The following is a 72089-nucleotide window of genomic DNA, read 5'->3' as shown; positions in this document are numbered from 1 at the left end:
ATATTTTCAAATTATAACATCAAAAATCTTGTTGGTAATAAAAAGTTTACTAAAATTATAACTTCAAAAATATTTTATTAATCTGAAATTTTAAAAATATGACCACTGTGGTGATATTGCTGACTTATTAGTTAGACACATCAAATTGGATATGGAATAGATCAAGAAAGAAATTAGATGTGGAGAGCTTAAATTGTTATCACCATATAAAAATAACTAAATAAGAGGTCATGATTTACTTGTGTTTTTCTTCTTCGAAAGAAAAAAAAAAAAGAAAACAACATAATAGTTTCTTTTTCTTCCATGAAGAACAATATAGTTTAGTATCATGCAAAAACAGAGAACATGAAGCATAATGAAAACATAGAACATAGAAATGAAATAAACTAACCTCAATCAGAGTTAACAACACTAACAAGCTGAAGAGAAACTATTTTTTCCACTCCCAAATCTATAAAAATAAACAAGGACATATAATTTAAATTTTACCCACATCAGATTTTAAAAAGAAAATCAATAAAAATATGAAATAAGCTTTGTAGACAAACAAAGATATATCTCCAAATCCAATAATAAACAAATAATTGATGGGTCAGTGGAACAACAATACAAAGAAAATAACAAAAATTGTGAAAGATAAAGAGAATAGTTACTTTGACAAGACGAGAGCAGGTGGTGAAATTCGGCGGCGGCGACGAATTGAAGAGTTCGGCGGTGTTCGATGGCATTTATGGGTTGGATGGTGTTAAAAGAGTTATGGGTTATGGGGTTTCTGAGTTATCGATCTGATTTGATTTGGGGTTTAAGATTCAACGATTTGTCTTCGATTTGTGTTATGGGTTCAGGATTTGTGTTCCATTTGTGTTCGATGGGGTTTCTGGGTCCGATGGGGTTTATGGCAGAGATGAGACGAGTGAGTGATTGAGGAGATGCGTATGTGATGGAGGAGAAGAAGAGTTCATGATTTGTGAGTGATGGAGGAGATGAGTTCATGATTTGTGAGTGATGGAGGAGATGAGTTCTGAGTTCACGATTTGTGGAGGAGATGAGTGAGGTGTGGAGTTTGAGTTTGGGTTGAATATTCTTCGTGAAAATGAAATCTAGCATCAGCCTTTTTTTTTTCTTTTTAATATTTTGATAGCGGAAACATAGCGTTTAGAAAAAAACGCTATCTGAACTACCTCGAATAATAGCGTTTGATGAAAAGCGCTATGGTTCCAAAGCTAAATAATAGCGTTTTTCTAAAAGCGCTATCTAATCCATGTTTTTGACTAGTTTATCTTAGCGCCCGACTAAAAGCGCTATAAAAATCATGTGTGTTGCCTTTTTAATAGCATTTACGCAGAAACACTATTAAAATTGTGCTATTAAAGCCAAAATTGTAGTAGTTGTGAAGCATAGCTGATCCATTCGATCATAATATAAATGGTAAAAGCATTCAATATTTCCTATGCATACAAACTAGCTCCTTGTTTGTAACATCCTTGATGAGCTTGGAAATCTCACTGAGCTTGTAGATTTGGATATTTCAGTGAACATATATTTGAACTATCCCTTCTTCTATTTGTATCCTTCCTTCTTATGCTTCGAGTTCTGCAGCTTTACAATTACAGCCTTACAAGTGAAATTCTAAATGCAATTAAACACTTAACATCACTTAACATGTTTTCTCCTTACGGCAATTTTGTAAGTTGACATGTCCCAATGAAACTACGACAGTTCTCTCGAGTGGCTGTTCTTGATTTGTCAGAAAAAGTTGTCTGGTCCTTTTCCATCACATGTTTGTAAACTGTTATATTTTCTTGTTTTTTATTTTCTTGTGTTATGCCAGAGAGCTACGCACATTTCTCTTAAGGTTTCATGTCATTTATAACCATTTAAAAGGATTGGTTGCTAAGTGACATTTATGTTTACCACGCTTTTCAATCATTGAGTAGTAACAATTTTACCGGACCAATTCCAGAGAATAGTGAAATTCTAGAAACTTGCTGAGTCCTACTCCTAGCATGTGGACAACTCACATAGGAGCACCTCTAGTGTTTCAACTTAAAATAGTAAGATCTTCAAATTCCATGGTAAAACATATAGTGGAATATGATCACAAAAACCATTTTAATCCTTCAAATTTGTATCAAATTAGTATCATCTTAGGTATCTTGTCTATTAATATTGTATAAAATTACTGCACTTAAGATAGTTGCATTTACAACCCACCTCCCATATTTCCAAATCATCACATCATCAAATCATTTCTATATTCAATCTTAGCCTCGAATAAGTATCAGTTTATAATCCCAAAGATGAAGGATAACATTAAACATTTAAGCTCCAATTTACTGTTGCTTTAAAATTGAAATGTGAACAAGAAAACGACCTCTGCATCAATAGCAGTGGATGCCACTGATAGGCAATTTCCATCTCTGTCATTTTTATGCAATAAAACATGTTTTAAGATACAAAAATCAGTAGCAGGTGTGATACAAAATTCAATTAAAAACTCAAAACTCATCTGAATACAAATTATTGCTTGTATTAAAATGGAATAAAATGCAAACTCAATACTACTTTGTTTTAATGTTCAATAGGACTCATATAAGCTGCTTTGTGTCCATGCTTTAAACACCTGTTCTCTGCAACAAGTAGTGCAATATAACAAACAATGAGAGAAAATAATTATCATACAAGAAACTAATATTTAAAAAATTCAACCAACAACATTACTAAGATTATTTCAACTTTTAAGCACTTTGTTGAAAAGTTTCGATCAACAATGTTGAAGAAGCAAAGTTTAATATAGAATTTGATACTTGATGGTGTATCTAGCAGTAGTCTTAGGGAAGTCAGTACCATTAACATTGGATTGAATGACAAATAAATTGATACCAACATATGCATGAGTAGTAAATATTAATCCCATGCTTGAGATACAAATTCATTGACTAAGTTTCTACATAAGCCGGAAGCTCTAATGATTGCAACCTTTATACAATATTTGTAGAGTAATTAACTAGAAAGGATTCACGTTGAAAACTGCTATAGAAAAACAATTATTTAAGTGGTATCTAAATGTCGAAACGTGTTCAAAGAAAGCGGTACCTAAATGTTGAAACATGTTCAAAGTCAGAAGAAAAGGTTCTCATAAGGAAAAAAGAGCACATTGACATGGTTCTAATGTTCTATTGGAAGAGTCATAGATATCATATGTCTGTTTACTTATATATTTAATTAAAATAATAAATTGAAACACCACTTAATTATAAGAAGAGACATATAAACCTTATCCAACTAGTTCATGATCGTAAACTTCTTATTCACACCTAAAAAATCTTGTAACTAGCAGTACCACCTTGTACTTCCTTTAATCCATTAAAAATAGCTTCCATCTCGTTGCTAATATTAACATTACATATGTGGTAGAAAATCAAATGACAAACAATTTAATGCAATTCATGATTGTGAACTTTTTAAAATATAGTGCAAGATATGAGAGAATCAACAACTCAAATTAAGCAAAAACTATTGAAAATAAGAAGTAATGTTGAACCTATAGATTCCATCATCCATTGATTACCTATTATCTAACAAGTCACCAAGAATCGGATGAGGCATAACATAAATAACACAAATAAAAAACTAACCATATATATGTTGCAATTGAGTCCATGCTTAAGGTGATATGAGACTCTCAATGTAGACTGTTGCGATTGTACGCTGATAGTTGTTTTGAAATTCAGGCATATTCAAAGTGCCAGTTTTGAAATCATAAACAACCAACTTGATATAGTCACATTCAACCTCAAGCTCATGACACTCCACCAACAGTTGGTCATCTTCTGAAATATATAAAGCAATATCGGCTTTTAAACCCCAATTTTGCAGGTTAGGAATAGTGTACAATTTAGTCCAAGATTCTTCAATTCCATACTACTTCATAATCCAAACATCCCAATATATATGACTGCTTGCAAAGACACACAAGCAATTCCTCGGCACACCCAAGGTCCACCAATAATTCTTATTCTCGGAATCAGGTAGGTAAAGCTATTGATATGACTCATTCTCTAAAGCAAGAGAAAGAATGAAGCCATAGAACTATATGAATCTTCCTCTATAAACCAATTAATAGAACCACTAACAAATGTTCCTGAACCACAAAACCTCCCCACACGGATGTTGTAATAAGATGGAATGTCCTCCATTCTTCTCCAATATTCAGTTCCCCAAGTATAATGAGTTCACTGCAATGACCCTTATACTTATCAATTAAACAATCATACCCAAAGCTTCTGAAAACACAGGTGCGGATTTTCCAAAGCAGGCATGGAAGGGTTCCACAAAAAAAAAGAACCATTAATGAGTTCACCACAAAACATGCCATCGCAAGAGCAGATTGCCGTCACGTAGTCATATCGATATGTGATACTATTCAAAAGGTGTAGTATCATTGTTGCTATTGCCATATTTTTTACCCTTCTTACTCATCAAATTGTGATACAAAGAAGAAAATGAGAAAGTCTCATACTTCTCATGATTTTTTTCACTGAAACATCCATCTTTTCATGTCCCAAAAAGTTTCTCTTCTTGAACATTAAAAGAATCATCGTCTGAGCTAGAAACCAATGAATCCTGGTAGATTTCTGATGACACATGATTTAGTATATTCTCTTTTGAATCGCTTTCTTGGTAAATTTGAGTCTCTTCTTTTCATTGTTGCTTCTAATATATGTTTTGGATTGTCCTATTCTTCATTAATTGATTTTGGATATAGTATACACATAGTTGAAGTGCGTGATTCAAAATCTTGTCGGACCAAGCAAAGGATTCAGGCAAGTCTTTTCCTCTCAATTCACCAAGCCATCTCTTAACATCTTTTCAAGAAATAAAGAAACAGTGTCATATAGCAAAGGAAAAAGGACAACTAAGGCAGATTTCTTCTTTGTTGCAACACAAGTTACACATTAATTGAAGGAAGATTTCATCATCTCTTAGCAAGATTTCATCAGTGTCCATCTTCTTATGAATCTGTTATGGACAATTTTTATGGTTGTTCATTACTAGAGGAAAATTACTCTAAAATACTAAAAGCTGCAACTATACTATTCTAACAAACTAATTCTTCATTCATTCATTTGATAATCATTACAATGACCAATCACACTTATTTATAGCTTCAAATCCTAACAACTTAACCTCATGACTTGATGACTCTCTGTCATTACTATGTTTGTAGACACTTTCCATGTAATTTTTTATGGTAGTTCATCAAGATTATGAAGCTAAAAGCACTCAAAAACGAAGATTTCAGGTTGCCAGCGCAAGTCAAAATCGGGCCCTGACCTTCCTGGTTCGGGCGCCGATTTCACAGCACAAAATAGGAAGTTTGAGTACTGGAAAAATTGGGCCCCGACCTTCCTGGTTCGGGCGCCGATTTCGCTGTTTCAGGACGCGAGTTTTCGGCCTTCGGGGGCCGATTTTAGGCACTCGGGGGCCGATTTTTAGCTTCTTATAAATATAAAAGAGGTGTTTCTGAATTAAGGGTTCACGTTTTTTGGAGATAAAAAGACATAGAAACTCAAGGAAAGTGATTTTGGGAGCATTATTGGAGGAGATTCATCAAGAAGAGTTCATGAATTGTTCTTGTAATCTCTCTTTCACTCTTTCTTTTTGTTTAGCTGCTATGTGTAACTAAATCCTCCATTGTTGGAGATGAGTAACCCTAGATGAACATTATTGTTATTTGACCTAATTTTGTTTATTGATGAATTTCATTGAATTGCTTTTCTTATCTCTGTTCTTAATGCTTTTATTGATTGGCCATCTTTAAATTGAATTATGGTTTATATTGTGATACGGAAGTGGAATTTATAAACGCTTGAGATAAGAAATCTTTGCCTTTGTAGTCTAGGAATAGATACAAACCCTTGGAACCAATTAAGAATCCTTGTTCGTTCATGCTTGATTCTAATCTTAAAATTCACTAAGGAATTAGGTGTTTATTTTAGAGTCAACGTTTCTGTCACTAAGGAATTAGGGCACGAATTTTATAGAGGATTCGGTAGCAATTAGGTGAGTCAATTCAATAATGAGAATTAGGTTAATAACATGAAATAAGTCATCTAGTAAAACTCATCTCCAACACTTTTCTCTTTATTAATTTGAACCATCTCTATATTGTTCAATTTCAATTATTGCACTAAAAACAAACCCCGTAACCTTTTGTTCAATTAAGTCTTAAAATACGATTCAATAGTATAACGCAATCCTTGAGTTCGACACTCGGTCTTACCGTTTTAATTTTACTACTTGAACGATTTCGTACACTTGCGAAATACGCCATCAAGTTTTTGGCGCCGTTGCCGGGGATTGCTTAATCACTGTTGAATTTATTTTTTGCTTAATTGAAATTTTTTGCTCTGCAATAAAATTTTTGTTTTATTTTATTTTTGTTGATTTTCTAATGTCGTTTGTTAGTATTATTTTTCTTTGTTGAGATATTTATCGTCCGTAGAGCATGGAAGAATTTGATGATTGTCTTCTTTTACAACTACGGGATGAAACTGAAACTTGTCTTCTAACTGCACAATGTCGTATACTTGAGGGACAAATCATGAGAGATACATTCGAAAAAGATCTCCTTCGGTTTGTTCCTCATAGATTTGATTTTTGTAGAGAAGGACATATGAGTGACACTTTTGATTATTATGTCCCAATGCCGAAAGAAGATCTGTTGGTCGTGGAAGTAGAAGAAGATACGATTTTCATGAAAAATATCAATTGGGAGCAAATTTTACCTACTCAAATTCTTCCCCTAGATTCATATGACGAGAAATTTCATATCAACGATGTTTTGATTGAATTCATGAGTGATAATCATGTTTCGATTGAAACATTTGAGAGTCAATGTGAGAGGTTATTTGAGCAAGTGGTTGAGCTTGAGAAGCTGGAGATTGGAGATAAATTCATTGTTGTGGAAAAGAAAGAAGATGAGGGGGAATCAATAAATATTGAGGCCGATCTAGTTGATAAGGAAACTCAAAAGTCTCAACTTTGGAGAGATTTAGATGTCCAACCAGAAATTCCTCAACAAAACATTTCTCCAAATTTTTTTAGCAACAAGGCAGGGAAAAAGGAAAAGATTGATGAAGTCCTAGATGCCATTTATGCCTTGTTCATTGTTGTCCACTTGAAAATGATATGGAAGCAACATCATCTATTGCTCAAGTTCATGGAGTTCTTATCCAACAAAAGGAAGAAGAAGGATGATGTGTTCTTTGTATCATATATGCCACCTTAACAGTGGTTGATGCGTCAAGCTAATGACATTAAAAAAGCGCTTCGTGGGAGGCAACCCACGTCAGTAAGCAATTTTCTAGATTTTTTTTTTGTTATGTCAGTTATTTGCTTATGTACTTTGCTTCAGTTGTATTTGAGTCAAACGTGAGTAGTGTCTTGGTGCTTATTGATTAGTCCCCTATTTTGTAATGCATCTGCATTTGTTTATTATTGATGAACTCACTTTTCTTGAAATGTACCAGTTTCGTAACAAAGATTCTGCCAATGGTTTGTCAAAAGTTCAAAGGAGGTGGTTGCTTGATTGGATCTTTCAATGGGAAGTGTACGGCCGGACAGAATGCTTAGGCAGCCACAACTTCCAGAAACCTCAACTTGTAAGGTCATAGCCAAATTTTATTTTTCAATTTTTACAAATATGAGTGTTTCCATGTGAATGCTATTTCTAGGGCTTTAGATTTTTCTCTGCTATTGATTGGTTATATTGTGTGCACACTAAGGCAAATTGCTTGTACCTTGAGCCTTTGAAGCCAACTTGAGTTTATATTGAATTATTCCTTTGTTTAAGCCAAGTTGAGCCATTAGGATTAGACCCCTTGTTTCGATGACGAACCTCATTACAAGCCTAGAGATCATATGATTGTCCCAATAATTTTATTGGAGCTAGGCATAATTTGTGTTTCAATGTTACAAAAATTCAAGTTTGGGGTTGCTCATGGAACTAGCAACAATCTAAGTTTGGGGTAGGGGTACTAGAGAATTGAAGATCATCTTGTCAAGTTGTCTTATTAAAAGCATGTTAAAAATAAGCTGGAACGTTAAAAATTCAGCTCAAAAAAAAAAAACAATGAATGAATGCATAATGAAAACAAGTGATCAGTTTTCGTTTTAATGTTGATGATCTCTAGTCCCTGAAATTTGTTGTGGTGTAAACTTTGTTTTTCAATTTTTAGAACCGTAGGATGATGCTTAACTCCAAGTTATTTTTCTGAAGCCTACTTTCCAAATTATCCCACCTCGAACCTAAGCCCTGTTATAACCGAAAAAGTCCTTAAAAGTGTGTGCATGATATTGACTTTGATTGATGCTTAGAAACTTTTAAAGTTTTGGTAATATAGTAGTTTGCATGTCGACTGTGTGAACCTTGTTTCAATATTGTTGCGAGAAGTTGTGGATTGGATGTGTTGCCAAGCAAGTTAGCTCATCAATTGCTAACAAAGGAGTGAACTTTTGACATGACCCTTGGTGGAGTAAGTGTTATTTTACTGTTATTTTTCATTTTAAGTGTGTTCCTTGAGGACAAGTAACGATGCAAGTTTGGGGTTGTGATGACTCTCTGTCATTACTATGTTTGTAGACACTTTCCATGTAATTTTTTAGGGTAGCTCATCAAGATTATGAAGCTAAAAGCACTCAAAAACGAAGATTTCAGGTTGCCAGCGCAAGTCAAAATCGGGCCCCGACCTTCCTGGTTCGGGCGCCGATTTCACAGCACAAAATAGGAAGTTTGAGTACTGGAAAAATCGGGCCCCGACCTTCCTGGTTCGGGCGCCGATTTCGCTGTTTCAGGACGCGAGTTTTCGGCCTTCGGGGGCCGATTTTAGGCACTCGGGGGCCTATTTTTAGCTTCTTATAAATATAAAAGAGGTGTTTCTGAATTAAGGGTTCACGTTTTTTGGAGATAAAAAGACATAGAAACTCAAGGAAAGTGATTTTGGGAGCATTATTGGAGGAGATTCATCAAGAAGAGTTCATGAATTGTTCTTGTAATCTCTCTTTCACTCTTTCTTTTTGTTTAGCTGCTATGTGTAACTAAATCCTCCATTGTTGGAGATGAGTAACCCTAGATGAACATGATTGTTATTTGACCTAATTTTATTTATTGATGAATTTCATTGAATTGCTTTTCTTATCTCTGTTCTTAATGCTTTTATTGATTGGCCATCTTTAAATTGAATTATGGTTTATATTGTGATACGGAAGTGGAATTTATAAACGCTTGAGATAAGAAATCTTTGCCTTTGTAGTCTAGGAATAGATACAAACCCTTGGAACCAATTAAGAATCCTTGTTCGTTCATGCTTGATTCTAATCTTAAAATTCACTAAGGAATTAGGTGTTTATTTTAGAGTCAACGTTTCTGTCACTAAGGAATTAGGGCATGAATTTTATAGAGGATTCGGTAGCAATTAGGTGAGTCAATTCAATAATGAGAATTAGGTTAATAACATGAAATAAGTCATCTAGTAAAACTCATCTCCAACACTTTTCTCTTTATTAATTTGAACCATCTCTATATTGTTCAATTTCAATTATTGCACTAAAAACAAACCCCGTAACCTTTTGTTCAATTAAGTCTTAAAATACGATTCAATAGTATAACGCAATCCTTGAGTTCGACACTCGGTCTTACCGTTTTAATTTTACTACTTGAACGATTTCGTACACTTGCGAAATACGCCATCAAGTTTTTGGCGCCGTTGCCGGGGATTGCTTAATCATTGTTGAATTTATGTGTGATGCAAGTGACATAGCTGTTGGGGCAGTACTTGGTCAAAGAAAAGATAAGTTGTTGCATGTAATCTACTATGCAAGTCATGTTCTGAATCCGGCACAACTTAATTATGCCACCACTGAAAAAGAGCTTCTGGCTGTTGTTTATGCCTTTGATAAATTTAGATCTTACTTGTTAGGGTCTAAAGTTATTGTTTATACTGACCATAGTATTTGTTTTCTAAGCAGGAATCTAAGCCAAGGCTTCTTAGGTGGATACTGTTGTTGCAGGTATTTGTTCTCGAACACCCGGTGGAACGGAATGAGCTAACCTTTGCGACCGGACAGTTTTCCGGAGTGCTCAAGAACAAATACCGGAGCCACTCTCAACTGAATCTGAAACCATGGGAGACCCTGCACCAAGACCGAAGCTAGGAGATTATGGGTTAGCAACTCATCGCGGTCAACTGACCCACACTTTTCAATTAACCAGCTAACCCCGTTGCTTTCGACATCAAGTTTTTTGGCAAGTGCACCAAATACTATCGAAGTAGTAAAAATATCGATCCCACAAGGACTGTTTTTAATCTCAATAATTCAACTACGTTGTATTTTAGGATGTATAAAGGTTATTTTGATTTGCCACTAGGCAGTAGATTGGTTTGATTGCATAAAAGTAATTGCTAAAAATAAATTGGTTTTCAAGAATAAGAGAGAGATGAGTTTAGGTCTTTCGAATCATCTATGTTCCCCTAACTGTTATGTTGCACCTATTCGTATGAATGATCTTCTAATCCCACGATAGTTAACAAAATAGTCCTAATCAATCCCTTGAGTTAGGACCCTCTTCTTAAACTACAGCCCCTAATCCCTTAGGTGGTCTAATAATCTTTGAAGGTTTAAAGCACGTTAACCTAATATCACTAATAAACGATTATCCATTCCTAGACTAACCATGTTTATTAGAACAATTCAATAGGTCTAAGTAGAAACCTATTGTCATTACGTAATTATAATATTAGACTCACTCATCTTAATCATTCATTCCTGAATCATTCTCCAGACGTGAATGATTTGGCTTGGGGGATTGCAAGGTTTCAAATAAGCTTTCACAAGTTAAAGAATCATTGGTAATGTATATAATCAATGTAATAAAGAAAGTAATCAGGTACAGGAAGAAATTTAGAAACACAAATGTAAGATTGTTAATTTACTTCCACTCATCCTTATTTATTAATTTTGTTACGTCTGCAGCAATTTAACCTAATTTTTTTCCGCTCATTTGCTTTATTAGGTTTGCAATTATTTAACCTAATAAATTCCATCTAAAAAAATGCATCGCACCAATTTCATTCTATCCTCTTGCCTTTTTTTTAAGAAATACACTTATCTTTATTTATTAATTTAGTTACGTCTGCAGCAATTTAACCTAATTTTTCCTTATTTATTAATTTTGTTAAGTCTACAGCAATCCTTATTTATTAATTTTGTTACGTGCGCAACAACTTAACCTAATTTGTTGTATTAGGTTAGCAGTAATTTAACCTAACAAATTCCATCTAAAAAAATGCATCGCACCAATTTCATTTCTATCCACTTGCCATTTTTTTTTTGCTATCCTCTTGCCTTTTTGACAATATTTTGTACACAATACTAGAAAAATTCATCGCACTAATTTCATGGCTTTTTTTTTTTGACAATATTTTGTACACTTTTTTTTTGAACCAATTTCATGCATTTTTTTTTTACAATATTTTGTACACTTTTTTTTAAGGAAGTATTTTGTACACTTATTTAGTACTAAAAAAATGCATAGCATCAATTTTATGTCTTTTTTTTGAAAATATTTTGTTAGGAATCTTAATTCTTATCCATATTATTTATTAATTTTGTTAGGTCTGCAGCACCTTAACCTATTGTTTCTGTAGATTTTTTTTGACAATTTGTTGTACACTTATTTAATACGTTTACAAACAGAATACACTAATTTCCATGCAAACTTTGGCTACCCTAAATAATTTGTTAGGAACCATGAACTGCTTTAATTTTTTATGTTTAACTATAAAAGTAATAAATATAATTGACCCGGGGTTCGAACCCCCGTGAGCTTAGCTCAGTTGGTAGGGATATTGCATTTTATATGCAGTGGCCGGGGTTCGAACCCCGGACACTCCACTTCTCCACAATTAAATTGTGTGAGCTCTAGCCACTAGGCTGCTTGACAAAAAAAAAAAATTTGACCCGTGCAACAATATAATTTTGTATTCTTTTTATCTTTTTTCTTTATAATTTTTTTATTATCATTTGATTTGTATCTCTAATAATCTAATTTGTGTTTATTGATCGGCCCATGATCTTACGGGTTAAAGATTATTTATTGATCTCTATTATAGTCGAGAAGACCCGTGCGTCGCACGGGCCAAAAGTCTAGTGAAAGATTAAAACGGTATCTTAAAACAGACACCCATAATCAAGAAAGTATCCACCAGAGTCAAAGACTAATTTTGAATTCCATCCTTTGCATATAGAGAAACTTTGTTTAAATTTGTTGCACTATTCAATAACAGTAATATGGTATGGAAGCGTAGTGAAAATCCACCAATCTCAACAGAGCTGCTTGTTGTCTAAATTAACAATCTACCACCAAGAGACACCAACATTCTTCACTAAATGTGAGATTCTGCCTCAACCTTGTCAAAACCATAAAGCATGAAGTTTGCGTATATCAGTACGGCAGTCACTATATCTCAAGTGTACGTTACCTTTTTCCCCTGTAAAATGTAAATAACATAGGCCAAGTCAACTACAGGATATATATGCTCCCTTCTGCCAATTTGTAAGATTCTCCAGTCTTAGGATTCAATCCATCCAACCCTTGAGTATGAACGAATACTATACCCATCAACTATCTCATCTTCGAAATATTTGGTCAACTGCTTCATACTATCTTTCAACTAAGCATCTCTCTTTCTGTTTCCACCACTGGAATCAACTGCATTCACTAGTACAAAAAACACTTATTAAGTCAAACATTTTAAATGAGTTGCTATCCACCTGATTTAAAAAGAAGAAAAGTGGCAAGGTTTATGTTTAGAAAGAATTTAAATGGGGTAACCAGATTAAAAAGGTATTTTAATTAAATTAAAATAAAACTAAAAAGAAACACAGAGGCTTTTCTCAAATCCATCTCTAGATCTGATTAACTCAACTATGTAGCTCTCAAGTTCATATGTCTCTCTATTCGTCAAAAAAAAAAAGAAGTTCATCTCTCTCTCTCTCTCTCTCTCTCTCTCTCTGAAACCGTAACAAGTGTAGCCTCCCCCTTTCTCATGCGACCACCGCATTTCTTCACCCAGAATCAGCAGATCCATCATTTCGAGATCCATCCTTTAGCTTGCGACGAGTTTCTATCCCTCGGTTCAAATTTATCAAATCCATTAGACCCAGAATCATCAGATTACCATCGATGCTTCCTTTAATTTCACGATTGAGGTATTGTTCGCTCAATTTCGAATCACTTTACTCTGATTCCTTTTCATGTTTTATTTTCAAATTATTTTTAAGAAGATTGGTATTTTATATGGGTTTGTGGTTTAATCATTACTATTATTGTTGTTTAGATTGATTAGGGTCTTTTACAGTTTTTTTTTATTTTGGTTTTTCTTTTGCTAGGGTTTGGATTGAGATCTGCTTGTTAGGGGTTTGAAATTTTTGAATTGGGTTTTCGAATGGATGTTTGCGGCAATTTCGTCGGGGAGTAAAGAAACTTCTTCCAGTGGTGATGAAGATGGGGTTGGTATGTATGTTCCTAACACATTCTAGTTGTTTTAATAATTCTCGTGAAGCATGCTTGTTAGGATGTTTGGCCCCATTTTCATGTTAATTTGTCTCCATATAATTGATTATTATTGTACGTCCATTGTCATTCAAAATTTGTGGTTAAGTCTAGTCTGAGACAAAGATATGATTACCGTTCGTACCTTAGCTAAGTCGATGATCCTGTTATTTATTCTATAAACTATCAATTTAGACTCTAAACTATCATTATCTCTTCAATCACTACTACAGAAATCAGTTTTCACATCAGTTGGAAACTACTTTTCACATCAGGTGGCAACCGATGTAAAGTGATATGATGTGGAATGTGCACGTCATTTCACATCAGGTACGAACTGATGTGATAGAGAAATTTCCACATCAGGCTTTTTTCCCACTGATGTGATACGTTCTTTTTAAAATTTAAGATCGGGGTTTTCACATCAGTTTTATGATAGACACCGAAGTAAAATAATTATATTTATCATCAGTCTTCTATCCGACCGATGTGAAATCTACACTTTTTTTAAAAAAAAATTATGCTTTATTAATACTGCTTACAAAATCAGCTTGAGACTATGTTCTTTTCTTTTATTTATATTAGAAATATGAAGAAAAAAAAAGATATTTTAATGCCAAAAAGGAAGCTAAAAAGCTAACATACAAAATTTAAGTTATAACCCTCACAAGTATACTTTCAAACTTACTCAAATTACATGATAAGAGTGATGAGATGGACCCTCATCTTCAATCGAGATCTCAATCAAGCTTGCATCTAAACATCATGCCATAACGGAATACACAGTCCACATGGTGTTGTATCAAGCCATTTTGTATACAAATTCCCAACCCATTTACAAGGTTCAAGAGATAAGACAAGAAATCAGAGTACCTATATATATGTCAAGCATATTTAACTACCTTGTATTTAGCCATTTCCGATCATCCTGCTTCGGTAAGATATGTCTCTTATGCATTCTATATTTCTGGTTGAATTTAAACAATAAAAGACCTTATGTTAGTATGCATTACCTATGAAGATATATGAATATAATATCAATTTATCATTAATTACAGTTTTGAATGAGGTATTGAAATAGTTTTTGGAAACCGTGGGAAGGTAGATTATAACCTGAAGATGGCTTGCCACATTATGCCTTGTCAAGCCCTCCACTTTCATTAGATCCAATATTCGAGAAGGAATAGCGTGATTAATGCCTAGTTGCTCCACTGCCTTCACAAATTTTTTGTGCAGCTCTGGCGTCCAGTCTACCTGAGACCAAAGTACCAAAACTGTATTAAGAAAATCAGGTTCAGTAGATCACTCATACATAAAATGAATATAACCTTATACAACATGGATAAACAATGAACATTGTGAAATAACGGAACAAGAACATTATGAGAAGAATGAATGGAAAAACAACTTACTTTCATCTTCTTCCGATTAGCTTTTATCTCACATTTATGACTGCGAATACCTACTTTATTTGCAGATGTTGTATTACTTTCACTATTGTTTAGAACCTTCACATTTGGTAATTGTGGTGAAACAACACTCTCACACTTAGAAGTGTCAGCAACACTTAGATCTGTTTGAATCTGCAAGATGGAGGCTACAGATTCCTTGACAGGTTTCAGTGATTCAGACAGCGCACTTACACCAGCATTGAATGCCTGTTTGAGTTAAACCACATAAGAATATTTTAATCAGCATATATTAAGAGTAAATGCATGTGGAATATCACGAATATTATTTACACACCTTGTGAACCACATGCTGCCAAATATTTCTGAGCTTGTCCTCGGAGAGTGGTTTGCTGAGAAACTCCACTGCTCCAAGCTTAAAAAAGAAAACAAAGCAGAGAGTAAAGAGGTGTGCGCGCATCAACAATTAAAATGGATTGAAAATACACATTGTCTATTAAGTTAAAGATCCTATTTAAGTAAGTAGAACTGAAAAACCAAATAAAACTAGTTTGATTAGCCCACTAATTTTAAAAGGATATGGTCTATAGGAAAGAATCCAAAGCATGAAATAACGATATACGGAAATTGCATTTAGCTCAAAGAATTTAACCAAAATCTTACTTCTATGCACTTCATCATGGTGTTCAGACAATCGTTGTTTGAAGTCACTGCATCAAAAATTGAAGAAGTCACCGACTACAAAACTTGCAGCAAGCACAAAAAAGCATCAATGTCAACATTTTCCCCATATTTTCCATGTCATGTTCCCCCTATACACCATTCATCAATTTCAAGTTTCCATAGAGGGATTGAACAAAGATAACCTAACAGCCAATGCTTCCCCCTCTGCATAATCACCCAAAAATGTATTCATGTAAAATTGTCAATCGAGAAACATGTTTGTAAAAAGAAGAATTCCATTAATTGTTAGCAGCAAGGTGTAGTATATTTGTAAAACCCTCATAGCTACGGTCCTATAACCTGCCTATCGATTACATTAAAATTAAAAAAAATTATCACTTGCATGATATATGTTCTCCTCATCATCCTCATCTTTTTTTTTCCTTAAATGTATGATGCCTGCATATATTTAGATACTATATCAACTTGAAAAGCTAGGGATAAATTTATCTCCTATGTTAGATAGCCTAAAGGTTTGTTACAACTACCTACCATCATAAAAAATGCCTAAAGGATTATTATTTGAATGAAGAAAAGTAAAATTCAAATTGTATTTGAACATAAATAATTTATTTTCCTATTTTCAAGTATTCCATTGGCAGCCACGCAGACACTTCTTTTGTCTATAGTGAAAAAGCTTTTTAAAACATGGATTGTTGCGTGCATGAAGATTCCTATACATCAATATTTCTCATCTGAATGTCTTAAAAAATTCACCTACATGTGATGAAAGCATGCTGATAGGCTCGCTACTACTCATAATTGCTCCTTTTATGGCTAGAATCAAATGCCAAAGTAATACTAAACAACCAAGATGATCATTAGCCACTATAAATTGCACAGGAATTTGGATAAAGTGTTCGGAAAGATGTTTGTTCTCATCATTCATGACCCAAAAAATATAATGTAACACAATGAGAAAGATAGAAAAATCTTGGAATTTCAAGAAACGAAAAGACCATGAAACTTTTTAAAGGACAACAGACGGAAAGTTCAAGAAGTGACAGAAAAAAGTAACATGAACAAAATCCACACGACTCAAACTGATTATGCAAATTATCCTTGGTACATTCATAACTCTAAAACAGAATGGGATTGACCAATAATTATGTAAATAGCAATTACCTGACACGCTAAATATATGGCTGTGGGCTTGGAGACTTGATGCCAAGAATCCATATGAAAAGTAACATGAACCAAAGTTTTCACCTAAATTGCGAATATGCCACCGCGTTTTTCTCCCATCAATTCAACTATCCACTGATGTAAATGATATGTGCTATTAGGAATTCCCCTCATTTACTTATGTCAACTGATGTAAAAAACCACAATATGTATATTTCCCTTCAGGTATTTTTTGTGCTGATGTGAAAACAAAAACCCCCTTGATGTTAAATGTATATTTTGTAGTAGTGAATTTAGTTTTTACTTAAAATATATACATATAATTAGTCTCTAAAATATATGAAATTCATCAATTTTGTCTTTAAAATATATGAAAATCGATCAATTTTGTCTCCAACATCTTAGGAATAAAGACTAAATTGACATGTTTTATATATTTTACAGATTATTTATTATAGTTATATTTACATAGTTTAGAAACTAAATTGAATATCTCTAAAAAAAAAAAGAAACTAAATTGAATAGTGAGTAATTGTCTAAGAACTAATCTGATGATTTATTCGTAATTATTCATGAAATGCAATTGTTTTATTTCGGTAAAAACAAATGAAGTGTGGCTTGTTTTCGGAATAATTGTTATTGCTCACTACAAGAAAACAGCTAAATAGAGTCAAGTTTTAGCGTCGGCCTCGACACCGACGCTACTAGCATCTGATTAGAGTCGTCCTAACCCACTCTATTGCTGAATTCTCAATTTTTTTTATTTTTTCGTTAATTTATTCACAAATTTAAAGCTTAAAGTATGCACAGCAAACATAACGTCTGAGTGGCCGAAGCTAACCTTACAATTTATTTTTAATATTTAATTATTTATATTTATTTATATTTTTTTAGCCTCATAACACTAACACAAAAAAAAATGTTTCATTCATTCTTTCTTTTCTCTATCATCTGAAACGATAAAAAGCCTTTTCTCTCTTCCTCTTTCCTATCTCCAATGGTGAAATCCATCTCCCCCAACACTATCTCCACCTTGCTCGCAAATCCATCTTCTGCTTCTTCATCAGATCACCCTGACATCAGATCTCAAACAAACCGACAACAGATACATGTAATTTTTTTCCCTTTTCTTTTTTCGTTTTTGTTTTTGATTTCAGATCTGTAATAGTAGAATGTTTATTGATTTTTTTTTTTTTTGATCTTGGATTAAAAGGGATTCTTCCTTCGAATGCACTTCTTCGCTTTCACGATCCCTCATTTTTATTCGCATCTCTGATTCCCAAATGTTGCTGCGTTTTCATAGAAGCTCAGGTTCCTGGTTGCATTTTAAAATTAACTTATTTTTATTCACAATTACAACAATTTTAGTTTTTTTTTATATCCCTAGTTGAATTTAGTTGTGCTAATTTTATTTTATTTTATTTGATTGAGTTAGTTTAGGTTAGACAGAATTAGTTCATAATGTGAATTAGATTAGTTCATAATTTGAATTGATTTTTTATGAATTTAATTTAATATGAGTTTTATTTTTGTTTTTATTTGTCTTTTGTTTACAGGTTTATTTCTGAAATAAAGGTTGTTTACAGGCCATGTTCCAAAGAATTTACTATTAAGCATTGAAAGTCATTAAATTTTACATAATTGGATTTGGAATACATTGGTCCTTGTTGTAACTTGAAAAATGACAATTTTATGTCATTTCTTGTTTGACTTTATTGAACATCCTTTGTTACTTTGTTCTAGGAAGAAGTTGTTGATGCACAAAGCTGTGGAAGAGGGACCTTACCTGATTTGTGGAGTGGCCAAAAGAATGTTGGGGTTTGCCTTTGCGAAGCTAATTGATGGTTGTGACAAAATTCTAAATTAAATTTGATTATTTTGTTTGGTTGAATTGACTATTTGTTTTTGAGATGTTAGTTATAAGTTTAAATGTCACGAATGAGATCTTTAAGAGTCATGCTCAAGCCTCAAAGTATGGTGAAAAATAGTTGCTTCCCAGCTTGCCAACCAAATGAGAAAGTTTATCCATGTTGTTAATTTTCTTTTATTGGAGGCTTCGAAACAAAGTTGTAGAGGATTCAGAAAGAGGCATGGGCTAGTAGCAGTTTGAGTTCGACAAGGATGCCCTCTTGACGATGAAGAAATTGAAGGTATGATTTGTTTGATAATATTGTTATTATGACTTTAAATATTATGAATATATTTGTTGGATTTATGTCCATTTTTTCCACTCATAATGTATTCACTTCAATTTTATTATGATAGAATTCTGAAGACAACTTGAACTTGTTTTGTCATATGCCTGTTAATCTTGTTGGTTATTCTGTGCAATGAAGATTTATCTCTCTTAGTTGCATGTTGTTTTTGCTTGATTGAATATTGGTTAAGGAGCTGAAAATGATCCCGTTTTTCCACTTTCTCAGCGTTCGGCGACCCATTTTTCAGTTACAGTTCTTTTTTTATTATTATTATTTATTTTTTCAGTTTTATTTTCATTACTGCTATGAATTCAAATGCTTCCAATTCATAACACTGTTTTTTTTATGTGTTGCTAATCTATTGGGGTTTCGTTAAGTAGTTATTGAAGTAATTTCATCGCTTCCTAATGTCACACGCCTTTAGTTTCCTTGATTAGTTCTGATTCTATCTTAAATTTGCTAAGTGAATTTTCAAAGTTTTAGAGAATTTTCTAAGGTTGAGGTTTCTAATTGTGCAAGAGTAGGAAGAAAAAGTAATTGGGGTTGGTGGCAAAATTAAGCCACACAAGTGGCCCAAGTCATGTAATGTGCGGGATAAGCTCTTAACATGTTTTCTTTTTATGTTGTATAGAAAAGAAAAGAAAGAATAAATTAAGGTTTGAGAATCCTACAAAACCTTCTTCCCAATGGAACTAAGCTGCCTTTCTTTCTCAATGTCATTCACACTATTGACAAACAATTGGTTAATTAATGTGCTAAAAATTCTGAATGTTTTTTTTCTTTTATGTCATTTACACCTTATGCTAAAAATTCTGGTTTATTTTGGATTGATCAGCTCATAAAATGTTAGTCCAGATGTTGAATCTAGTGAACCAGTATGCATTGAGTTGTTGAACGAGTCAACTGCACATTATATGAATTATATATATTAAATTAAGCAACTTACTGACTTCATTCTTTTCTTTTTATTTGTGTTATAATAATAATGATTTTAGAATGGATTGATTCCCCAAAATCTATTTACCAAGGGTACCAAGGGTATTAGTAAGATAAGTTAGAATGCTATCTTTTATGCTAGTTTAGTTCGAGAGTTAATGAGGTTCTAAAACTAATATTGTAGTAGCCAATTTTCTACAACTTTTAACTTATATACCTATTGTTTGGAAAGTTTCCCTATTTTATCAATATGTAAAAAAATGGGCATAATTATTATCATTGTTAATCCCTACATTTATTTAAATTTCAATCAGCTTTTTTTCTTTTAAAGAAGCACAAACAAATAGGCCCTTGATCTTATCTATTTTGGTGAAATTCTTACCACGCCTCAAGTTGTTCTTCCCTTTTCTCTTTAGTAGTGTAATTAAATTTGTTTTACCATTAAATAGTGGGGAAAACCTCTAATGGTGGTGTCTGTTATTGAAGTCCTCTTATGATTTTGGTTAGCATGAAGTTCTTTTATTTTGATGATGCTTTGTTATCGCTCTGACATATATAATGGGCATGGTTATCTGTTACTTATGACCATATCTCGCTTCAAAAGAAAACTGAATCCAATTGATATGAATTGTTGCATATCTATTTTAAACATGAATCCAAAGTGAATGTCAATTCATTATGCATCTCGATTCATTTTGATGAATCACAACTTGACCTTGACCTTTGTGTAGCCCATCACTTTTTTAGTCAACTTTGTGTAGCTAGGGATTCTTCTGTCATTTAATTTATGACTTGAATCTTGAAATAACTGAAGGGGATCATATACAAATATATCAGTTTATGTTTTTGCGTGTCACTTTTCTTTACTTAAAAGTGTCATATTTTTATTGATCGAGTATCTTACAATTCAAAATTATATTCGATTCATGATTAGGATAACTAGTTTGAATGGTTTTCTCTGGTCTCTTCCATGTGCTCCTTCAGGTTGCCTTTATTGAGGTGACATGCTTGTCCTTTTTACATATATGTTAACTTTAATTTGCTAATTTGTTACAATCCTTCAGCACCTTGCAAATATCAAGCATAATTTAATCAAAAAGATACCAGAGATGGTTGTAGATACTAGGACAAGTCAGAGACACTTCATGTAATTTCTTGTTTGTCAACACTAGAGTCATTATACTTTTGTATTTCTTGATCTAGGATTTTATGATTGTGCGCTTGGATTGTTGTCAGTCCAGTGTTATCATTTTTTTTTTCTTTCTCAATGTCCTGTTTTTCTCCGGCTAAATTGCTTTGCTGTGATACTACAACGTATGTGTTATGCAGAAGCAAGGGTGTTATATCAGCTAGGTAACCAACGTTAATCTGGCTGCTTTTTTGACTTAGGAGTAGAGTCTTTGACATCAATGTGTTATAGACTTTGATATGTTTCTTGTTGGTGTAAAAGTTCTTTCCAATTTGACTAGCTGGATGCATGTCTTGAATACTATATCTATTGTGCACTATCAATTAAAATTCTCACCTAAATCCGAGGCTCTTCACTTCTTAGCTAGCTTTTAGAAGTGGGCTATCCTCTAGTCACTCTGTTCTGATAGGCTTAGGATTAATTTTTCAATTATTTTTTACTTTAGATCTTCATATTATTCAATGGCACCCAAAACCTCCTTCCGAGAGACGACTGTTCGAGTCTCCACAACAACACAATTTCAAAAATCAGTCACCGCTTCGCTGCTTGTGGTGGTGCGTCTGGCGAAGCTTTTCGTTACTGTTTTTAAATCAAAGGTTGTAGTGCAATCAGGTTCTAGATCCAACCTTTTTTCTGCATTCTGGGACATGGTGACACAGTTTCTTTTGCAAACAACCATTTTCCAACGCAATTTCTGTCTCCTCTAGCAAGATTTGTCCTTGATTGGTTCTATTGTAACTCCGAGACACAACTTGCTATTCTTATAGTCTTGCTGTTTCTTCGTAAGTCTTTATCATGCCAAGGGTATTAGTAAGATAAGTTAGAATGCTATCTTTTATGCTAGTTTAGTTCGAGAGTTAATGAGGTTCTAAAACTAATATTGTAGTAGCCAATTTTCTGCTACTTTTAACTTATATACCTATTGTTTGGAAAGTTTCCATACTTTATCAATATCTAAAAACTTTGAAACTACCTTTATATTTGATTCTTGGGGATATTATATGATGTTTGGCATGATTGAAATATCACTTAAGTAAAGTGGATTCTTTTGTTCGGTGTTTTGTAGGTGCTGAAGGGTGATGGGTCTAATTGGGGTTTTATGGTAGCTGTCTGGGTCTTCGTTGAAGTCAATTGGAGTTGTTTTGGCTTGCTTAACAGGTTTTAGACATCCATTTATGTGAGCTAGTAATTACATTGAGCCTTTATCTGTATTATAAGTATTGAGTTATCAGTTATTATCTGGTCTTGTTGTCTCAATCAAACTTTTATTTCCAGTGCTTCTCTAAATCCATATAACTAGTCATTATGTAATTAATTAGTTGTGATGTACTGATAAATTTTGAACTTACGTAAGTTTTTTTTTTTTTGAAGGATTGAACTTACGTAAGTTGTTTACATATAAATAACTTCTATTATTATTATTATTATTAGTAGTAGTAGTTGCAACATTTTGGATTGTTATTTTGTAGTTTTAAACTATTTTGTAGTATCATAGCAACCGCTATGCTGAACATATTTGTTATGTTATTGCAAGTGAAGTGAAACGTGACAAAAAAATGTTTGATAGCACGGAACCGAAAAAGAAAAATATTTCTCTTTAATGTTGGCTCTAGCGTCGGCCCAGCCAACTCTATAGGATTTAGTGTACTTTAGCTTCGGTTGGCCGATTCTACAGGCTATAGTTGACTATTTCATTGTTGACTTTAGCGTCGGTTGGCCGACTCTAAATGATTTGGTTGACCATTTCTTTGTTGACTTTAGCGTCGGTTGGAATGACTCTAGATGATTTGGTTGACTTCAAAGATGATGGAATTATTAGCCTCGGATGCAATTAGAGTCGGACTTATACTCGGCCTAACCGAGACTACGTTAGCCTCGGATGCCAAAGAGCCGACTCTACCCAGTAGCTTCGACTTTTTTAGCCTGCCCTCGACCCCGACGCTAATCCGACTCTAAAACAGTGATAGCGTCCGCTTTTTCCCTTTTAGAGTGGGTTTATGGCCGACGCTAAATCGCTGTTTTCTTGTAGTGGCTCGTCTCATGATGGCATGCTTGACCATGTTTGAGGGTCGTTTTTTATTTGAGTGGGAATTGCCAATTCCACCATTCTTATTTAACTGGTTAATCTTGAATGGAATTGTTAATTCAGGGCTGAGATTAATGTAAAGCCTTGGGAACATCTGCTAAAGGATATAAAAAAGGGGGAATAAAAGGGTAAAATGGAAAGACAGAGAACCTTATGCTTACTGGAAAGGAAATCCTTATACTATCGCAACATGACTAGACTTCCTCGATTGTAATGTTTCAACCACACATGATTGGCATCTCCGTTTATTTCAGCAGGTACAAACATATCTAAAGGCTTTCTCATAAGTTATAACTTATAACACACGTATTAGTATACAAAATGATGATATTTTTTCACAAATATGTAGGATTGGATTAAAGAGTATCAACAAGGATTCAATCACTCAAACTTGGCAGATCAATGTACATATAGGTAGGTAGTTCCATTTCATTTCATATCACGTATGTTTTATTTTTTTTATCCCATTCATCATGTATATTTAAATTAATGTAATATATATGTATTTGATTTTCCTTGATATATATCAGATACAAAGTTTATATTGAAGGATACACGTGGTCTGTGAGTGAGAAATACATTCTAGCCTGTGATTCCCAAACACTATTAGCGAAGCCTCTATACTACGATTTCTTCACAAGAAGCCTACAGCCATTGTAACATTACTGGCTTATAAGGGACACTGACAAATGCAAATCCATTAAACATGCAGTTGATTGGGGTAATAATAATGCGCAGAAAGTGAGTCTAACTCCATCGCACATCTTTCTCAATTCCTTCTCATTCATATGTCTTAAAAGTCCATATATCGTTTATGCTTCTTGACAGTAGTAAAGGTTTAAATCATGGTTATGATATTATATCGCGGAAAATCCTAGTCCAATATTTTTTCGCTCGATTGTGTTGTGTTTATTGTCGTTTTGATCTGTGACGATTTAGTTATTTTGGTTAAGTAGATCCATGAATATTGGTGTTGGTTGTTCATTATTATGTTGGGGAATTGGTTGATTCATGCTTTTTAGTTAAGGTCTGAAGACTATCTATTGATTCACTTGTAACTTGGTTGCTACAAGGTTCCCAAAGAAAACTCAAGCTTACCACGTTTTCACCTTGTTGACGTTCCGCAAAATCCTTAACTGTTCGATCAATATAAGCCTACTGTTGAAGTTGTATCAGTTGTGTGTTTTTATTCTGTCCTATTTAGTATGCTTCTTGCTTATGAGATTTTGAATTTATGATTATGATCATGTATCTCCTCTGTACAGTATGATTTGTATACATTAAATCGAAGGAAGCTCCTGCTGAGGATGTTCTTAAGGATCTTGTAGAGATGTGTCATGGCATTCAGAACCCTGTTCGTGGACTCTTTCTCAGAAACTATCTTTCTCAAGTTAGCAAGGATAAATTGCCGGATATTGGTTCTGAGTATGAGGGGTAAGCGCTAATCAAGCATTATTTTTTATTCTCCACTTCTGTTTGTGATCTCTTGAGTCAGGTTTGAAGTTTCTATGAACAGAGTCAGTCAGCTCTACCCTTTCGGACCATCTCTACTGATGATGAAATGACAAATGTTCAAGAGCGTTGTGCAAGTTTGATTTTGGAAACACTTTGATGTAATTTAATTATGTCAATAACTATGCTTTGAAACAATATTTAGCTTTTGTTTAGTTTTATGATATTATAACTTTGGATTTGTTTGATATTGTAACAATGACAGGTTTGATATGAAATTTGATCATATGATTTTTTTTTATTATTACATTATATTCAGTACCATAATCGTGTATAAAAAAAAATTATAGAGATTTTAAATGGGGTGAACCGATTTAAATTAAAATATTTTGACTATCAACCGATTTAAATTAAAGGATTTTAAATGGGGTGAACCGATTTAAATGAAATGATTTTAAATCGGGTAAAGGGTGGAGACTTAAAATCAGAGACAGTTTTTTAAATCGGCCACCTATAAGTCGGATCATGAACCGATTTAAAAAGTCATTTTCACCCGATTTAAAAAGTGTTTTCTGCACTAGTGATTATGCTTTATGGGTTGCCTATGATGGACTTGACCAGAGTCTTTTGGACAAGCAGAAAAAACAAGGACAGGGAGTAACAGTCACAAATATCGATTAGATCCAAACGATTAATATCTACCATCTATATACCATCCTTCCTTTGCTGGTGGATCTGAAGATTGCTGCCAACTGTGCATATACATTGAGTAAGATAAAAGACCAGTTTAAAATACCATAATCACTGACTGGTTGTGAAATTGAGACATTTTCACTATTAAACAACAATAACTCAAGGGGTTAGGCTGGGATACCTGAAGTAGTGATTTAACTACAATAGAACTCTAAAATAACAAGTTAGAAACTGCAAAACAGTGAGATTGAAATTGAACTGTTTTATCGATCACTTCATGAACTACATCAGTTACTTTCTCAAGAGGCTATAATCTTCTTAGTTTTGGCTTTAAAATGACCATTAATGGAACTTTAACTTTCACAATATCAACAAAACACTTGGAAATAAGATGAGCATTAGAAATTGCACGTAGTAAAAGGAATATTGTTAAAACCAAATAAAGATGAAATTTATACCTTAGATAGCACTGCAAGTTTACATAACCACGTCAGTAAAATTGAAAGCTCTCAAATTTGGCATTCTTGTCACAATGATTATTAATCTTAAAAATTATCAATTCATCATATTGTTATGCAATTCTTTCTTTTTACTACATATTATTATATATAATTGTTATTGTTACTATTCTGGGAAAGTTAGTTATAAGTAGTTGATGATTCTGATGTTAATTTCGTACTATATTGCAATAAGTTTTTTTAAAATCAAAAGTGGTTTGGGTTGAATCGAATTGGGTATAGGTTGAATGAGGAACTGATAGAAACATGGTTTGTGGTGAACACACCAAATCAAAAACCAAAGGATTCTACTGGAAAGTCTATTGGATTCTAAAAAGTCTCAATACTACTATCTTGCTTAGAACGCTTAACAACACAGTAAAAGGAAGTGTGTGAAACAAATAAAGCATCTGATCCAATTGAAACACAAACCATCTAACAAAAAAATAAAAGGAAAATAACTACAATTTCTCAATTTGGGGAATCAATTGACCATTAATTAACAATAATTCATAAAGTAACCATTAGTTAAAACAGGTACAAAATAACTAGCATAATGCACTTGAATCTCATGCCCTAATGATATATCCCTCATCTAAATCCTAGCATCAAGACCAAGGTGATATTAAACTCTCAATGCATACTTCAGGGGAACCATTCCTTGGACTATAAGCACTCTGGTCTGAAAAGTTAGTAAATCTAAAAGTACTATTTCTAGAATCGTGAATAATCAACTTTGTATCCCAATTCGTACCCCAATCCCTTGTAGACTCAAGCAGCAGTTGATGGTGATTGTCAAAAATACATAAGGCCTTGGTAAAAATATAATATTTACTAGGATCTGGCATGTAAGAAACAGTAAACAATTTTGTCCAAGACTCTTTATTTCCATATTCCTTCATGATCCAAACAACATGACCAGAAATTATAGACAAGCAATCACTCAATACACCCAAGGTCTATCTTCATTAACCTCTTCATACTCAGGCTGCAAAATCTCTTGATAAGATTCATTCCCCAAATTGAGAGAAACAATAATGCATGGGCTTTCTCTAAGCCAATGTTTAGAAGCAAGCCAATTAATCTTGCCACTCACAAAATGCCCTGATTGCTCAACAGGGACACCGCCAAAAGGGAACTCTTGAATGCTTCTCCAGAAACCAGTACCCAAAGTTTGAATCTTTACTTCAATCTTGTCAACACACTTACCAGTGTCATTATGCATCTCGTAATGTGAAACAACAATCACTTTGTAATTATCTGTAAAAGAATCATAGCCGAAACCATAAGTTGTTTGCAGTTTGTTTTTCTTTTGAAAAGGGTGTGGGAGCAATTCCTTTAATTTTCTAATGGATAGATTCCACAATATGACTGAAGGTTTATTATAGCCAGCAATACAGAGGATACCGTTGCAAGAGCCAACGGTATAATAATCTTCAACATAATAATTGAAAGGACCTGTGTATTGTGTGACCATAGTGGTTACGTTGGTGGAAACGTAATCAAGGGGATAACAAGTTAAAACACACTTACTTAAGGTATAAGTGTAGCTCATTTTGTATAGGTGGCGTGTGGTAGATAGGCTGAGATGCTTCTTGGCGAATTTACAGTGAGAGATCACAGAATTCCACGACTTGCATAAGCAACGAAGTTGAAGGAGGAGCTTCACTGGTAGCCTGCCCAGGATTTCGACAATGATGTCTAAAGGAAGCGTGGGGAGTGGTGGCATTTGAATCAAATCATCGGAAGAGAGTCAACGCGAAGGTGATGATAGAATTACCTCCATTGTTTACCTAAACTTATAAGGATAAGAGGCGTTGTAATTTCGATCGTATCCCACACTACCAAAGGCATAATCTAGCGTGTGACTATATCAAAAAGCGGAATCAGAGCAAGGGTTTTAAAGGGTACAAAGAGTTACTGGATGAATGTATTTCAAAAAGATAAGTATTTTTAATATATTATATTTTAGAAGAATTTATATTATAGTTTTTATATTGTTGGTGTAATTGAAAATTATAAGTATAGTTTGTTACAATATGAAAATCCAATATATTTATAAATTATTGTTATTAGTTTTTATTATATATATTATTATATTTGTTATGTGTCAAAAAAAATATATTTGTTATATGATTGGTCTCATTGAAAAATATCAATATAGTTGGATGTGATAAAAGAGTGAAAAGATGGACACGTGAGTTCCCGTATTTTCGCTAATATATTTTTTTAACAAGGCAAAATGAAATTATATTAAAAATACCAACCAAACATTCTCCTCGGCACAAGATGTGTCAATCAGAAACATTATAGTTCAATACATCGAACACAACAAAAACAAAAACAAAACCAACCAACACACAAACAATCAAAAGGGTGTTGCCACCAACTTTGAAAACTTACATATAAACTTGAAACTTAGACTTCATCCACTAGAAAGAAATAAGCTTAACCCTGTTGATTAGTTGTGTCATAGATTTTTCCTTATTATTAAATACTCGATCATTTCTTTCATTCCGAATGACTCAAACACAATTGAAACATATTAAGTGCATAAAAGAACGCTGCACTTTAGACTTGTAACACCCTTGAACCTCACCAGTAAAATTTAATGCAATTAAACAATTATTTCAAAAGGTTCAAGATGCTATGTCATCATTTTTTCAAAACATGCATAATTCGGATTTATAAAATCTCGCAGCGGATTAAAAACAACATCTCAAATATCAGATAATCCAGAATCTTAACAACATGTCCCAAATCTCATAAATACATCAACAACAAAGTTCTCAACATAATCCAAAAGTAAATGAAAATAAAAACTCCTGACACGTCCTAATCAGAGTCTAATACTAGACTCCAAGCCACAAGAAAATCTAGGAAACACCAATAAATAAATATCTTTATGATATCTACAAATTTGAAAAACACCATTTAAGAAGAAAAAAAAATTTCTTCGAAATTTAATTGTCAATGATCATTAAATTTAAATATTTTGTTAATTTAATTTTATAACTTAGAATATAAAATACATATTTAAATAATGATATTTTATCGATTTTAATAATTTTTCACTCATTTTAATTAGATGTTTGGAATGATGTTCCTGATTTTGCAAGCCCTAGCTTTATTAGGGATAGGAATGGCTATTCTTCCTTTAGAATTTCATTTTGATTTTGGGAGTTTTTGTCTAGACCCCTCCCTTTGTATCTATTCTCTTTCTTTTAGGCTTTTTTTGCGAGTTTGGAGGGGAAGGGAGGGGAAGGCTTGGAAAAAAAAAGGAATGAACAAGTAGAAGAGATAGAGGAAAATGGGAAGGAGGGTTTTGGGGGGTTATCTTCATAATAGAAAACCCTCCTCATTTGGAGGTACTAAAAAATTGTATTGGAGGAGGGTTTTGGGGGGTTAATAAGAATTCTTCAAATTTAATCTATGTAGTTATAATATTTTTAAAATTAAAAATAAAGCAATCATATGCATTAATTTATCATTCTCTAAAAAACTACTCTTTTAAAAAATTTGAAAAATTTCTCTATTTTTCCTCATATTTTACACCCCTCAAAGTCTTTCATTTCCTTCCCCTCCAAACTCCCAAACAAAGCCTTAATGAATTTTGGGTTGTTAGCGCTTTGCTTCCAAACTTTTTTTGCTTAAAAAAAATAATAGTTAATGGAGGGTATTATTGACCAGTAAAAATCCAATCAAAAAGAGTATATTCTCTTTGAAAAATGATATTTTGACAACCATTTTCTGACAACTTTTGGACAACTTTCTCTCTCATACTCACATGATGTTGTTATCCTCTCTCTTCCTTTTTTTCTCTCCATAGTTTTTGACCAATAAGATGTGAGAAAAACAAGGTTGTCAACAAAGTTGCCATCAAATGGATGTCAAAATATCATTACTCATTCCCTTTATATATTGGTTTCTATTACCATAAATATATATACCTCAAATTGAAGTTTAGTGTTAAAGTTAACACTACTATATCTTCTTCTTTTGAGCAACACTACTAACTTTTCGTATCATGTTTGTGTAATCGATTAGTTTTTGTAGCATGCAACAGCAGAATCTCTCTTTATCTAGTAAAGTTGGAATGCAAGAATAAAACAATATTTTTATATTCTTGCTATCATAAACCATTCTTCAGCAATGTCATTTTAGTGTCTTTCTTTATATAAAGTATAAACAGTCTTCAGTGGTCATACCAAACAAAAGGAGTCAAGATCCTCTCCATTTTAGATCTCCATCATTTCTTCCATTTAAAGAGATAAAGACATAATAAAATTAAAAAATAATTAATTATGGTGGGACCCGCTTGTTGTATCATAATCTATATTGGTTGGACCCATAATAAATATATGTTGGTTGGACCCATAATCTATATTTTGTGTGTATCCCTTTCTAAATGACAATCTTCATTTATTTTTATAAATGGAGAGAATCCTAACTCAAACAAAAGGCATTGAACTTGCAATTATGAAAAACTTGAATTATTCACTTCAATCTCATCTTCTTTGATTCTTTTTAAACCAATGGCCAAAAAATTTAAAACAAAATCCTGTGGTTGGAGAACAATGCTATTTGCTACAACTTCAAAATACAAACTGTCATACACCATATAGTTGGACACAGACATGTATACACACACAAAAAAGCAAAGGCTTAAAATCCATCTAGGAGTTTCTCGTGTGGCTTTTTATGCAAGAGAAGTTGAATACTAGGAGTAAATTGAACAGATTAAATGTCATACGAGATTCCTGTAAAGCTTGCTCTCCGATTTGTAGTTCGAACGAGGAAAAGGAAGGTTCAAATTGCATGTCCTTAGAAAAGGAAGGTTCGTCTATTACATGAACGCATGCGGTGTGGCTTTGGATCAATGTCAATGTGTGGAAGTCATATTTTACAGTGTTTTTGTCCAGGCTTTGTTGATATGTTTTTGCTGACTCTGGTGTGGATTATTGTGTCCAGTTCTTTTGGTTCAGTTCTAATGATTATTGTGTCCACCTGGTCTTTTGGTTCAGGGGGTCTTTGACTATTTACTCAACCATTTCTTTTTGAGAATTAGTTTTCCCACCCTATTGTCTTCTCCCGAGCCATTTAAAATTTTAAAAAATGCCCTTGTCCATTCCGGGTTTTAAAATCTGGATTCATGTTTACTATTTCAGATTTTATAATCCGAACAATTCTTTTGTATAATCAGCTATCAGACTCTCTCACATTTCAACAGTTTTGAGTTTTGATTTTAAAAACAACAAAAAAAAAACTAAGTAAAAAAATGCTAAAAACCTGTCAAATAAAATCATAAAAATATAAAAATAGAACCAAAAAATTCTAAAAATCAAATAAAACTAAAGCAAATTTTTTCGGATTTTTCTGAGAATATGAAAAATTTTAAAAAAAATGAAAAATGGGTCTAAACGATGGAATTTTGGATTTTGAGGGGGGGAGTCCCGTAAGTTTCGGAGCAATTCGATCAAGTAACCCAAAAACCCGATTTTTGACTAAGGAGAGGTAACAATGACCCAAAAACAGAAGGATGAGAGTTAGGAAGATTAATATTGTACCTAAAATGACTATCCATGTTACAAACATGTTTAGAATTTTTGCTGATACAATTCGGATTATATAATCCGAACTGTTTTACCTTGAAAAATGGTGTTTAGGTGGTTTCGGGATTATGTAATCTGGAAACATCTTGTAACGCGCCCTATTTTTTATATGTTTCCGGATTACAAAATCCGAAAAAATCCGTTACTCATTTTTTTCACCCTTTAACAAAAGAAAACACCATTATGGATTATAAAATCCAGAAACTCAAGGGCATTTTTGGGAAAAAAAATAGGGCGCGCGAGGAAACCCACAGGGTGGGAAAAATAGACGGTGTAAATTTAATATTAATGAAATTCTTAAAAGAAAAATATGGGTATCGTTAACGAGTGCCCCAAGTGTTAATTTTTTTTATTTTCAAAAAATATTATCTAGAGTTTTGTTTTTTTTATTATGAAAAATATTTTCCAATTTATTTTATCAAAATAAATAACAATTTTTTAATTTCGAAAGAAAAATCTGGACTTTTTTTTAATTTCAATTTTTTTTCTAATTTTCGAATCATATTTTATAATTATTTTCTTAAATTTCAAAGTATATTAAGTTCCACAATTTTTTTTTATAAAATAAAACTTCTTACTTTCGAAAAAATTGAATTTTTTTGATATTTTTTTTCTAATAAATAAACCGGACCCGGTTCTCGTGGTCTAAGACACACATAACTGATAAAGTTCTATCCTAACTATGATGAACATCTAACCGGTCCCAAACATCTTAGAATTGTCTCCTTGTTCAAAAACCACTATTCATCTGCAATATTTTCCTTTCGAAAATTTACTCAACTCGCCGATCAAATATTGCTAAATTCTCCAAAAATCATGAATATTAATGACTCCAAAGGTCCAATAATATTTCATTTGCAGGCGAAATCATATTTGATTCTATCCAAATTTCATGCTCACAAAAATACTCAAGATTAAGAAAACACAAATATTATGAAAAATCATACTCAATCACCAAGAGTAGAAAAAATACAATATATGTGAATCAATTCTTAGACCTCATATAACTAACTTGCTTAACAAGTTTCCATTTAAAATAATAGTTTTTTAAATCAGTATAACTTTTCGACAAAAATCTCATTAACAAAATTTTGAAAAATATAATGGGATGATCTTCCCATTCTAACAATGTATAAAACTCTTGTTTAAATTTTCATGACACTCTTGATCCGTTGAAAATTTAAACCGTAGATACATGCAAATACGTTTTCTCAAAATCAATACAAAACAAATTTTGAAATAAATTCCGAAAACGTCAAGACATTTCATAAAATCATTTACTAACAAGGAAACCATCAAAACAAATACAAAACCCTGAATTTATATTAAAACAAAATCTTGTGGTTGGACAACAATGTTATTTGCTACAACTTCAAAATATAAACTGCCATACACCATATAGTTGGAAACACACATGTATACTCACACAAAAAATTCATCTATGCATATGTACCAAGCACAGACAATATTTCTTGCGAATAATAATCACGTATTAGAATTAATAGAGAAATGAAAGGAGAAAGTTATTATGGGATAGTTTTTGAATGATTTTGTGAGGGAGAGACCAGGCTCTCATGTTCTTGGAGGGAGAGACCGAGACTCTCGAATTTCCTGGATAGTAATAGTGCATAATATCTCTTTTGTTAATTTACGTGTGAAATCTAGTTTTACTTGTTTGGAAGTAGTCCAACTCTCTAGTGCAAAAGAAGATAGACCTTGGTGGAAGTAACCAACAAAGGTGAATTCTCAGTTAAATATTTTTCAAAAGCGTATCTCGAGTTAAATGGTACGTGATGAGACTCTGTCATTAGTAGTTTATTAGACATTTTTCATGTAATTTTGAGGATATTCATTGTGATTCATGGAGCTGCAAGCTACAAAAGAACAAGAAATTGAAGTTTGGAAGACTGGAAATCGGCCACCGAATGCTTGAATTCGGCCACCGATTTTGCTGCCAGTTTAAGCCTTGTAGTTACTGGAAAAATAGGCCACCGAGTGAAGAAAATCGGCCACTGATTTTGGCATCTTAGGCATCACATTTTTTGAGTTCGGCCACCGATTTTGGAGCACGGTGGCCAATTTTTATCAGCTTATAAATATAAAGGTGCTTTTTCAGATTAAAGGTTCACGAATTTTGAGACCTAAATCATATTTTGGAGTAGAGACTTTGGAGATCTGGTGGGCAACCATCAAAACTAATAGTCAATCATCCATTACATGTATGAATCCTTCTTCTTATGTTAGTTAGCTTATACTTTAGCTATGAGTAACTAAATCTTTTGTGGTTAATAATCCTGAGATGAATCTGATGTAATCCTATGGGAACCCTAATTTGTTGAACTCCTTTGAATTTCAATCAAAGTCTAGTCTTTATTCATATTACCTTGTGTTTAATGCTTTTTGTATGTTTATCATCGACTATTAACCCTAGGTTTTATGAATATGCAAATTGATCATAGAGATTTGAATGACCACTAACCCTGGCTTTTAACTCTGAACTAGGCAATAGGTTTAGCCTAAGTAATCAAGCTAGAGATAGATCATTATTAGGTTATGACATAGGGATTAACGTTCTTTTAATACCTCCAACGGTTTCGAATTCACTTAAGAGATTAAGGGGTTGTCACTTGCGGGGAGAATTCTAGGTCAAGAGATTGGGTAAAATTATTGTGTTAATATGTCGTGAAACTAAATAATCATTGACTGAACTAGGAGTGCAAATTACCATAGGAGAGCTTCAGAGGATTCGAAGGTCTTAACCATACTTCTCTCAAATTTTCTAAAACCAATCTTTTATTGTTTTTAATCTGTTTATGTTACAAAACAACTCAACTTCCTCGGGCATCAATATAATTTATTACATCCATTTTAATATTGAAATTGCTAAGTAGAAGTTAAATACAGCCCTCGTGGAAACGAATTTTTTTTATTACTTCGATTGAATTTGGTTCACTTTTCAAATATCCATCAGTACTATGCATGCATTTTGTGGAGTATGGAGATGGGTCACTCCTCCAAAGGAAGAGTTTCTTGTGTGGTTTTTTATGCAAGAGATTGAATACTTGGAGAAAACTGAGGAGATTAAATATCATACGAGATTCCAGTAAAGCTTTCTCTCCGTTTTGTAGTTCGAATGAGGATGTTTGTTTGTCATTTGTTTTAACATTGCAGGTATAGTTGGCAAGTTTGGATGGCCATGTTGCAGTGATGGCATTGGTTTCAGTGCTAGATTGAGTTAGTGCTAGGAGGGTTTCGAAAGGAGCTATGGATTTCTTTGTATTTTGTTGTTTTTTTTGTAAATTTGGCGTCAGCGAAACATAGTTGTGTTCGACAATGAAAAAACAGATTGCAAAAGATTTTTGTACTTGGCAAAATTAAGATTGGGGTTCTTGCTGAAGAGTTGGTGCCTAGAGTGTCCCTATTCCCTTGGAAATGTGGTTCGTAATATTAAATATGGTACGCCAATGGAAGAGATTAAAAGGAGGAATATACGTTCTATTAGATGGTGTCCCCCTCCATCTAAAGCATGGAAATGGAACGTTGATGAATGGACAAAAGGGAAGCCCGGACCGGAAGGCATAGGAGGTGTCCTTCGAGATTTGCAAGGAAACAGGTTAGCTAAATTTCCTTTGCGTTAATTAAGAGTTAATTCTGGATCAGCAGGGGAACACATTGTCCTAGATAAAGAACAAGGAGGCTTACCCGTGGCAGATGAGATTTTATTACGATTCAAATTGCGGATGTCCTTAGAAAAGGAAGGTTCGTCTATTACATGAGCGCATGCGGTGTGGCTTTGGAGCAGTGTCAATGTGTGAAGTCATATTTTTCAGCGTTTGTGTCCAGGCTTTGTTGATATATGTTTTTGCTGACTCTGGTGTGGATTATTGTGTTCAGTTCTAATGATTATGTGTCCACCTGGTCTGATTTGCTTGTATTGGTTCAGCTTGGTTGTTTTAGAGATTTCATTGCCTAACCTTGTTTTATAAATCACACTAGAGACATTTCAGAAACTATCTTTATAGTCCATCAAACTATTGAACTCAACTATATTCCTTCTTTATTATCACAGATTCACAAGAATAAATTGCACAAACATATTTCCTCTCACTACTCAGTACTCACTTGATGCATGCATACTTCAATTGCCCCGGGGGCACCGGTTAACATTTCCGTTCAAGATATTAAGGCATTACAATACCAAATTGTTCAAAAGACATACTTCAAAAGATGCTGAAGTACTCATTACCACCCTACTTTAAAAGATACCAAACTTCGAAATATCCCGCAGTACTACATGTTAAATCCTTAACACCTAATCTATGGTTATATCAAATTGTTCATAAGACATACTTCAAAAGATATCAAAGTACTTGTGGCCACCCCTACTTTAAAAGATACCATACTACAAAATATACAAAGTACTACATATTAAATCTTTAACACCTAGTATTGACTTAGCTGAAGAAGGTCTTCCTCCTCCTGCGGGAGAATTCATGTTTGAGACCTGAAATTAAAACCAAAAAACACCATGATTTAATTGACTTCAGCATTCTGTAAGTGAACTCTTTCAATAAGAACAAATTAATCCCACTTCATTTAACAAGGAAGAAAATACGCCAATAGTAAAAGGAACACCATGGCTATGATCCTCAGGACATTTTACTCCAAGTGTTAATCTAAGTCCAACAAAACCCCACCCTAATATGAATCCTCAATAAGCAATGAGAAACATATTATTTAATGCCAATCAATTAAGAGAACAAATGGCAGTTTTGTATACAGAGCACAATATACAGAGTCGGAAAAAAGTCCAATAAGAGCAGAGTCAAAAAAACAAACCCAAGGAAGCATAAACTATTAAAGCTCAACCAGACAGAGCACAATATACTCTATAGCAAACACTTAATTCCTAGATCTTTGAAAAAGACAAATTAAATATACTGCTTGATTGTACAAATTAAATATACTGTTTGAGTATGTGGAGAAATTTTTAATGATGACAACTGTTTCCACTATCTAAAAGTCGTCCTTATAAGGTCGTAGTTAACATCATGTAAAGTAACATGTTCATTCATTTTTTCTTACCTCCATTTGAAATCAATAAGTAACAGTTTACTAGTACACCACACTGAAATAGAAATCACTGATAAGAAAGTATACAACAATTGTATATTTCCCATGAGAACTACACTCAAGAAATTATCTACTATGGTCTATGAAATTCTACGACTGTCCAAAATCTGACCTCACGCCCACCCTACACAGTTAAATTGCACATAAATCTAACTACATCAATCCATGTAAAGAGCATATAATCCAAGGATGAAAAAGTCGGTTAAATACTTGCATTGGCATCTCCACAAAAAGATAGCGATCAAAAATCAAATATTCATTACCTAAATATTAGTGACTATCAAGTAAAATAGCACGACTTTAACATAGCTAAATAAGTCTACAACAAAACACATTGCCATCATGTCAATATTAAACCAGCCATCAAAGTTTCAATTATTTTCGCAATACATTCAAGAAAATGGAAAAGGATGGGGGGAGTGGGTCTCACAGTTAGGTGGCAACATGCTTCCCCTTGAGTATCTTCCTCAAGACAATAGCGTCCTCCTCATCATCAAAATACTTGGCCTTCACCTCATGAAGTGTGTAACCCATCTTTTCAAACAAACCATGAGCTGCAGAGTTGCTCTTCCGGACGTGCACTGAGACATCTTTAGCACCCACCATCAATCAAATTGCACATTGTAACAGACTATTAATGGAAAAAATATGTATTGACAACCAAAAACATCAAAAAAGGTCTGTACAACAGCTGCAGGTCTCAAGGTAGAGAGAACCTAGAGAAAACCCGCACCCCAAGATTAGGAAACAAGAAAACCAAAAAGAAAAATCTCGGAGGACCAGAACACTCCCCATACAAGACTAACTACAGAAAAAACAACAAACACCAACCACCAAAATCACTAACAAGAAGAAAGAGAAAGAAGAAAAGAAGCCAAAAACACTTCCCCACAGAGAATTGGTTTCGCCTCCCACTCATAAAGGGAGTGGCAATGATTCGGGAATTCACCGAAGAACCACTTCCAGGAATAGAAGATAATCCTAGCCTAGTGAAACTCAGATTCTACCAGAAAACAGAAAATCATCACGGGTTTTCAGATAGATCACACAGTGGCGTGCTAGATTAACAAAAAACCTAGCCTTCTCTGCCTTACCACCCCTAACGAAACAACCGAACCAAGCTTCATACCTAACCATTAAACCAACTCCATACATAACCAGTTAAAAGGCCTGTATCACACCCTATACGCTAACCCACAAGTGACAAACCTAATCCAAAAAACAAAGTTATAACAGAATAAAGAAACAAACCTAACCTGATCCATGGTGTTTTGGGCGGCGGTGATAAGACCAGTAGCGATACGACGTTTACGATAGGTATGGTGAACGAAGAGGGAAGCAATACTAAAGTGGCCATTCCCTACCTCTTCACCTTCAGAGAGGACGTAAGCAATAATACAGCCGCTGCAATCGTCCGCAACGTGAATAAGCTTTTCACACAATGTGCCAATATTTGGGCGAGTAACGAGATTGTTGTTACTGTTCCAATCTAATATGTCTCTAAATGTTGCGTCTCTTATGCACACCTTCTTTGACGACATTGTCCCTTGTAACTGTTTCATGGTTAGCGTTCTAAAGATTGTTATGTTTTGGATTTTTAAACATCAAATAAAAAAATGCACTTGTTGTTAGAAAGAAAGAAATTAGGGTTTCAATTAAAATTTGGGGTTTATGATTTCTCACTCAAAATGAGGGTTTCAATAGAAATTTGGGATTTGAGTGAAAGGAAGAAGGAGACTTACCCTTGAAACTGAAGATTAACGCGGCGGCCGTACGGCCTCCGAAACGGTGGATCTGCTCCGAGCAATGGGACAAAACCTTCTCTGTTGTTAGTGTTTCGCGGTAAAGAGAATAAAATGCGTGACAGAGAGAACCAAATAAATGGACTTCAGGATTTTAACACCTCTTTTTAGGGGTGTAAGTGGTTCGGACAAAACCAACGAAACCGAAAGTCCAAACCGAACCAAACCGAAAAAATATCCGACCTTGTTTGGTTCGGTTTGAAACCGATCCGAACCAATTGAAACCGATCTAATTTGGTTTGGTTCATGGATTTTCATTTTGAGATCCGTGAAACCGATGAACCAATCCGATGATAACCACACTCCTTATTTTACTAATATTATCCTATCTTACACAAACTTATGGGTAGGCTAAAAATTAAACATAAAATACTTTTTAATCCATTCACTTTCTCTCATCTTCTTCTCATCTCATCAGTTGACGATTCACGTTGGAATTGGATTGATTTAGTTTGGATGTTTTTATTTAATTTCATGGCGACCATAATTTCATGATGTTGAAATTTCAGGATGTTTTAATTTCAATTTGCATGGATTTGTTATTTTGACTATGTTTTAATTTTAGGATGTTCTTTTGGAATTTTTGTGTTTGTTGATGAATGATGCATGTATGGATCATGAATGATTGAAATATTTGAGTTTGATGAAGTTGTTTTTCAAGAATGATTGATGAATGAATCTTGGATCATATGTATGAAATATAGAGTAAGATTAGTTATAAAAAGTTGTTTAAAAAATAGAGAACATGAAAAAACAAAATATGAAATACAATTATACAAAGATCTATGAAATATTTTGTGAGAATATGATTTTTTTTTTACTGTATTTTTAAATAAACCGATCAACCGAACCAATCCAAACCGAAACAAACCGATTAATTTGGTTCGGTTTTTGTTTGAAAAACAGTGAAAACCGAACCAATCCAGACCGATAAAGATTTCATCGGTTCGGACATTTTTTTGACTAAAAACCAATCCAAACCGAACCGTTACACCCCTGCCTCTTTTAATTAAATCATTTCTTTTTTTGTTTAGATAGTGCAAACTAAATATTAATGAAATTCTTCAAAAAAAAAAAAAAGTGGAAATTTTGGCTAAAAATAACATTAAAAATAATTAAAATTGTAGCATCAGAATTTGCAGATGCCATCTAAAATTAAACAAAATTTGTGGATGCTAATCGATAACTAATTTTGAAAAAATAGCGTCAACAAATGTAGTTTATAGCGCCAACCAAAATCAACGCAAAATGTCATAAAATAAATTGGATTAAAAAAAGCACATTTATGCTCGGAATTGGGGATGATAAACTGGCGTTATTAGCATTAGAAATGGTCTGATTCTAAATGACAATTTTCTTGTAGTGAAAGTAGTAGACCACACAACTGAATGTCAGACAACAAGAAACCACGCGTAACTTTCTCTATTACAGGAAACACATAACACCCCTCAAAGAGCCATAACAATTCCATCGGGAAAACTAACTCCCAACCTAACCACCTAAAGACACTATACTAAACCCTCCATGCAACCAGACAAGTAACCAAAAGATGATTGACAGATTTTGCCTCCTCCTCACACAAGCCATACAAGGTAACCTCATTATCAAGCAACACTCTACGCCTCAAGAAATTCACTCTAGTAAGGATCCCATCAAGGAGGAGCTCCCACGAGAACACTTGCACCTTAAAGGGAGCAATACTCTTCCAAATCATGACCAGGATACAAGAAAGCTCTACCACTCTAGTCCCCACTTTAACGTGAAGCTGAGAAATGTATCTATACATAGAATGAACCGAGAACACCCCATCCGATATATGCTTCCATGACCAATAATCAGGACCCTCAGAAAGGGGACGCCCCTTAAGCACACCCAACATATTGATCACTAATAAGTTGTCCTCCTAGATAAAAAACATTTGCCTTCAACTCAGATCCAACACCCACCCACCGCTCACCCACGACCACAAGGAACCTGCTTACGAGGATCATTGAGTCAAGATTTGAAAGAGTTTGGGATATCTTTCTCTGAGACTGACAGGTCCCATCCATACATCCTCCTAGAAAGATATCAGAGACCCATCCATCGTAATTCGAACAACCCCGTCCTAGAGCCAATCATTAGGAGCATCTGCATCAGCGTTGCGACCTTACAAAGAGACCCCCCCCCCCCCATCAATCAAATAGACCCGTGCTTCCGCACGGGTCGCATACCTTTGCGGTAATGATATAGAAAATAATTATAGAGTTTCCATTGAATAACTTTTAATTTTATATGCAAAACACCATTTAATGTTTGCACCGCACCCGTTGAAGATTTTATGTGCTTATATATGCATAAATAAATTTATATGTACATTCATGAGAAAATCGATATGATAACATTTTAAAAACTTATGACTATATTCAAAATATCAATATCAATGTAGTGTTTATATTAAATAACTTTTTATTTTATATGCAAAACATTGTTCAATGTTTGCACCGCACCCGTCGTAAATTTTATGCATTTTATCTAGAGACACATACTTTTATGTAAATATATGAGAAAGTTGATATGATAAAATTGTGTAAACTCATTAATATTGTCAAAATATAAACATTAATATAGTGTTTCCATTGAATAACTTTTTATTATATATGCAAAACACTGTTTAATGTTTGCATCGCACCCGTTGCAGATTTTATGTGCTTATATATGCATAAATAAATTTTTATGTACATTTATGAGAAAATCGATATGATAAAATTTTAAAAACTTATGACTATATACAAAATATCAACATTAATGTAGTGTTTATATTAAATAACTTTTTGATTTATATCCAAAACACTGTTCAATGTTTGCACCGCACCCGTTGTAGATTTTATGCATTTTATCTAGATAAACATATTTTTATGTAAATATATGAGAAAGTTGATATGATAAAATTGTGTAAACTCATTAATATTGTTAAAATATAAACATTAATACATTGTTTCTATTGAATAACTTTTTATTTTATATATACAAAACATCATTCAATGTTTGCACCGTACCTGTTGCAGATTTTATGTGTTTTTTTTTTGAAAGAAAGAGTGTGTTTAAATAGGCATAAATAATTTTTTATTTACATATATGAGAAAATCGATATGATAAAATTTTGGAAACTCGATTATTTTCAGAATATCAAGACATCGATGTAATGTTTCTATTAAATAACTTTTTATGTTATATTTTAAACACCGTTAAATATTTTCAGGTATAACCACCACACTCATTCTAATATGAAGTAAAGAGAAAAACATTGACACTTTTTGTAATCCTTAATCAAACACATCAGATAATGTTTCGAGCAGATGTAATTTAAAGTAGCACAAAGACACAAACACAAGAAGTATACAAAAATCTTTGGTCACTTGATAATAAAAACACAGTCCAAAAATCTTTACTCATGTATTCTTTGACGCTAAAGTTAACAGCGATAGTTCAATTTATTCAAATATTTAAAATAACAAAAGGAAACTCACTTCATTCGTTATTACACAGTTCATTATAATAAGTTCTGTAGCCCTCATCCAACATGTTCATATCCTATTTTTTTTTGGTCAAAAATAGTGATAAAAATGGATTAGGGATAGATCGTGTTGAGAAGAACTAAATAGTAAAAGGCAATACACTAATTTTCGACATTTTTCTGCCGTGTTTCGTCTGACACTGCCTGAACCACAACACGTGTTAGCCACACACGTTCTAATATGGACAAAATTATTAAAGCTTACCTTAAAATATATAGAAAAAGAATGAATGTGAACTGAAATCTCACTTGAAAAATACACAGCAAAGCACTGATTTTGTACTTAAAAACTTTCAACTAGTAGAGTCATAAGGTATATATGGGTGTCATGCAATATAACCTTAAAAATGAAAGATGATGCATGTAATGGTAATGAATATATCATATAAACTGTAACAAGTTATTTAAGCTAATTGACCAATTCATTTGAATGATTGTGAATGTTGTCATTTTCTCTAATTTTAGGTCAAAAAATGTCAATATCTTAACTATGGACCAAACTTAAGATGTGTTTTGCAATGAAATGTCAATAGTTTTGAATCAGATAACCACATGGAATTTTGTTAGGAATAAGAGCAGGGGAGAGGAAAAAAATGAGCTAATGCAGAAAATAAACCAAAGATTCTAACAACCTCTTCTAGGCAACCAAACTAAGCTTCTAAATATTCTTTGTTGCTTTTGTTATTTTCCGAAAGGCTACATTAACCAAAGATTCTAACAACTTCTTCTAGGCAACCAAACTAAGCTTCTAAATATTCTTTGCTTGCATTTGTTATTTTCCAACAGGCTACATTAACTAAAGATTCTAACAACCTCTTCTTGCAAACTCTTGATTAATCATAACAGAAAGTACAGTTGTCATATAAGGAAAGCTTCTAGATGATTCCATTTTAGTTTAGGCAAGAATATGCAGTAAAATGTCTAAGGTATAGTTCTCAAAGGCATAATAAAAACACAGTCCAAACAGAGGCATAACATGATTTTAATGAAAAACATGAAAAAGCGTGGTTGCTGGAATAGAATGTTGCAGAAGAATTGTGTTTTGAAAATACATATAGACCTTCAGTTAAGGCATGTATATTGGCCATAGTACCTATCTTTGCCAAAGAGGTTTTTCTTCTGAAAATAAAAACTTCCACTAATACATTTGTCAAATAAATAACAAATTACATTTGCCAATATACATGCATTGGAGATCTGGCATTTGAGTTGGAGCTGCCGTCCACAAGCAGAATTCACTCCAAGATTCTAACAAATAAGTGACAAACCATAACATCAAGGACAAGGTGATATCAAACTCTCAACATGGACTTGTGGATTAAAAAAACCATTAATGTCTTGACGTGCTGACTTATTAAAAGTACCACTTTTGGAATCATAGACAGTAAACATCAATTGCACCAATTTCTATAATACATTAGCACTTGGTCATCCTCCGTGATATATAAAAGATCTTCAAAGGGATAGAAACCCAGAGCTTGCACGTAAGGAACACGGTACAATTTATTCCATGGCTCTTCATTGACATATTCCTTCGTAATCCAAATATCCACAAACGTCGCAAAACTTGCAGAGATGCACAAGCAATCCCTTAACACCATCAAGGTCCAACTATTTGCTCCACATTTGGCTTCAAAAGCTTTTGATACGACTCTTTCTCCAAATCAAGAGAAATATTAAGAATGTAGTAGAAAAGAGAAAATGATTCATTAACTTGTGAATGAAGGTACATCAAGTATATATACAAGTCATATTGTACTGCATGAATGTAAATGTACTACAAGCTAAGCTATTGTACTACATTACTAATCTTTTGTACTGCATCATTATGTAACTTGTTCTGCAAGCAAGTATCATCTTCATGCTTAGGATCCTTATTAACTTGATTGTGTAATAGCCCCCCACAAGATGGAGATTGGTAGATGTCTAACAATCCCAACTTGGAAAGTAAAAGGTTAAAAGGCTGTGGAAATAAGGATTTTGTAAAAAAATCTGCCAACTAATCATGTGTAGTGACTGGCAGAAGCTTGAACAAACCAACATGAAGCTTTTCCCTCACAATGTGGCAATCAATCTCAAGATGTTTTGTGCGTTCATGGAAAACAGGATTGGCTGCAATGTGTATAGCGCTTTGGTTGTCACAATACAAGACAGGAAGTTGCACACATTCAATCTGAAGATCTTTGAGCAAGTATTTCAACCACTGAAGTTCACATGTTGCAGATGCCATTGCTCTATACTCAGCCTCTGAAGAGGATCTTGATACAGTAGGCTGTTTCTTTGTTTTCCAAGAAATAAGAGATTGACCCAAAAAGAAACACTGGCCTGAGATGGACCTTCTGGTATCTTTGCATCCTGCCCAGTCAGCATCAGTATACCCCTGAATATGTAAGCCTGAGGATCTGGGGAAGAAAAGGCCACGACCTGGAGAGCCTTTAAGATATTTAAGAACTCTCAAAGCTGCATTATAATGGGTTTGTGTAGGTTTGCTGAGAAACTGACTAAGTTGCTGAGTGATGAAGGTGATGCCTGGTCTTGTTGTGTTCAAATAAATCAATCTTCCCACCAATCTCCTATAAGCAGAAATATCATTGTAAAGAGGAGAAGCATCATTATGTAACTTGATGGAAGGATCAGAAGGTGTACTGACTGGTTTGGAACCAAGTAAACCTGAGTCAGTCAACAAATCCAGACAGTATTTTCTTTGACACAAAGAAATACCATTTTGAGAATGAGCAACCTCTAGTCCCAAGAAATACTTCAATTTACCAAGATCCTTAATTTTGAAAGCCTGATTAAGAACATTCTTGATAGAACTGATCTCAGCAAGAGAATCACCAGCAAGGATGATATCATCAACATATACAAGGAGCACTGTGAAACTATCAGAAACTTTCTTAGTGAATAAAGAAGCATGTGAAGTTGCCTGTTTGTAGCCATTGCTGATAAGAAGTCCAGTTAATTTTTCATACCATTTTCTACTGGCTTGCTTGAGTCCATAAAGGGATTTAGAAAGCTTACAAACTTGATTGGGTTTTGAAGTGGTAACACCTGGTGGTATAGTCATGTAGACATCTTCATGAAGATCTCCATGAAGAAAAGCATTGTTGACATCAAGTTGGTGCAAGAACCAGTGATTGATTGATGCCAAAGCTATAACCAACCTCACAGTTGTGACTTTTGCAACAGGTGAAAAAGTATCAAAATAATCCAAGCCTTCAATTTGATTATAACCCTTGGCTACTAAACGTGCTTTGTATCTCTCAATAGAGCCATCAGCATTATGCTTCACTTTATAAACCCATCTGCACCCTATAGGTTTGATTGATGAAGGAAGATCCACAATTTTCCAGGTTCCAGTTTGATCAAGAGCAGCAAGTTCAGTCTGCATTGCTTGTTTCCAACAGTCATATTTGATGGCCTCAACATAGGATTTTGGTTCAGTGTAGGAAACAAGAGACATAGCAAATATGGAATGAGAGTTAGATAAATGTGAATGAGAAATGAAACTGGAAATAGGATACTTACAATTACTGTTATTGGCCGAAGAAATATTAGGTGCAGTACAAATATAGTCATGTAAGTATGCAGGAGTAGTCTTATTTCTAGTGGACATTCTAAGAGGAGCAGGAATAGGTGGAGGTGATGGAGAAGGAGAATCAGTGGAAGAGGATTCAGAAGAAATTGAAGATGGTGAAGGTGGAAGATGAATGTCAGAAGTTGGTGAGGATGGAGATGAAGAAGGCGGGTTTAAAGGAATGACTGGCTCATCAAAACTTGATGCAGAAACTGGGAAATCAGAGACATATTGCCAGTTGGTGGTAGAAGAAGGAGAAGATGAAATGTAAGGTAAAATTGTTTCATAAAAAACAACATTCCTTGAAACAAAAATTTCTCTGAAATCTAGATCATAAAGGACAAAACCTTTAAAACCTGACTTGTATCCCAAGAAAACACACTTTCTAGCTCTAGGTTGTAATTTTGTTCTATGAGCTTGAAGTGTAGAAGCATAACAAAGACATCCAAAAACTTTAAAGAAATGTGTGTCTGGTAAAGAGTCATGGAGGACTTGATAGGGAGATTTATAATGAAGAATGGGAGTGGAGACTCTATTAATGAGGAAGACTGCATGTAATACAGCATAACTCCAGAAAATATTAGGAAGTTTGGATTGAAAGAGTAAAGCTCTAGCAACATTGAGGATGTGCTGGTGCTTTCTCTCAACTCTAGAGTTTTGTTCAGGAGTTTCAACACATGCTCTTTGGTGGATAATGCCTTTTGAAGCATAAAAATCAGACAAAAGAAATTCAGGGCCATTATCTGACCTAATGAATTTAGGAGTGATATGGTATTGAGTATCAATCAATTGAATGAAATTTTTGACAGCTATAGAAGCTTCAGCTTTGGTTTTGAGCAAAATAACCCATAAGAATCTACTAAAATCATCAACTATAGTAAGAAAGTATTTGTGTCCATGAATGGAAGTTTGAGCCAAAGGCCCCCAAATATCAAAATGAAGTAATTCAAATTTAGATTGAGCAATAGAATGACTTGAATGATAAGGTAATTTTCTTTGTTTGGCAAAGTGACAGATGTCACAAGCAGCTTTATTATCAACAGAAATAGAGGGATACAATTGATGCATCTTGGCCAATCTTTGATTAGACAAATGTCCTAATCTAAAGTGCCAGATTGCATGAGAAGGAATAGGGGAAACAACTACATTGGGACAAACAGAATTACAAGCAGTTTGTGAAAATTTATTGGAAAGACTTGTAGAAGAAGAAACAGAAACAGATAGCTCTCTATTACAGGAATCAGGATTCAACCTATAGAGACCATCACAAACACTACCCAAACCAATCATCCTCTGAGATTTCATGTCCTGTATCACACATTTATCAGGCAAGAAATTAACTTGATAGGATAAAATATCACACAGTTTAGAAACAGAGATCAAATTGACTTTAAAATGTCGTGAATAAAGAACATCAGTGATGTGAAAATTAGGAGAGAAAACAGCAGTGCCAGCATAATGAACAATGATGGTAGTGCCATTAGGAAGAGTAACATGCATAGGTTTGATTTTATGAAAAGTGTCATACCCCAAATTTTGACCACGTTGCTCTGTTTTTACCCATTTTTGTCTGTATTTCAAAACGGCTTAATTTCTTTTTTTATTATTCGCTTTAACCAGTTAAAATTTCTTCAGTCGTTGTTTAATAATTCAAAGTCTTTTATCTTGCAAGTAAAGTTTTGTTCGCGCTTTATCTAGTTGAAATCGCTTTATTTGTTTTTTAGACATTTTAAATTTTTACGCGTGCTTTTAAAGTTTTTTATTCATTTCTTTGATAAATAGACCTTTTTAGGTAAATTCCTTTTGTTCGTATGATTAAACTGTTTAAAAAGTTTTGTTCGTGTTTTAAAACCACCGCGAGTTTTAGTCGTCTCAGTCGAAGTTTCGACAGCTTTAAATTTTATTACATTTTTTTTATCACTTTTATATTATTTTACAATTCTATTTTATTTTATTTCATTTTAACCATTTATTCTTTTTGCTTTTAATGTCATTTTTATTTTGTTTTATTAATAACTTGTTTTGTCTTAAGTCCATGTGTCCTTTGTTAATTGGTCCAAGAAGCATCCAATTCTTTTCTTTTTCTCCAAGTTTCTTAAGGGTAGTTTAGTCCATTGCATCTCAGCACAACCCTAATTTTTCACACTATTTAAGAGGCACTCATTTCACAATGATTGGGGGGCTAGCACTGAAAACCACACACTAACACATTCTTCTGCGGCTGAGATAGGAAAAATGGATCAAACACCCTTCCTTTTCAAACTTTTCCCATGAACATTCATCAACAGAAAATTCCCAGCAAGCTAAATCAATACCGATCCATATTCCATCTTCATTTCATCAAACAAAATCAACATCACAAATTTATTGTTGCCGCTCCTAATACCATAAACCAAATCAGCCGTTCACTCTCACAAAGCCATCACCGAAATCCAACGCTAACACGTACCAGTCTTGTTCGTTTCATACACACATAAACAACAGCAAGTTCCGAATCTCAACAACTGGTCCTCTCTTTTTATATACGAAACCGATCTGGACTCAACGCACAAGCACCGAACACGAACCTGAGACAAGAAGGAAAGCAGAGAAGAGGCCGATTCAAACTCACACAACAGCAAAATCAACAAATCCGAGCCGTTTTCAGCATAAAGGTAGAAAGGAACAACAACAACTCTCAAGAGGACGAATTAGAACCGGATCGAGCGGGAACAAGCAGCAAGAGATCTTTGAAGTTTTCCGCTCTAATCCACCGATTTCTCCGTTTTTAGCTCAGGTATCCATTCCTCGTCAAACCGTATATATGTATGTGCTTCATCTGTGTTGTGTTTGCTCTCTGTTTGGTTTGATTCCTATCCATCCCCTTTTTTGCTAAAACCGCTATGCTTTATTTCCTTGTGTGTTGAGTCTTTCATGTCTAGAGAATTGAAGAGCAGAATCGATTTTAAATGTTGTTCTACGTTGTTTGCGTTCCTGATGAGTCATAGAAGTGTTTGAAATAAAGTTTGGCTATGTTTGTGTGTTTAGTTGTTGTTGTTGTTGTAACGTTTGAGAATGAAAGAAGAAATGAAGAAGAAAAGTCATGGCTGTTAGTTAGAGAGAGGAGATAATGCTTTTGTGTTTTGTTAAAAGAGGTTTCACGTGCAAATCAATTTTTTCAACTAACCAAATCATTTTATACCAAAGCTTTAACCCATGACCCTAACCCTTTTTTAAAACCGACCCAGCAGGCTTTACCCAAGCCCGATTTCATTTTGCACTAGGCCCAAATCTCTATTCTGTCTTTTTCTTCCCTCAACAGTTTTGTTACTTAAACCCCATGTTTTACTGCTTCCAGTTTCTTTAAAAAAAAAATCGTACGTATTTTTATCCTTGCATTTTAATTAATTGTTAAAATCTTTTCATTTTTGGGTATTACTCATTTGAGTTCCAGGCATTTCAAGTATTTTAATTAGTATGCTTTGTTTATTATTTAGTTAGTTTAGTTAGTGGTTTAATCTCTATTTCATGCATTTTAAATGTTTTCACTTCATAATATCTTGTGTTAATTTTGCTTTAATATTTCAATTCCTATTTCATGCTAGGCTTTAATATTTTGACATCATGTTTTCTTTTGATAATCCATGCAATGCTTTTAAGTTTCTTATCATGGTTGCTTTATTTCTAGTCTAATCTCATGCATTTTTACTCTTGCAATTTATTCACCTTCCAATATCTTAGCGTGTATAACTAGGAGATGGATGTATATTTTTACCATTGGTTTGTAGCTTGGCAAAGAGGCCATAGAATGTATCTAGGAATTTTTGTAATAACGTAGGTAACACAAGCACCGACACTTGCACCGACACTTTATTTACCGCTTTATCTCGCTTTATTTTTCCGTTACTACGTTAGCTTTCCGTTAGTTAGAAAAATCTTTTATCTCAAAAATCAAATAAGCAAAAGTCAAATTAGTTTTCCTAATAAACCTTGGACCCAAGTCCAAGTTGTTTTTTCCTTTTTATTTTCTTAATCAAATTCCTAAATGAACTTTAATTAAACTTAGACTAAATTTCTCAAATAAAAGGAAACAACCTCACTCCAATTTTATTCTTCTATACCTTGAGGTCTCGCAATCCTTCTCAAAATCATTTTCAAAATCAAATTAAAATCAACCTAACCCACAAAAACATTTTTGAGAGTGAACTACGGTGGTTTTGATCCCTTTTAAGGGTACGTAGGCAGAGGCTTTATTCCTCTCAAATCAATCAAATAAAAATAACAAAATTCTTACTTCTTCTTTCTCCATTCTTTCACTCATACTTTAATCAATAAATTTTCAAATAAAATAAAGTTAGAAAGAGGTTCTCACGGAGTACCGTGAACGACGCGGGTGCCTAACACCTTCCCGAATCGTAACCAACCCCCGGATCCAAAAAGGGTTTTTCAATCTCTTTTTCCCTTCCCAAGAATAAAATCGAGCAAGTCCGGTAGATTGAAGGTTCAAGTCCAATCAATGGCTTGACACCCGAAAATCTTGGTCTACAAAAATGGCGACTTCACTGGGGATCCTTCGCGGGTTAAGCCCACCTTTCTTTCTTTATTTCTTATGTTTTATCATTTGTATATACTTTGTAAATATTTATACGAGAGTGGTGAGATAAGCTCTATACCCGGGCTTGAGTGAACTTAAGATAGGATCGGGTATAATCATAGTATCCATGCCAAGAGTACTCTTCGGCATTGGTACATGTGATAACCCACTCAATGGAGGGACCTTGGAGGTATACCGTTGTTGTCGCGAGTACTCGCGTATGGCATGATACTTTCAAGGGACCGTCGAAGTTGAGAACCTTTAGTCACCTTTAACCCATCTTGGCCTTTTAGGACGTAGTGCGGTGGCTAGTCGAGAGTACTCTCGTATTGGTCGTCACGCGATACTACACCCAAACGAGACTAACCGATGAATATTGTTGGAACGAGAGTACTCTCGTCGCCTAACAAATATTCGGACGTGGTTGAAAACTTTGGGAACCTTGGTAGAACCCTTGTTACAAGTGCAAATGGAAACCTTTAGTCCTTACCAAATGGCGTTGTTATCCTTAAGCTCCAACATTGTATATCTTAAACCTCATCATGTATTCCTTGCATAATCATGCATACATGCATTCATCCATAAACCTTTTTTGCATCAAAAATATTGAAGGATTTAGACAAGTTTTTTTGTAAATATCAAAGGAATGAACCTTGTAAGAATGAACACCAAGCAATACAACTTCAAAAATCTTACCTAAGCTTTTGCTTTTGTTAAGAACTTCTTCTTTGGTTTCGTTCTTACCTTTTGAAAAGAAAACCGCTTGCAATATCTTTACAATTTTCAAATGAAACCATGTTCCTCTACGATGTTTACAAATTAGCTTCAATAAGTCCTTCAAAAAAAAAAATTCACATTTTTTGCATAAACATATCATGCATCATCTTTGCATTCATAGTTTCTAGTCTGTGTCTCATACTTTGTTTCTGCCTACAAAAGGTCAATCTATCAGTCTACTCGCACCTACAACACTCGAGCAAATCAGAATGGATCATCTTGAACAAGAGAATCACAAGCTTCGTGAAGAGGTGACAACCCTCCGGGCCGAGAATGAGATTTTGAGGAACTTAGTGTCTTTGATGACTGTTGCGCAGAGTCAGCCACTATCTCTTCCAGTTGGCAGCAATCAAGCTCAGACGGTTGCTTCCACTACCCCGATTTCAACAGTGTTTGCTAGTACTCCTCAACATGCTATGCTGGAAGGTTATCTTTGGAGTACACCTTTAAGTTCTGGTGAAGTATTTCGTCCTGATGTCTCTAAGGTTCAAGCTCCTTTTGTGCAACAGACAATGCCTATCCCTCAATTAGGCCCTTTGATCCCTCAAGCTGCTATGACCTACTCAGCTCCTTTGATTCATACTACTCGGCAGGGCCCTGGGTCAATCCATCGCTCAGAAAATGTGGTTGCATACGACCGGATAGCTGAACTGGAAGAAAAGTTTGACAGAATACAGTTGGAATTGAAATCTCTACGTGGGAAAGAACTGTTTGGGAAAAATGCTTATGACCTTTGCTTGGTTCCTAATGTCGTTATACCACCCAAATTCAAGGTCCCTGATTTTGAAAAGTATAAAGGGAACACCTGCCCCGAGCTTCATTTGGTGATGTACGTGAGAAAGATGTCTGCCCAAGTAGGTAATGATGAGCTCCTTATCCACTGTTTCCAAGATAGTTTGACTGGTGCCGCACTGATATGGTACATGGGTTTGAGCAAGAATGATATCAAAACTTTCAGTGATTTGTGTGAGGCTTTCGTCCAGCGATATAACTACAACTTGCACTTGACCCCAAACAGAAAGGAACTACAGGCCATGACTCAGAATGATAATGAATCCTTCAAAGCTTATGCCCAACGTTGGAGAGATTTCGCTGAACAAGTTCGTCCACATCTAGAAGAGAAAGAATTGACCGAGATTTTCCTGGAAACACTGGATCCGTTCTATTTTGAGCATATGCTTGCAAGTGCATCTGGCGATTTCGTGGATATGATGACCGCGGGCATGCGTATTGAAGATTGGGTTCGAAAAGGACATTTGATCAAAGAAGTTGTTCCCATTAATGGTTCAGAAGAAGAAGACCAGGAAATGAGGGTGGCAGAAAGTCAGCCTCAACAACAGTATCTGGCTTATCACCATGTTGCCGCTGTTATGCCTGTCACAAATGCTCTGCAAAATTCGGGTTATCAACCCCAGTTTCAGCAAAATCAACAACAGCCTCGACAACGGACTTCAAGGAAACAGATTGATCCTATTCCCATGACATATGCAGAGCTGCTTCCAAAGTTGCTTGAAAGGAATTTGGTCTATACCAAGGCACCTCTGCCAATGCCAGCAAAATTGTCAGCCCGTTACAGACCCGACCTCTTTTGTGCTTTCCATCAAGGGGCACCAGGTCATGATATTGAGCACTGTTGTGCATTGCAGAAGATAGTTCAGAAGTTGATCCAGAAAAATCTCATACCTTTTGAAGAGTTTTGAATTTGAATATGCAAGTTAATCCGCTATCGGATCTTGGTGCATGGAATGTTTAGCTGGAATTGGGTCTTTGCTGATGTTTATTTCTACTACTCATCTGTTTAATTAATATGTTTGTTTGTTGCTTTATGTTTTTCAAAAAAAAATCCTTTCGTCCCACCCGAGACGGAAGTGAACTTGGTTAGGGCTTTTTGCTTTATGTATTGTCATCATTAATTAAAAGGTCGCTTTGATCCCGACTTTGTTTTTATTTTGTGCTTTTTCTGGAAAAATGGTAATACAAAAAACCAAAAAAATCTTTTTTCTTTAAATCATTTCCACATGTATGCATAATCAAAATGTTTATATCAATAATCAAATCATGTATTAATAAACCCGTTGAACACTTGAACCATGTGCTCTCTCTCGACTTTGAGTTCCTTGTATCTGAGACTGAAGAGAAGGATGATGAAGAAGTTTCCAATGTGATTTCTCGCCTACTGGGGCATCTTGTCCATCGAAGCTGCAAATATCAAGAAAGATTGTCCAGAAGAGGACTTTCATGTACAAAGACTTGCACGAGATGCTTCCATCTGCCTGCAGGGATATTGTACTTCAAGTGCACACTTTAACAGGGGCAACCCCCCCACCATCCCTCAATATACAATATAAAAGCAGTGCCCCAAATGGAGGTCAAAGTTCTGTCAAAAGGATAAAGCAAGTATTTGACAAAGAAGGCTCGTCCCCGTGAAAGTCAAGAAAGTGGCTTTGTGCTAAAAAATGTGTTACCTGATTCTAGGGGCAATGTATGCCTAATTACAAAGGATAGTGATGAACTTGTATGTCCTGTGAATACCGATGCAGTCAAGAAATACTTTGTAAAAACACAAAAAAAAAAAAGTAAAAGCTCGATAAGTCGCACGCCTTAAAAGGCAGCTTAGGCAAAAAAGAGCGTCTCGATGGACTGAAAACCCGAAAGGGCGGTCCATGCAAAAGTTAGAGACATGTAAAAAAAAAATGATGAAAAAAATGAAAAAGCTCGATAAGTCGCAAACTTGAAAAAGCGGCTTAGGCAAAAAAAGAGCGTCTCGATAGACTGAAAACCCGAAAGGGCGGTCCATGCAAAAGTTAGAGACATACAAAAAAAAAAAAAGAAGAAGAATGTTTATCCTGATAGATTGAAACCCGCAAGGGCGATCTATGCAAAAGTTAAGGATCATGACAAAGTAACTGCATCGGGTCGGACATGACGCACTTGGGGCATTTCAGCCGTTAAAAGATCTTCGATTTATGGCAAGGTAACTGCATCAATTCAGATATGATTCATCTGGGGCATTTTCAACTATCAAAAGACCTTCGACATGAAGCATCTGCAAATCAAAGACTCGGAACAGTGGAATTCAAAGTTGTTAGAGAGCATAGTGGTTATCGTGTTCAATGTACCTTTTCCAATATAATTACCATTTTCCAAACTTTTTAAAATCTTTGGAACCACGCCTTTGGCTGGTCACCACTCCTTTACATCTAATTTGAGCCTGTGCCCATCTATTTGAAATTCTCATTTATTCTGTTTGCATAATTTTCTTCTATTTTTGATGTGAATACTTAAAGCAAAAAAATAAAAAAAAATCTCTTTTAATGTCTTTTGAAAAGCATAAACAACAGGTACATCTTCTTTGAACTTATGAGTAGTAGAAACATACATCAACATTCGTCCCAAGGACAGTTAAACTCTGCAAGATAGTTATGGACAAGTGCTGTGCGATGATCTCTGTCAAAAAAAAAAAGAGAAAAAAAAATAATAATAAAAAAAAAGAAGAGCTCGCTAAGTCGAAAACCCAAAAGGGCGGCTTAAGCCAAAAATGAGCGTCCCGGTGAACTGAAAACCCGAAAGGGCGGTCCAGGCAAAAATTAGGGGCATATAAAAAATATACTCCCGGTGGATTGAAAACCTGAAAGGGCGATCCAGGCAAAAGTTAGGGATTTTCAAAAAAAAAAAAAAAAAAAAAAAGAAGAAAAATACAAAAAATGAATAAAAGACAGAGGTATCACAGTTCAAATTGGCCAAATGGAAAGAATGCACTTTGTGCTGGCTTACGAGTGACGACTTTTGCCAGAATGGTTGATTGATGGGTTTTATCCCGAGAAATGGCGACTTTTGCCGGTGATTTGATGAATGGCGACTCCTGCCTATGGTTTAATTGACGGTGTCTCCCATCTGTGGCTTGATTGATGTATTTTATCCCTTAGAGATGGCGACTTCTGCCAAATTGTTGATTGATGAGTTGTTCCCCAAGAGGATTGATTATTGGGCTCTCTCCCCTCAAGTGGTTTGATTATGGGGCATTCTGTCTCCAAGCGGTTTGATTATGGGGCATTCTCCCTTCAGTGGTATGGTTATGGGTTGTTTCCCCACCAGTGGTCTGAGTATGAGCTTTACCCTGACGGTGTTTAACTCATCTCCAGTAATGTTATCCCCAATGAAGATTGCCGAGTGTTTGTACTGCGGTGTCAATCTATCTCTCATCTTACCTATCCTCTTTTGTTTCATCAAGTTCACCTGTCATATACAGTCATATATTCTTACATTCATATACTCATACATTCATTCATACATATAATCATGCATATAAACATTCATGCACATATTGCTTGCATACAAATATCATTTATACATGATTGCATTTACCACCTCGTGTCTTATTTCAACTGTATCTCATAAAAGCGTCTACCCCAGTGTGTCTGGTCCAGAGATGTCATTCACTGTAAGCCCGGTGGATTCCGGCGAACTCTTACCAAGCCCAGTGGATTCTGGCCAACTTTTATCAAAAGCCGAGTGGATTCTCGCAAACCTCTAATCAAAAGCCGAGTGGATTCTCGCAAACTTCATCAAAAGCCGAGTGGATTCTCGCAAACCTCTAATCAAAAGCCGAGTGGATTCTCGCAAACCTTTCATCAAAAGCCGAGTGGATTCTCGCAAACCGTTCATCAAAAGCCGAGTGGATTCTCGCAAACCCTTCATCAAAAGCCGAGTTGATTCTCGCAAACATTTCGTCAAAAGCCGAGTGGATTCTCGCAAACGTTTATTTTGCTTCAAATGGTCAGTCCCCAAACCACGGACAGCTTGTGTTTACCTGTCATTCCCTTAATATGTCGTCCCCAGCTTGTGTTCAAGAGGCGTCACTAATCCAATACATAAAAAGGTCATCCTCAAGGTGTTTAATTCATAAATGTCACCAATCAATTTGTGTTCAAGTGGTAGATCCCATCCAATAATCACTTTATCAATACTAATTAATATAGACAAGCTTTATCTTCTGTACTTCCGTCTTAAGCTTTATTTTCCGTCTCAAGCTTTATTTGCCATCTCAAGCTTTATTTTCCGTCTGAGCTTTATCTACAGTCCAAGCCTTTATTTTCCGTCTGAGCTTTATCTTCAGTCCAAGCCTTATCTTCCGTCTGAGCTTTATGTTCCGTTCAAGCTTTATCTTCTGTATGTTCGTCTTTACCACAGAAAGGTAATAGACAGTCTTTTCTCCCCAGTGACCTATCAGTTTGTTCCCCAGTTAGTTTATTTTTGTCGTCTTTGCATTCATACTTGCATCGTTTGCATTCATATCATTATATTCATAAGCATCGCATTCTTAGCTTTTCAGCTTGTCAAAATTTGGTGTACTTAAGTATTTAAGTCTCTTCGACCCATCGATTTAAAAGTTTTCTTTCAAATCTTCGTGACGAAGAAACTTAAATAGGGGCATCTGTCATACCCCAAATTTTGACCACGTTGCTCTGTTTTTACCCATTTTTGTCTGTATTTCAAAACGGCTTAATTTCTTTTTTTATTATTCGCTTTAACCAGTTAAAATTTCTTCAGTCGTTGTTTAATAATTTAAAGTCTTTTATCTTGCAAGTAAAGTTTTGTTCGCGCTTTATCTAGTTGAAATCGCTTTATTTGTTTTTTAGACATTTTAAATTTTTACGCGTGCTTTTAAAGTTTTTTATTCATTTCTTTGATAAATAGACCTTTTTAGGTAAATTCCTTTTGTTCGTATGATTAAACTGTTTAAAAAGTTTTGTTCGTGTTTTAAAACCACCGCGAGTTTTAGTCGTCTCAGTCGAAATTTCGACAGCTTTAAATTTTATTACATTTTTTTTATCACTTTTATATTATTTTACAATTCTATTTTATTTTATTTCATTTTAACCATTTATTCTTTTTGCTTTTAATGTCATTTTTATTTTGTTTTATTAATAACTTGTTTTGTCTTAAGTCCATGTGTCCTTTGTTAATTGGTCCAAGAAGCATCCAATTCTTTTCTTTTTCTCCAAGTTTCTTAAGGGTAGTTTAGTCCATTGCATCTCAGCACAACCCTAATTTTTCACACTATTTAAGAGGCACTCATTTCACAATGATTGGGGGGCTAGCACTGAAAACCACACACTAACACATTCTTCTGCGGCTGAGATAGGAAAAATGGATCAAACACCCTTCCTTTTCAAACTTTTCCCATGAACATTCATCAACAGAAAATTCCCAGCAAGCTAAATCAATACCGATCCATATTCCATCTTCATTTCATCAAACAAAATCAACATCACAAATTTATTGTTGCCGCTCCTAATACCATAAACCAAATCAGCCGTTCACTCTCACAAAGCCATCACCGAAATCCAACGCTAACACGTACCAGTCTTGTTCGTTTCATACACACATAAACAACAGCAAGTTCCGAATCTCAACAACTGGTCCTCTCTTTTTATATACGAAACCGATCTGGACTCAACGCACAAGCACCGAACACGAACCTGAGACAAGAAGGAAAGCAGAGAAGAGGCCGATTCAAACTCACACAACAGCAAAATCAACAAATCCGAGCCGTTTTCAGCATAAAGGTAGAAAGGAACAACAACAACTCTCAAGAGGACGAATTAGAACCGGATCGAGCGGGAACAAGCAGCAAGAGATCTTTGAAGTTTTCCGCTCTAATCCACCGATTTCTCCGTTTTTAGCTCAGGTATCCATTCCTCGTCAAACCGTATATATGTATGTGCTTCATCTGTGTTGTGTTTGCTCTCTGTTTGGTTTGATTCCTATCCATCCCCTTTTTTGCTAAAACCGCTATGCTTTATTTCCTTGTGTGTTGAGTCTTTCATGTCTAGAGAATTGAAGAGCAGAATCGATTTTAAATGTTGTTCTACGTTGTTTGCGTTCCTGATGAGTAATAGAAGTGTTTGAAATAAAGTTTGGCTATGTTTGTGTGTTTAGTTGTTGTTGTTGTTGTTGTAACGTTTGAGAATGAAAGAAGAAATGAAGAAGAAAAGTCATGGCTGTTAGTTAGAGAGAGGAGATAATGCTTTTGTGTTTTGTTAAAAGAGGTTTCACGTGCAAATCAATTTTTTCAACTAACCAAACCATTTTATACCAAAGCTTTAACCCATGACCCTAACCCTTTTTTAAAACCGACCCAGCAGGCTTTACCCAAGCCCGATTTCATTTTGCACTAGGCCCAAATCTCTATTCTGTCTTTTTCTTCCCTCAACAGTTTTGTTACTTAAACCCCATGTTTTACTGCTTCCAGTTTCTTTAAAAAAAAAATCTTACGTATTTTTATCCTTGCATTTTAATTAATTGTTAAAATCTTTTCATTTTTGGGTATTACTCATTTGAGTTCCAGGCATTTCAAGTATTTTAATTAGTATGCTTTGTTTATTATTTAGTTAGTTTAGTTAGTGGTTTAATCTCTATTTCATGCATTTTAAATGTTTTCACTTCATAATATCTTGTGTTAATTTTGCTTTAATATTTCAATTCCTATTTCATGCTAGGCTTTAATATTTTGACATCATGTTTTCTTTTGATAATCCATGCAATGCTTTTAAGTTTCTTATCATGGTTGCTTTATTTCTAGTCTAATCTCGTGCATTTTTACTCTTGCAATTTATTCACCTTCCAATATCTTAGCGTGTATAACTAGGAGATGGATGTATATTTTTACCATTGGTTTGTAGCTTGGCAAAGAGGCCATAGAATGTATCTAGGAATTTTTGTAATAACGTAGGTAACACAAGCACCGACACTTGCACCGACACTTTATTTACCGCTTTATCTCGCTTTATTTTTCCGTTACTACGTTAGCTTTCCGTTAGTTAGAAAAATCTTTTATCTCAAAAATCAAATAAGCAAAAGTCAAATTAGTTTTCCTAATAAACCTTGGACCCAAGTCCAAGTTGTTTTTTCCTTTTTATTTTCTTAATCAAATTCCTAAATGAACTTTAATTAAACTTAGACTAAATTTCTCAAATAAAAGGAAACAACCTCACTCCAATTTTATTCTTCTATACCTTGAGGTCTCGCAATCCTTCTCAAAATCATTTTCAAAATCAAATTAAAATCAACCTAACCCACAAAAACATTTTTGAGAGTGAACTACGGTGGTTTTGATCCCTTTTAAGGGTACGTAGGCAGAGGCTTTATTCCTCTCAAATCAATCAAATAAAAATAACAAAATTCTTACTTCTTCTTTCTCCATTCTTTCACTCATACTTTAATCAATAAATTTTCAAATAAAATAAAGTTAGAAAGAGGTTCTCACGGAGTACCGTGAACGACGCGGGTGCCTAACACCTTCCCGAATCGTAACCAACCCCCGGATCCAAAAAGGGTTTTTCAATCTCTTTTTCCCTTCCCAAGAATAAAATCGAGCAAGTCCGGTAGATTGAAGGTTCAAGTCCAATCAATGGCTTGACACCCGAAAATCTTGGTCTACAAAAAGAATGAAGCAAATGTAAAGAATAACAAATGTGTTCATTTGCTCCAGAATCAATGAGCCAATAATTGGATTGAACATGTAAAGAGCAAGAAATAACAGTTTTTATACCTGAGGTGAAGGAAGGAATGGAAGAAGTAATGTGGTTGGTGCTAGCAGGGTTAGGACTGGTTGCTTGAGGAACCAAAGATGACTGTTGAAGCAATGTGACCAGATGACCATACTGCTCCTGAGTCAAACCAGTCTGAGAAACCATAGAAGATCCTTCACCAACTGATTGAGAATCAGCTAAACCTTCAGAAGTTACAGCATTAGAAGAAGCATGAGGTTTATTGTTATTGGGAAAACCATGCTTCAAGTAACAGAAATCCACAGTATGATTGTTTCTGTGGCAAAAGGTGCAGTATCTTGAATTATTTTTAGATGGAGGAAAACCAGAAGAGGATTTTCCACGAGCATTTGTCCTTCTTGCATCTGAAGCATTAACAAGTATGCTTGAATCTTTAGTAGAAGTTGAAACAGAGGTAAGTGCAGTATTGTTGCTCTCTTCTTGAACAACCATGGAATAAACCTTGTTTATTGAAGGAAGAGGATCCATGAGAAGAACTTGAGTCTTCACAACTGAAAAAGTATCATTTAATCCAGTAAGAAACTGAATCACTTGATCCTCAATACGAAATTCTCTAGCAGCACGCATAGATTCACATCTACAAGGAAAAGGACATGTGCAAACAGGCATGGGACGATGTGAATTGAGCTCCTCCCAAAGAGATTTCATCTCTGTGAAATAATCAAGGACAGATTTGGAACCTTGCTTCAAATTGTTAATGGCAGAACGAAGTGAAGCAATACGAACTCTATCAACCTTAGAGAATCATTCCTGAAGCTCAATCCAAACATCAATGGTGTATTCATGAAATACAATGGTTTGCGCAATTTGCGGAGAAACCGAATTCAAAATCCAAGAATGTATGAGATGATTACAACGCTCCCATGCACTACGATTCAAATCATCAAAAGGACGAATAGGAATGGATCCGTCCACAAAAGCAAGCTTATTCTTCGCACCAAGAGCACATTGCATAGAACGACTCCATGCGAGTTAGTTAGAACCGCTGAGAAGAGGAGTAACGGTAACTGAATTTGGTCCTTCGCTTGGATGAACGTAGAATGCAGAATCAGTATCAGCTTGTTGAACGATAATCGGAGCTCGACGAGGAGGAATAGTGCAAAAGAAATGCAGAAAAAGGATGAAAATAGGAAGAATACGAAGAACATAGCAACGAGGAAGATGAAGTGCAAAATCACGAACAACGTGAAGAACGAGAAAAGAAGGTTCTCAATGCAGAATTGAGATCAAAACAAGAAGAAATGAGAAGAATTCGCAAAGAATCATGCAAAAACAAAGAAAAGGAAGAGGAAAATGAAGCTTAAAGCTCAAGCTTCAATGGCGGAAGCTAGGGTTTGGATCGTAACAAACTCTCTCAAGAAGAGAGAGAAAGAAACTGAAACCATATTAAGAATGTAGTAGAAAAGAGAAAATGATTCATTAACTTGTGAATGAAGGTACATCAAGTATATATACAAGTCTTATTGTACTGCATGAATGTAAATGTACTACAAGCTAAGCTATTGTACTACATTACTAATCTTTTGTACTGCATCATTATGTAACTTGTTCTGCAAGCAAGTATCATCTTCATGCTTAGGATCCTTATTAACTTGATTGTGTAATAAGAAACAATGTTGTGTGAAAAACTACTCAAAGAAACACATGCCAACCAATTAATGGTACCTCTAGCAAATACTCCTGGTCCGCTAATGGAGCCATAATATGGTAAGTCTTGTATCTTTCTAAAAGAATCTGTACCCAATTTATAAACATGAACTTCATTACTTTTGTCATGACAAAAAGAAACAGCAAACAATCTTATAAGTATGAGTGAAATGATCGTATCCAAAGTCATATTTGGTGGAAAGGTGAACTTTTTTTCCTGGATTTCCCAAAGCTGGAAGCATATTCAATTTTCTAATGGAAGGATTCCACAAAATAACCGAATGTCCGGCAATTGTACCCACTACACTGGTGAAACAAAGAATTCCGTCGCAAGAGCAAACACGCAAATGATTAGCGTTAACACTGTCCAAAATGCCATGGGTCGTGAGTTTGTTCAGCCTGATGCGAGAGGTTGACAATGCTGCATATTGGAAACAGAAGGAATTGTGGAATGCTTCAGAATTAGCTTATCTATGACTCCTGAGGTGTTAACGATAAGGTGATGGTTGTGCTTGAAAGCCTTTGAAAATTGAAGATGCTTCTTTGTGAATTTAGGATCTGAGATTAGAGAATTCCATGATTTTGAAGAATGATGAAAAACCAAGTTAGGTGTGGCTAAAGTTCATAGAATGTTAGCTAAGCTGATCCGTAGAGCCTATGAACTTGAAAATCAAGTACTCTTGTGCTTCCAGGTGCACCCCCTTTCGGTGAGGAAACATCCAACACGGTCAGATTTTTTGACTCCTTGTCAAGTCCAAAAGAGACGCAGTTTATGATGATTTTGTCATCAATTGTAGACACCGAATGATCCATTGGTATATTAATCTCTCTAGGTGCTGATTTGGGTGAAGTTGCAACAAAACCATTAAGTCTCAATAATTTTTTAAGTCTGTCATAACACTCCTTGAATAAGATAAAATCAAATATATTTGAAGACTTTCTTTGTTAAATCTCAGAATGAGCATTACAAAATCTCTTCAGGATATATTCCTCTGTCTCAGCCCCTCTGTAAGAAAGTGCTTCTCAAGCTCTTCCATTAATGGTGGACAAAAAGAGATGGATATGGCTTCAAGAGATGAATATGGCTTCAAGAGAACTACCTGACTTGTCTTGCCTATTTGGAGTTTCTTTCTTATTTCTCTTCCCTCTTAAAAATGAAGGTTTAGCCCCTCGCGTAACCAGTCAAATTCTAGGCATTGGTAGAATGCAGAACGGTCAAATGCTAAGCAGAAACCCAGGGCTTTTGTGCAATTTGCTAGGGGTAAGCCCATCGGTCAACCAGCTTTTCAGCTTTATGGAAGGGCATTGTCTTGTCATCTGAATCCATGCAGAGATTCCCCAAATGCCATGGTAAGACGCTCACTGAAACCCTATTTCGAATTTGATTTTCCCGCCTGTCATTTTGCAACAAGCTCCTGCAATTTGCGAGGGACTTACCCCTGGTTTTCGTCAATCTATTCCTGCTTTTGCCCAAGATATTTCCCCAAATTTGCCAGGGGTTCATGGCCCTATCATATATCCCTGGAAAATAACACTATATCTTGTAGTGAAATAAGTCATTTTCGTGTGTTTAATTGAGCTCAATTGTGGTGAAGGGGATGTGAGGTGTTAATTATTGGGTTTTGATCGGTGTGATGGTATTTTGGAGGGGTTTTTGTGTTAGCATTTGGCAATAGATGTTTGGAATTTGTTTATATGGTCATTTGTAGTGAAGTTTGGGGTTTTAACTAAAGTTTAGTTTTCCGCTGTCGCATGGGGATTTGACTTTGATTCTGGTGTTGACTTTGATTTTGGTGTCTAGTTTTAATTGATTTTGGTGATAGCCCTCGGTTGGTGGTGTCTTTATTGGTGTTTTTAATGTATGGAGTGTATGAGTTTTCTTTTGGATGTTCCGTCTAAATAGGGTGCCCTTGCTATGTTGTTTCTGTAATGCCGGTCTCTGCTCGTCTTGTGTAGGGATCAAATTATTAATAAATTTTTCCTTAAAAAAATAATCAAACATTTGGAGTTTAATTTATATCATTATATTCAACTAGAATTGATTTTAGATTTATGATATTAAAAAAAACAGAAAACTAAAAATCTTATACAAATTTGGATATCTTAAAGAAATTTAATTAATTTATGTCAATTTAGATCCCGCGTTGATTTTAGAGGGTAATTTAAATAGTTTAGAGAAAAAGGTGTTTGGACTCATTTGGAGGAGTCCGGCTCCCTCAAAAGTGGTGGCTTTGTGCCTTTGTCATGGACTCTTCTTTTGGACCATATTCCAACACGTTCGAACCTTGTTATTAGTAATGTGTTGGACCGGAACTCTAACCTTAATTGTGTTTTGTGCGATTTGGTTGAAGAAACATCTAACCATCTCTTTCTTCATTGTAATGTGGTGGACAAGGTGTGGCAATTGGTGTTGAAGTGGTTGGAGTTTAATTTTATTACTCCACCAAATTTATTGTCCACTTGGTGTGCTGGTCAGAGGAGGCAAAGCAAAGGAAAATAAAGGCGTGTGGCTAATTTGGCATGCCACGCTTTGGGTGATTTGGAGGACAAGAAACGAGAGAATTCAAAACAATAGGGTCGGATGGTTGTTGGAATTGTGAAAGTGATAAAAGTTCTATCATGGCATTGGAGTTTAAGTAGATTAAAAATAGCTCTTGTCTCTTTTATGAGTGGACCTGGCTGAGACATCAGGTTTACACTCATGCTTGGTTGTCTTTGGTGTGGGGCTACCTATGTCTATGCCTATGTCTGCTCTCCCACCATTGCTGTTCTGCTGCTTTTTTTCCTGCTGTTATGCTGTTGACATCTGTAGTTCGGATGTTGTGAGTATTGTATCAGATGTATTTATCCGGCACTTTTTTGGGGGTGTGTTAGGTTGTTGTGGTGCCGCTTATATACGGCACCGTTGTATTTTTGCTGATTGGTTTCCTTGTCCGTCTTGTGCAAGGTACTCGTATAAGGAAAATGCTACTTCTCAAGAAAAAAAAGCTTCAAGAATTTTTCAAGAAATAGTTGGCAAATTTTAATTGGATGATTTATTTGTCCACTTCCTATTTTTCAGCCACACCTCCTTGAATTGTGGCAAATAGTGCATTGTGATTGGCTATTCTTTATTCTTGAAGAATTCTTGATGTTATTTTTCTAGAAATATAGCATTGCTCCTCGTATAATATACTGCCGTTTCAAAAAAATATAGATCCCGAGTTTGAATCCGGATAAAGCTCGAATCTAGCAATATCTCTGCAATGTTGGTTTAACTAACCTTACAAACTGAACATCTAGTTTTTAATTTTGTAAGTAGTAGTAAACTACATGTGACCTATGAAATATTGTTGGCATGTTTGTTAATTCAGAACAGGAGCATGCGATGGCAGTCAGTTAAATGGTGTTGGATGTTTGACAAATTAGGAGGCAATACTCAATATGGTTCTTTTGGAAAATTATAATCATGCATAAGTATTACGCTTCGATGAATAAAAATGGGAGGGTTAGTTGATGGAATGTGATTTAAGGTGCTGTTTCAATGACCTGAGAGAGAGCTATTGTGTATGATGCCATTACTAGTTGGTGATGATGGAAATGTGAGAATTGATAGTGAGATATATAAATTGTCTGTGTGTTGTAATATTTCATTACTTCATGTGTCTGTGTCTGTGTGTATAAATAAAATTATACGATTCGTGTTTAAAGATGATTTGTGTCTAACATAAAAGATTATATTGCAGAACTGACTTTTACAAAGATGAATAGTAGTGACAACAATTCACCAACCATTCCACAAATTTGACAAGTTGATACTTCATGGGAGAGGGAGCTTGCTATACTTTGGAAAATCATCCACGGTGATGAATTACTTCCAGCAAAGTCATTCTAGAAGGCTTCATTTTCTGTGTTAAAGCAAAGCTGAATCCATGAAAAGAAATAACAAGTGAGAGTGCACATAGGTTTTAAATCATTTACATTCCATTGATATGCTAATTGTTTAATTTAATTTCATTCCATTGATGTGCAAAATTTTGATCAATTGTCTGAGATAGTCACACTTGTTTGTGATGAATTAAATGGGGTAATCCATAGAGTATAGCGTCAATGAGTGGTGCTGAGTACAATTACATTTCAACATCAAAGCATGCAAAAATGTTTGGCTCGAAGAAAAAGGCCAAAGGCTTCTCTAATATCGTAAGCAGAAAGAAAAACAAATATTGTTATCTTACAAACATCTGCATCAGAAAAATGCAGGGCATTTGAGAAAGAAAAACTACTATTGTTTATAGAAATGTAATCTAAGTTCAGGTACTGATCCGTCATTTACTATTCCATTTGTCAGGTATATACCTCAACTTATGACAGAACTTGAAACACCAGTAATGTTTTAAAAATAGCAGCTTCCATTTGAGTAATGGTAGTCATGACCAAATAACTGACATTGTAAATAGTTAACTGTAATTTTTTGGACTTGTATTCTTCATCATGGAAGAAAGATACACACACAACTGGAAACAAAAGGTACTTAATATATCCAAACTATCTTCATATTCCTACAAAAGTCATAACCAGAGCATATTAACTAGTAAATCCTTGAGTACTTCCTTCCCCCAAAACGGTTAGAAAGAGAAAAAAAAAAAACCAAAAACAATTTTATTTTTCATCATCTATTTTCCCAAAAACTTGTTTGTGTAATTCTTTATGTACCCATTGTGACCATTGCGGTATCTTTCAACTTATTCTGACCAACCACATGTGTGATAAAAAATATGATTGTTCATTTAATAATGTATTGTGAAAGATTTGAAGCAAACAGTATAAAATGTGTGCACCCTTAAACAGATATTAAAACAAATAAAGTGATTCTGCAAAACATCTAAATCATAATTAGAATCATTGAAACTTAAATCACAAACCAATGACCATATTAAAACATTACATGTTTTCTTTTAGGGAATAACACTACATGATGGTGAGTTACATAATGTGTAATGCATGATGAGAAAACAAAACTTATAACAAACAAATAGTAATAATGAGAAAACAAAACTTATAACAAACAAATAGTAATAATAAAGATAACGACAAATTTCTCAAGCTTCAAAAATCAATCGACTATTAATTAGCAATAATGCAAGAAGCCAAGGATTTTTTTGATATTACAAACATTATTGCAATTCCACACTACTTCAAATCAAGTAATCTGTCAAATCCTTCCTTCATCTCATACTCATCACAGGCCTCAGAGTTGTAGTAGAAGCAGCTGGAAGAGATGGTGTCTCACAACTGAAAATGCTTCATTGAGACGTGCAACACGATCTTTGAGCTGAGATATCTTCTGCGAAAATTGTTATAAGTGAACTTCAGAAACTTAACAATGCTGTGAGGTTTCTCAAAGAATGCAGCATATTAATATTATTATCAACAAAAGCAGTCCTCAACAGCTGAACAGGTCTCAAAAAGACAGTAAAAAATGTGCTGGTTTAATAATCACCATACAAGCAAAAGAGGACAGATTCGCCATAAAACATCTAATATATTGCGCCTAATTGCTAAAACACCTATTAACCACTAATATTCAAACCTACATATGTGTTAAAATTGACTATTGAATATTCTTTTTAAAATATGACATCACAATAGTATTATATAACATATTCAATTTAGTCCATAATGCATTGTGCAAGATATGAAGCAAACATTAAGAAGTTTGAGTAGTGAGCAAACATTATAATATCTTCATAACCAAATTTTGTGATATAAAACACTTTTTTATTTCTTCAATAATATGTTTTCTTTTGGACTAACGTTCAATAATATGTTAAATTTGCAATAACTGTAATTTGATACAATTTTAATTTATATGATCAAAATAAAATATAGTTAATTATAACAAAACAATTTGACTTAAGTGATTAATAAGCTCCAAAAAACACAAATTTTTTAGGAGAATGAATTCGATTCATGAGTAGAATCCTCTGACAGAACTCCAAATTACCATATTCCATTTTTCTTGAAAATTGAAGGTTAACAAAAAAAAAACTATTATTTTTTAAAATTGATCCTATTTTAAATTTGTTAGTGTCAATTAAAAGTGTACAAAATTTGGCTCGGCCTTTTAACCCGACACGACCCAATAAAAATGGATAAGGTTTGACCCGGTCAAAATATAAAATCGACAACAATAAAGGACATAGTAGAGACATAACCAAATATTAACATCAAATGACCTACTTGAAATATAATACACGATGCGAGAGAATCAACAATTCAAACTAACCAAACAATTGAAAATAACAAAAAATTCAACCTGTAAATAACAATGGTCCAACATCACCAATAATCAAAACAAGCATAAAATAAATAACACAAATAGAAACTAACCATATAGATTTTGTAGTTGAATCTCATGCTTAAGGTGATATCAAACTCTCAATGTAGATGTATTTTTTTGGATGGGTCGCATGATTGATGCTTTGAATCTCAAGAATATTGAAAGTACCATTTTTGAAATCGTAAACAACTAACTTCAATTCATTACTTTGCCGATCATAAAGTTCGATCAACATTTGGTCATCCTCAGAAATATATAAAGCCATGTTAGAGCAAAACGATCCCAGATCTTCCATGTAAGGAACACAGTACAATTTAGTCCAGGACTCTTTGGTTCCATATTCTTTCATAACCCAAACATCCAAAGACATGTCACTAATTGCAAAGATACACAGACAATCCTTCAACACCCCCAATGTCATTTTATAGTTCACCAAATCAGGTTGTGAAAGATTTTGATACAACTCCTTTTCCAAATCAAGAGAAACAATGACACGTTCCACACGTTCATAATTCAAAGAATCCCTTGAGAATGCTAACCAATTAACGGTGCCATTCAAAAAAACTCCCCGTCCACAAACGCGGTAAGAATATGGGAAGCCCTCTATTCTTGTCCAATAATCATTCCCCAAAGTATTAACGCAAACTTCATTTTTTTCAGAAACAACAAAGACCTTATAATTATCAATGATACGATCATACCCAAAGCTTACGTTAAAAATAGCAGCTCGACATGGAAGAATTTTCAAATGAGGCAATAAGTTAAACTTTTGAATGGAAGGGTTCCACAAAAAATAAGAACCAGCTTTGAGCATGCCACAAAAGATGCCATCACAAGAGCACAACACCCTCACAAAGTTATGTCGAATTTTGATACTATTAGGAGGGTAAAGTTGTGTCTGTGTAACAAATGTAGAAGTAGAAAAAACCGAAGAGAGTAGGGAATTATACTGAACGTAGTCACCCAAGTTATTCCTAGATGTTACCATTAGGTGGTGGCGCTTTGTTGACAATTGAAGATGTTTCTTTGCGAATTTTGGATCGGAAATTAAAGAATTAAAGAACTTACAGAGGCATCGAAGCTGCACAAGTAATTTGACAGGTAGCCTACAAAGAATCTCAGGCAGGACATCAAACGGAAGAGTAGGAAGCTGGGTTCCAGTGGTTGTTTCCGCCACGTGTGGGTGTTCTTTCCCATCGCTGCTAACATGCGCCATATTCCAAAATTAGGGTTTGAGTTCTCAATCCCAAATAGGGTTCGATTCTATTCTATGTAACAGCAATGATTCTTGGCGAGAAAAGGAAAAAGACGCTTAGCACTATGCGAGTTCCAATCCTATGTTTAAGTTTCTTTTTATGATAACTGATGATTCACCTTACACTACACTCGTTTCTCATGCTTCTTATCTCAGATTTTTTTATAGTTTTTTTTTTTTTTTTTTAGAATGTTAACCCGTGCTCAGGGCATTGGTTAAACAGTTAAAAGAGATAAGATTTTATTAAAAAGTAATGTAATAATTAGTTAGTCAAAAGTAACAGTTTATATTTCCAAGACAATTTTTCTACTTTTGGATTCCTTAATCGGTTCCCCGGAGTACTGGTTAACAAGACATTTTTTTTACACAAGTAACAGTCACTAACTGACATTAAAATAGTTGTTCAACGTTAACTTTAACTCTTTATATATTACTAATACTTATATGGATTGTTATGACGAAAAGTAAGTATATATTGAGTAAATTTTTTTTTTGAAAGAATATATTGAGTAACTAATATTACAATATCAACCAAATATTTTTATCTCAGAGATTATTTTGATTAACATGGTGAACAATTAATTACTATTTTAAAATTTCAATACATTGTAAGACTATTATGATTTGTGACTACGCGATATATATTCAAGGACCAAAACGACTATTATCGCTTCTTTTAGAGTTTCTCATGTCAATTTTAAAATTATAATTTTGGAACACTTTCTTTGACTTACATTGTGTTCTTACTTTCTCTTTATTCATTTTGACCAATAAAATAAAATAAAGGTTGTGTCAAAAGTTGTCGTAAAATAGTTATACAAATATCATTATTCTTATAAGAAATACTTAGGCACAACACCAAATAAAAATATTTACACACATAAAATTAATTTTGTTTTCATTTTTTCATTCTTTGTGAGTATTTTTTTTTTTGAATGGCAAAATATTATATATATATATATATATATATATATATATATATATATATATATATATATATATATATATAAGAGGAATAAATCCCAAATATTACACCAAAAAGAGAAAATAAACACATCAAAAACCCAAGAAAAACCACCATCACCTTCAAAATGCCGAATCCCCTAACAACAACTCCTCAAAGAACCAACACCACCAACAGTGATCAATTAGGCACCCGATAGAGATCTTTCTTCAAACGTTCAGCTTCGACCACCACTCAAGTTCCAGTTTATCGGAGGAGACATCACAACAACCTAAAAGGACCTGAGTCAGAAACTTGCTCCCGACCTCGAATCAAAAGTGATCGGCCCGCAAGACTCCCGACACAAGTCAAAAAGGCACACCTCTGTTGGGGAGTCCGGGGAGCCCCATGAGCGTCAATGGGCCAAATGTCCAGGACCAATAAGAGACTTGAACACCACACTATTACCCAAAACCTTAAGGCAATGGGTTTATGGGTTCCCTCTCTTATATATCCTTTGTTTCCTCCATTCCTAGTCGATGTGGGACATAATCACTCACACTTGATTACCCAACAATCTCCCCCTCAAGTGTGAATCACCCACATCGCTAGCCTGATCCACACTAGGATCCAGCTCCCGCTCCCCACCAAGCCTAACCACGGCTCTGATACCACTGTTAGGGAGTTCGGGGAGCCCCATGAGCGTCAATGGGCCAAACGTCCAGGACCAATAAGAGACTTGAACACCACACTCTTACCCAAAACCTTAAGGCAATGGGTTTATGGGTTCCCTCTTATATATCCTTTGTTTCCTCCATTCCTAGTCGATGTGGGACATAATCACTCACACTTGATTACCCAACAACCTCAACTCACGAACCACCAGAGCAGACACCTAAACCTGTCCAAAAACTCGACCCACCAAAAACCCGATGCCAAAATCCAAAGACAGAGAATAGGTAGAACAATAGCGCAATGCGAACCAACTCGAACAGAAACAACTCAAAGCGAGCCACCAAATCAACCTGCATCACCACCACCTAAATAGACTCGGCGCACACCCCAACCCTCAGTTAGGCAACCACAAACCACCGCGATCCTTACGACGTCAAACGATCCAGAAGTTGCGAAGAATGAGGATTAATCGTGAAGGACCTGTACCCGCTGACAACTAAGCAGTCAGGGGGGCTTAAGGTGCATCAAACGACTACTCCGTCAACACGAAACATCTGCACACCTAGCTCTTTCGAGCAACAACAACCAAGCAACCAAATCTTAATCCAAGAGCATGAGGCCTCCAGCGGCAAGGCTTCGAAGGAACAAAATGGCAACACCGACAAAAAATAGCCCAAGCTACACACAGAAAACGACCCAAAGAAGAAAGTGAACCACCAAAAAGACTGAGGGAGATCTAGAAAGCCTCGACCCTAGACCCTTTACATAACACAACACCTAAAACACACACAACAAGCACAAACAGAACATACAACCACCAAGAGGCTGAGGGAGATCTAAACAGCCTCGACCCTAGACCCGAGGCAGAACACAACACCATCGACGAAGCAAACGAACAGGTGGAAAAAAATAAATAAAATAAAATAAAAAAAGCGATTGGAGACGCCGACAACAAAAACACAAAACACAACCGATGAGCAAAACACACCACCTGCAACGGAGTTTCCACAAACCAAAAGACCACCACGAATAAGAGACCATCGTCACCGTGAGACACGACTCAGATCCGGTTCAAAAAACCATGAATACCAGAAGCGACGGATCTGCAAACAACCAAACCTTACGAGTCACCAAGCACGACGACGACGAGAACACGACAAAAACCACCGCGAACATGAAACAACCGCCACCGTGAGACATGACTCAAATCCGATTCAAAAGCCCAGTACACCAGAAGCGACGGATCAAGCAAACAAACGTAACGAGACACCAAACACGGCGGCGACGAGAACACGACACCATGGGAGGATGCTCCGAACTACAACAGAGAAGAACGAAGACGACAGCGTGAACCGAACGGAGATGGTGATGTGGAGGTAAGAGATCTCATCACACCACCACAATATGAATCTACATCGTGCTGAAGGTACTGTTTGGATATGGAGGAGGAAGAGGGTGGCGGTTTGGGTTGGTTGTTTGTGGTGGTTTGGTGTTTCGTAGGAGTGAGAACAGAGAAAGAGCCTTTTTTAATTCATGAATCAGATGTTTTTATCCCACAATAGATGACCTACTTGACAATGTACAATATTGACTTAACATACTTTGACCGTATTTTTCTACTAATATACAAAGATAAACATTATCATGTAAGATGTTGTTGGATTCGTCTCGATGAGTATTTTTAAAATATTAAATTTTCATAATTTTTTTTAATAGAGAAT

At 34.7% G+C, this 72089-nt stretch overlaps 5 protein-coding genes, 2 long non-coding RNA genes and 1 pseudogene across 10 annotated transcripts; 3 read left to right on the top strand and 5 right to left on the bottom strand.

Annotated features, from left to right (window-relative positions):
* The first annotated feature begins 6511 nt into the window (after window positions 1-6511).
* Window positions 6512-7334, top strand: LOC146935330 (uncharacterized). The gene has a single exon (XM_085750514.1). It carries the CDS (start codon window positions 6512-6514, stop codon window positions 7292-7294), a length of 783 nt encoding a protein of 260 aa, XP_085606640.1. The 3' UTR covers window positions 7295-7334.
* A 6921-nt stretch (window positions 7335-14255) lies between these two features.
* Window positions 14256-16937, bottom strand: LOC146935329 (two-component response regulator-like APRR2). The gene is made up of 6 exons (XM_085750513.1): window positions 16876-16937; window positions 15691-15915; window positions 15365-15442; window positions 15031-15276; window positions 14732-14872; window positions 14256-14585 (listed from the first exon to the last, which is right to left on the bottom strand). The coding sequence occupies exons 2-6, from the start codon at window positions 15706-15708 to the stop codon at window positions 14517-14519; spliced, it is 552 nt and encodes a 183-aa protein (XP_085606639.1). The 5' UTR covers window positions 15709-15915; window positions 16876-16937; the 3' UTR covers window positions 14256-14516.
* Window positions 16938-17792: 855 nt separating this feature from the next.
* Window positions 17793-25037, top strand: LOC146935328 (uncharacterized). Of its 4 annotated transcripts, XR_015030185.1 has the most exons (10): window positions 17793-17986; window positions 18089-18186; window positions 18432-18450; window positions 18619-19025; window positions 22265-22356; window positions 23348-23541; window positions 23634-23698; window positions 23815-24025; window positions 24550-24718; window positions 24801-25037. It is a non-coding gene; the product is annotated as an uncharacterized LOC146935328 (long non-coding RNA). The 4 variants fall into 4 exon arrangements; XR_015030187.1 differs by lacking the exon at window positions 18089-18186; XR_015030184.1 differs by lacking the exon at window positions 18432-18450.
* Window positions 25038-26534: 1497 nt separating this feature from the next.
* LOC146935327 (F-box/kelch-repeat protein At3g23880-like) lies at window positions 26535-27712 on the bottom strand (annotated as a pseudogene).
* A 7960-nt stretch (window positions 27713-35672) lies between these two features.
* On the bottom strand, window positions 35673-38513 carry LOC146935326 (uncharacterized). The gene is made up of 3 exons (XR_015030191.1): window positions 38414-38513; window positions 37102-38224; window positions 35673-36042 (listed from the first exon to the last, which is right to left on the bottom strand). It is a non-coding gene; the product is annotated as an uncharacterized LOC146935326 (long non-coding RNA).
* Window positions 38514-49112: 10599 nt separating this feature from the next.
* Window positions 49113-52903, top strand: LOC146935325 (uncharacterized). Its single transcript, XM_085750512.1, has one exon. The coding sequence runs from the start codon at window positions 51166-51168 to the stop codon at window positions 52654-52656; it is 1491 nt and encodes a 496-aa protein (XP_085606638.1). The 5' UTR covers window positions 49113-51165; the 3' UTR covers window positions 52657-52903.
* A 1036-nt stretch (window positions 52904-53939) lies between these two features.
* On the bottom strand, window positions 53940-61133 carry LOC146935324 (uncharacterized). The gene is made up of 4 exons (XM_085749031.1): window positions 59511-61133; window positions 59382-59395; window positions 55073-55192; window positions 53940-54002 (listed from the first exon to the last, which is right to left on the bottom strand). The coding sequence occupies exons 1-4, from the start codon at window positions 60175-60177 to the stop codon at window positions 53940-53942; spliced, it is 864 nt and encodes a 287-aa protein (XP_085605157.1). The 5' UTR covers window positions 60178-61133.
* Window positions 61134-66250: 5117 nt separating this feature from the next.
* Window positions 66251-68981, bottom strand: LOC146935323 (F-box/kelch-repeat protein At3g23880-like). Its single transcript, XM_085757611.1, has 2 exons — window positions 67546-68981; window positions 66251-66499 (listed from the first exon to the last, which is right to left on the bottom strand). The coding sequence occupies exon 1, from the start codon at window positions 68709-68711 to the stop codon at window positions 67575-67577; it is 1137 nt and encodes a 378-aa protein (XP_085613737.1). The 5' UTR covers window positions 68712-68981; the 3' UTR covers window positions 66251-66499; window positions 67546-67574.
* Window positions 68982-72089: the final 3108 nt, after the last annotated feature.

This window comes from Medicago sativa, chromosome 3, assembly GCF_051527215.1.
Source record: "Medicago sativa cultivar Bolivia chromosome 3, Bolivia_mono, whole genome shotgun sequence".
Taxonomy (NCBI): domain Eukaryota; kingdom Viridiplantae; phylum Streptophyta; class Magnoliopsida; order Fabales; family Fabaceae; genus Medicago; species Medicago sativa.
This window is presented reverse-complemented; position numbering and strand designations above follow the sequence as displayed.

Excerpts from the sequence above, each read along its gene's own strand:
- LOC146935325 (XM_085750512.1), top strand. The coding sequence starts at position 51,166 with ATGGATCATCTTGAACAAGAGAATCACAAGCTTCGTGAAGAGGTGACA.
- LOC146935330 (XM_085750514.1), top strand. The coding sequence starts at position 6,512 with ATGGAAGAATTTGATGATTGTCTTCTTTTACAACTACGGGATGAAACT.
- LOC146935324 (XM_085749031.1), bottom strand. The coding sequence starts at position 60,177 with ATGAAATCTCTTTGGGAGGAGCTCAATTCACATCGTCCCATGCCTGTT. Across the intron at positions 54,003-55,072 it reads ATGAGTTAAACACCGTCAGG|ATGCTTCATGTCGAAGGTCT; the intron begins GTAAAGCTCATA and ends TTTGATTTGCAG.
- LOC146935323 (XM_085757611.1), bottom strand. The coding sequence starts at position 68,711 with ATGGCGCATGTTAGCAGCGATGGGAAAGAACACCCACACGTGGCGGAA.
- LOC146935329 (XM_085750513.1), bottom strand. Across the intron at positions 15,277-15,364 it reads GGCAGCATGTGGTTCACAAG|GCATTCAATGCTGGTGTAAG; the intron begins GTGTGTAAATAA and ends TAACTCAAACAG. Across the intron at positions 14,873-15,030 it reads CTAATCGGAAGAAGATGAAA|GTAGACTGGACGCCAGAGCT; the intron begins GTAAGTTGTTTT and ends CTTTGGTCTCAG.